The 72,089-nt window shown below is 39.4% G+C and overlaps 1 protein-coding gene across 1 annotated transcript; it reads right to left on the minus strand.

Moving 5' to 3' along the window:
- Positions 1 to 11,636: 11,636 nt before the first annotated feature.
- LOC133011230 (desmoglein-2.1-like) lies at positions 11,637 to 36,880 on the minus strand. The gene is made up of 19 exons (XM_061078932.1): positions 36,836 to 36,880; positions 34,412 to 34,534; positions 33,812 to 33,964; positions 33,504 to 33,639; positions 28,256 to 28,413; positions 28,027 to 28,161; positions 27,719 to 27,904; positions 25,952 to 26,081; positions 25,549 to 25,861; positions 25,310 to 25,452; positions 24,179 to 24,400; positions 23,235 to 23,465; positions 20,569 to 20,699; positions 20,113 to 20,433; positions 18,785 to 19,821; positions 13,634 to 14,730; positions 12,854 to 13,042; positions 12,455 to 12,540; positions 11,637 to 11,657 (listed from the first exon to the last, which is right to left on the minus strand). The coding sequence occupies exons 1-19, from the start codon at positions 36,878 to 36,880 to the stop codon at positions 11,637 to 11,639; spliced, it is 4,857 nt and encodes a 1,618-aa protein (XP_060934915.1).
- Positions 36,881 to 72,089: the final 35,209 nt, after the last annotated feature.

The raw sequence follows: 72,089 nt of genomic DNA on the forward strand, positions 1-72,089 counted from the left end.
CGAGCCTGAAGGACACAGCTTTGCTGACCGTGTTCTGTCTCTTATGGCAAAGAAGAAAAATAAAACACTGGGTTCTTATCTAAAGTGTATCAAATCGGAAAGCAAAGGATAAACATTGTTCTAATAAGTGTTCATTTGAATATATAATGAATATAGAAATTAACTCTATTACCCATGACACTTAGCAATGACTGCCAACTCTAAACAGTTGCAGGCCGTCTTTAGTTAAGGGAGGAAAACACAAAGTGTTGTGCAGATGAAGCTGGTGCATGTCGTCCTCATGTTGATAATAATAATTTAATAAATTAATAAATTATGCAAGTTATTTGAGCTATGTGTCTGTCTAATCTTTTTACTTTGTTGCAATCATTTTACTTTAATGCTGTATTATAGGCAACATCTTTGTGTCGCGCTGAGCGCTAAAGCATGTGACATTTATTTGAAATAGGATTTCTGCTCCCTGCTGACACTCAAAATGCAGCCCATAGTATACCTTACTGGTCTATATAGGCCTACTGCATATAATAATCAGCTACCTCTATTTTTGTGACGGTGACATGACGTCATACAAAATTGCCCCACCAGAAATTTCAGGCTAAAATCGCCACTGCTCAAATGTATTGAGACTATATAGAACTAAGCAGACTTGACTAAGACAATGCACCTCTGAGTGCCCCATGATCAAAGAGAAACACACAGATAAACTGATAAAAATTGCTGAGTTTGAGGCATTCTCCAATGTTTAATCCCATTTTTTAAAAATAAGGCTGATTACAGACTTCCAAGTATATAAGTGTTGCTGATGAGATACCTGACCCAAAGACTGACGCTGATGGGATGTTTCACTGGTAAAGGCAGAGGTAAATTAAATGAAACTTTCTGAAAAGATGGAGATTGCAGGATTTCACCCCTGTGGGAGGGGCCATGTATGTTTCTGCCTGAAACAAATCCCTAATGGTTTCCATGAATTCTGTTACAAGCGTAATTTCTAGTAATCAGAGAGTGAATTTTTTCAGTGTTTCTGTTGCATTCTAAATTATTTACAGGACTTCTTTGTGACAAATTCTATATGTTACTTAGTAATGAATTCAAATATTTAATTCCAAGTTTAACTTTATGTTTGAGCATATCTTTTGTTTTATCAATTTCAGTTTTCCTATTTGATGTAATTATTAAAGTGTTCTTGTCCCAAGGTCTGAAGGTCCTAAAGGTCCTTAGGTCAGTTAGTTATTGTCCCAATAATTTTACAATTTGAACACATATAAAATATTTGACACAATGGCTAACCCTAACAATCTGTTGTTTTAGTTGTGAGTGCTTTATTTTATTCATGTTTTTTTCATCAAGGATATTTTAATATTTCTAAATTACATTCAAGTGTCGGTCGGATTGAATGTTCTTTACAATTAAGTAAAGCTCATTGTGCTTTGAAAAAGTGAACTTGCATGAATATGTTATAATATTATTATATCAGTGTTTTATTGACATACTCACACTTTAACGTGTGGTCCACAGTCAACACTTTGTAAACGCACACACACACACACACAGTACGTCATCTCAATTTCTGATGTTTCATGCTCCTTATCAAAAAGGGAGTCTGCCACAGCGGAAAGATTAGACTTAGAGGAGGCTTTCATACCTTCTTTTCTCACAATATTCCATGAATCACTTCATTGTGTTATTTCTAAGACGTCCTCTCTCCTGTGCATGGTACGTCCCACACATCAGTACACACACAATGAGATCATCAGTCTTAGAATGCTTTGAGGCCGGAACGCTATGACCTCTGGTAACCGCGACATGGCGTGCACGCCCAGATCATCATCATCAACACGCGACGCCAGGAGGAGGACCCAACGAGCCAGGAGGGCAGGACTGCCTTGTGAACCAGCCAACGAGGCACTGCCCCGCGTACAAGAACCTCTGTCATGCCCAGTATATCGATATATAAACTATGTGCGCACTCTGTTTAAGCGCCTTTTTTTTTCCTGTGCAGCTTACTGCGTAGGACTGGAGGCCCATGCCTGGGCCCATGCATGATCATTTGCAAGACACCGCAGTTTCCTGACCTGTGACCTCTGAATAAACTTGCTTAATTTGAACTTGAGAACGACGACTCCTGCCTTTGATTTCCACCCGCAACAGTTTTAAAATAGTTTGATAGTTATGACAATATATCAAACAATGTAATTTGCTATCTAGGCAGGCCTACCATAATATTTTTCATTGTGCACCAAGTAAGAGGTTTCCTCTTACACAGTTGCAAAGTTACAAATATCCAAGCAAAATTAGTACTGGGTAACGATATATCCTTCACTGTAATAGCTTCTGAATCAAATTGAAATGAGACCTTGGGAATTGATTAATTTATTAATAATAAACAAATACAAATTTGGAGTGACTAAGTAACAATTTCCACACAGAAACTCTTTGTAATTTTATTTGGGAAACCCCAGAGTAAAGTTTACTTACTAGTAAGAATTCGATGATAAAAGACTACTTAGGAATTTTACTGGACATATTGCAAATACATTTTGTATCTAATTTTGAAAAAGTTGAAATGAAATACCTTTCTCTTACATTATATCCAGACGTTTCTGAGTAATATTTACCTATTATTTAATCTACTTTACAGCACTATTCTACTATGGATTTGTTAATAGTAGATGTTTTTATGAAACAGCATCTTTTATTCCCCCTCCAACACTAATGTTAGAGTTTGCATCTTACACAAACAATCTAGTGGCGTGACAAATTATCTAAGTCAGTGCTAGGACATACTTTATTTTAAACCCTTAGTTTAAATCATTTTCAAATAGGAAATTTGACCTTTATGATGCATTATATCTCTTAAATTGGTAGATACAACTATTAAATGTGTAATTCAGCTGACCTGTAATGCTTATTTTGGGAGGAACATATCATTTTACACTTCTGTGTTTGTTTTGGTCTTTGTCTTATTTTGATGATGTCATGTTTCATTGTATAAACAGAGAAAAACGCAAGAAAAAGTACAGTGAGTGATTGTATTCATCTGTTTAAAGTCTAGGAGGATCATATTCTCAAAGGAATGTTATATCATGAAAGAAAAAATTGTTGTAGTAAAAATTAGAATGACAATCCTGCGAGGATGGAATCCCTATTGCCATGCATCATATGTTCTCCATGGTGGTGATCCTCTACGTGCATAATGCACATGGGTTGAAGACTCTACAATATGTTAATTATGATGATTGTTAATGTGATTAAGTTTTTGATTTGATTGAAGTTGTTAAATCTAATATGTTTATTCAATTGTTTTCTAAGACACCGTCTCCTCTCCTTGAGATGCAGTGCAGCTGTCTGAAGTGTTTGGTGGAGTGTGAGAGCTTGGCCAAGGTCAAAGGCTTCACTCCCTAGACATCATAGATATTAAAAGAGCTACCCCACACTGAACGGATATTTGGTGCTATAAAAATAGAACCGAATTGAATAATATTGGTTTGAATGTAATTAAGACGATGATTTTGTGTAAAATAATTTCTTCCTACACCCTCCATACTAGCTTTTCTTCCACAAAAACTGCAATTCCTTTCGTATCACCATGTTATAATGTCCTTGATTGAATCTTTGTGAATTTCTGAGTCTGATGTCCAGTATAGTGTTTTGTATCTACTGTTATGATCATTATATGATCCAAAGGGTGGAGTGTAATGGAAAATTATACCATTATACCACACTATATATCAGGGGCGTCGTTAGGCCTGTTTTAGGGGGGCTGAAGCTATTGTTTTACACATGGACAAGTTATTTATAACTCTAACATTCTACATATGTGAGTGCGTTTCTGGTTTGTATGTTTTCTCCCCCTTCAAATTACAATCCAATAGCCTCTCATCATACTTAACAATAAAAGACCGGGCACTAGGACCTTGGGGAGTCTGTATCGCTGCTGCGCTGGCTTTCTCACTCTGTCAAGTAACGTCTCTCATCAAGACAGCAGGATTACAGCCAAGGAGTATAGCTCATAGTAAATGATGCACGGAGTGAAATTGTAAGTACAGGTGGTTACAGAATGTGGCTCTCTGTAGTTTCTAACGTTTATTACCTGCTTGAATTTAGGTTTACTTGAGGCAAATGAAAGGGAATATTGTAATGAGCTATGTTAACACTAAGCTACCTAGCTAGCTATTTTGTTAGAAAATTTCTCCAGTGAGCAAGAGTGTGAACGAGCAAATTTGAAATGTAAGAAATAACTATCGACAGCTCTCTATTCTTTGCATTAATATCTATCTCTAGTATTTTAAAACAATAATATCAGTGCCTATAGAATGTTGATGTTTATAATCAGTTAATGCTAGTCAAAACTAGTATATCCGTCTTTCCTTAACAAGCAGGAAAATTATTTCTCTCTATTTGAGAAAAGTTCATATTTGTGTTGTCAAATTTCACAATGACCCTGAAATTCTGTCTCTTCTGTTATCTTATACTGAATGAATGCAAGCAAAGATACAGAGAAAAATCCTAGAAACGCCCCTGCTATATATTATCTCTGGGTATGCATAATATATCTGCTTGTGTAACTGCCAAGATGACATCAGAGCCACAAATCTGAGACTGTGCTCGTCTCCCCCCACCAAGACCTCGAAGAGGACTTTAGCCTGTGTCTAGGACCCCAAAGAGGCCTTTAGCCTTTGTCTTATCTCCTGAGATTTTACTGAGATAAGACATAGCTCAGCTCAGCTTTGGTAAGAGAAATAGGTACGGATATCTCATAATATTCCGCAAGTTTATTAAAATCCCACTTTTTACACCGGTCAAATTAACCTAATGTCGGGTTGGAAATAAACACATCTAAATCAAACGCCGCCATCTCAAAGACGCACCGCAAAACTTCCCCGGAACCTGCCTAGTAAAAATTGTCCCTGACTTATCTTCGGAAGCCGTGCCGGGCTTGAGGTGATTTAAAGGCACAAATCAGCGGCCGAAACCCTGAAACGCCTGCCCCCTTTGGAGAGCGCGGTCTCCGCCCAGGATTGACTCCAAAAATAATAAAGGAAAGACAATAAATGAGTGCCGGCAGGACAAGCTGGATCTGTTACGATCTTATTTTAAGCGGACCCAAAAAGTGCAGACCAAGAACACGGCAGGTAGATGGCAGGAAAAGGTTTATTGGAAATTCCAATAAAGCAGGCAGGCAGGCAGGTAAGCAGGCAGGCAGGCAGAACTCTGTGGATGGAGTTGAACCAGGAAGGTGCGCAGCTAAATCACACAGGTGAACGGGTGATCTGGCGATAACAGGGGAGATGAGCTGAGGTTTTATGGAGTCGAGGTGGAGTTGATGAGATGAATCTCAGTTGCGCAGGTATTCCACTGGAGGCCCCTCCCAGCTCCAGGTTGAGCCACCTGTGGAAGGAGAACAGTGGGGGAAGGGAAAACAAGAGGGTGGAAAACCTGGTCCTGACAGTCCAGAAGATAGGCTGACCTTGGCTCCAAGGGCCTGGCAAAAAGCCTTCCAAACATGAGAGGTGACCCCACCAGAAATATCTCTTCAGGAGAGAGAGTGCGGCTAATTCCAGGGTGGCAGGCAAACCAAGGAATGCCTTGTAGACGGAAAACGTGGTCGGTTAATAGTTTGGCAGTCTCCTGAGCAGATGGTAACTTGGGCAGGGCATGAAAATGGACAGCCTTGGAAAATCGGTCTACAACGGTGAGAACCACTGTGTTACCTTGTGAGGGAGGCAAACCACAGACGAAGTCCAATGCGATGTGTGACCATGGACGGTAAGAAACTGGAAGTGGACGCAGAAGGCCGGCTGGAGGACGGTGGGAAGCCTTGCTCCTCGCACACACCAAACAGGCAGCAACATATGAGCATGTATCTGCATCCATCGTGGGCCACCAGAAATATCTCTTTAGGAGAGAGAGAGTGCGGCTAATTCCAGGGTGGCAGGCAAACCTAGAGGTGTGAGCCCACTGTAGGACCTGAGAACAGGCTTGATGTTATGTTTACCTGGGCGGTAAGTTAATGTAAAGTTGAAACGACTTAAAAACAAAGCCCACAGAGCCTGTCTGGAATTTAGCCTTTTAGCTGACTGAATGTATTCTAAATTCTTGTGATCAGTCCAAACTACCAATGGTTGCTCCGCCCCCACAAGCCAATGTCTCCACTCTTCTAAAGCTAACTTGACCGCTGATAACTCCCTGTTCCCAACATCGTAATTCCTCTCAGCAGGTGACCAGCGTCTCGAATAATAGGCACATGGGTGAAGCTTATGAACTGAACTGGTTTTGTCCCAGGGACCACCATTCTGACAAGAAAGTAATCCGCGGCCCACTGATACGCGCGCATGCCTACGTGTGTGTGCGTGCGTAGATGTGGATAGAAGGAAGTTTTAACAATTGGTTTTCCAATTGCGTGTGGCAACTTATCCAGAACTTAACAAGGGGCTGTGTGTCATACATGTTCCTCCTGACAGAGTCTGTGGACATCTCAATCAGCTGATCCTCTTCCACAGCCATCAGACTTGACCCTACTGCTGCATCGTCACTGAATGGGAGCAGGATCCACTTGCTGTCATGGCGCCACTCATCCGAATCAGTGAAGTACTTTTGGAATTGATGCACAACTTTCCTCAAATGCTCACATATAGTGTCGTTGATGTCAGTGCTGTCAGAGTATTCTTCAACTAAACACAACATCGCCAAGTTACCACTCTCCACTTGTTCTTTCTACCTTGACATTTTTTTGACGAATCAAGCTTTTTGTTGAGCTGCATGACGTTTGCATCTCTCCCTTGCATGGAGCTGTTCAACTTGTTAAGCCCCGCAAAAACATCTGTGAGGTACGCCAGCTTAGTTAACCAGTGGCTATCATTGAACTTAGAGGCCAGATCAGTACAATTCATCTGGCACAAGAAATCATAGATAGCGCCATGTAGTTCAAACACACTGGCGATATTTATTTTTTACATTAATTATTGTATTTTATTTGTATGACTTGAACTTTAATGTATGTTTAATGTATTACTTGATTTTTAATGTATTCCTTTGTAACTGTCCTTTGGCCGTGCCACTCATCCTGTACACTTTGGACAACCAAGCACTTTGGTCAACCAAGTTCTTTTAAATGTGCTATACAAATGACATTGACATTGACAAAAAAATATTTTACACTCTATCACTAACTTGCCTATTGAAAAAAACAGGGTGGGAACCTACCTTCTGTGATGTCAGTGAGCAGACTGAAGCTACCCAAGGACCCACATTACTCAGACAGCAGCAACACAATGAAAATCCCATGACCACACTGGCTCGGGTAAAAATCGACCGATGTTAGTGATCAAGTGCCATCATGTCGAAGAGAAAGGATGCCGGGGGTATTCAGACTTTTTTTGGCCACTAAAAACAAGAGAAGTGAGTTGAGAACAGTGTGGAAGTGAGTTCCAGTAAGCGGATTACTAGTGAACAAGATGTGTTTATATGTCTTTATGTAACTTTAATTATCATTTCTATTCACCTCAGAAATTTTAAATAATTAATTCCAGAACATAATGGCCAAAAACACCACCTCTTTACAGTTAATATGAGATTATTAAAGAGAAAGATGATTAAAACCAAACTAGAAAATTCCTCCGGCCGAGAATTTCAAATGAGTGCCTTCTGCTGTTGGATCCAGAGAGACGCTTTTTTGGGGGGGTATGAGAGATAGAGACCCAGAGCAGAGAGAGAGAGAGAGAGAGAGAGAGAGAGAGAGAGAGAGAGAGAGAGAGAGATGTACCAGGTTCAGAGAGAGAGAGAGAGAGAGAGAGAGAGAGAGAGAGAGAGAGAGAAAATGTACCAGTTTCAGAGAGAGAGAGAGTAATAAATGTACCAGTTTCAGAGAGAGAGAGAGAGAGAGAGAGAGAGAGAGAGAGACTGGCTGGCTGGTTTAAGCTGGTAAATGGTTTTGTATTCATATAGCGCTTTTCTAGTCTTGATGAACACTCAAAGTGCTTTGCAGTACAGTTTTACATTCACCCATTCAAAACACACATTCATACAGTGCATCTATTCACAGCACTTTGTTCTTTTTCAACGTTGTTTTGGTATCTCACTATGGGACACGCCCTCCGCGCTGTCCCCCAGAAGCAATTTTACACTCCACCAGTCCTGACTGGCAGGTAGAAGTGACGTCTGTCACTGGAGGAGGGACCTCCTACTCTATATAAGACCGGATGTCACATCATATCCTTTAGTCTAAAACCTCTTAGTGGCGGTCGGGGCCAGAACAAAACGCAGGAGCTCAAGGGCACCTGGGCGAAGAAACCCTTCGCTGCCAGCGTGACAGCGGGAGATCCTGCTGCCCATCCTGGCACTCTGGGGGCCAAAAAGAAGAGACGCCTGCTTCCCTCGCGACGGAAGGGGTTCAGCTCCGAGGAGCTTGTTCCAGAACCCACAAAAGGCGTGCAGAGGCCATGTTGGCACTCATAGCTCACATAAAATCAGAGAAAGGAAAGATCGGCGCTGCAGAGAGCTCTGTGGAGCCGCAGCCGAGTGTTTCCAAAAGCAAACGGTGCACAAGCACAATACTGTGCCCAAGAAAACACAAAATTCCTTTTCCCTCTGTGAAATGTTCAATAAATGGCCAAATGGCCAAATGCCGAAGGCCCAGCCTCACTTTTTCGTAAAAAATGACAAAACTATCAAAATGATAGAGGAACGGAACAGAGGGGTGTGGGCTCGCATAATGCCACGAGGGGGCAGTATGACGTCTATGGCACATCAACCCAGCCGGCCTGTTGCAAAGGGCAATATGAGACCTGGAATCACACAGCTCGTGGTACCCACCGCTGCTCAGGCACTAGGGCCGCTGGCGGCTCGAACCCCGACAGTGGCGAACCTGTGGGGTCTCGCAGTGGGTAATGAAGACTGTGACCAGGGGCTACAGGCTTCAATTTGTGTCCATTCCACCCCGTTTCAACGGGATATTGCAGTCACAGGCGCAGGGAGAAAATGTGCATATCTTGCAGAAATAAATCGTGGCTCTGAAGAACAGAGGGGCTGTTCAGGTGGTTCCACGAGAACAGAGCCAGAGTGGCTTCTATTCAAGGTACTTTCTGATCCGGACGGGGGTGTACGCCCGTTAGTGGACCTGCGGTTACTAAACACGAGTGGTCACAGGTACTACTCTACGCTTTCCCCCCGTTAGAGCTGATCACACCTACTCTGGCCAGAGTTTGGGAGAGGAGTAATGCCTTAATTCTTATAGCTCCCCTCTGGCTGGGAAAATACTGGCTATCGGAGATCTACCACCTGTTGTGCGCTCAGCCATGGCCTCTGCCTCTACGGAGGGATCTCCTGTCACAGGCGCACGGAGAGATTTTTCATCCTCACCCAGAGCGCATGGCGCTATGGGCTTGGCCAGTGAGAGGCTGAATCTGACCACAGCTGGACTTCCACAGTGTCATCAAAACCATTCAGAGCGCCAGGGCCCCTTCTACACGCATTGTATATGATGGCAAATGGCGTGCGTTTGAGGATTGGTGCGCAAAAGCAGGTGTGGAGTCTTTTCAGAGCCCTATATCTGGCATTTTGACATTCCTACAGGAACTATTGGACACGGGGCTGGCGTTCCTCACGGTCAAAGTGTACTTGGCTGCTATTTCAGCATGTCACATAGGCTTTGGGGGCAAAACGGCATGACAGCATCCTCTCATTTGCCAGTTCATGAAGGGCGCACGGCGGATGCGGTTGGTGTCATGGAGCTAAACCCCACCCAGGGATTTAACACTGGTGCTCGAAGCGCTATCTGGCGCACCTTTCGAGCCACTTCAGCAGGTAGAGCTTCAAATGCTCGTGTTTAAAACAGCTCTCTTACTGGCGCTGACATCTGCAAAGCGCGTAAGCAACATTCATGCACTGTCAGTGAATCCGTCATGCATGTGGTTTTTTAGGGGGGATTTAAAGGTTTTTCTCAAACCGAATCCCGCGTCTGTGCCTAAGGTTTTTTAACTCGGCATTAGCATATCGCCCTATTGAATTGTCGGCGTTCCATCCTCCACCGTTCTCCACGCTGGAGCTGAGATGGCTGAATGCGCACTGCCCAGTGCGCGCATTGCGCACTTATGTGGACCGGACATCTGGCTTCAGGAAATCAGAGCAGCTGTTTGTGACTTGGGCTTTTTCACACTTGGGGAAAACCTCTTACGAAGCACGATTGTCATGCTGGATCGTGGAGGCAATTGCCACAGCCTATCAGTGCTGGGGATTACAACCCCCCATGGGCCTGCGCTTCATTCCACTCGGGGGATGCTGCGTCATGGGCACTGTTCCAGGGCGTACCTGTTGAAGAGATATGTGATGATTTTAAAATCTGGATGTTACTGTACCTACATGGTCTCATACAGTTCTGAGCGTGGGGTCAGTCACAAATGTCCCTGTCTGACTGACGGATTGATTCGTTAGATATCGGTCTTTGATAAGCTTATCTGGCAATGCGGGAGTCGCTATATCCCATTGTGAGATACCGAAACTAATGTTAAAAGAGAACTTGAGGTTAAGGATTTAACATCCGCTCTCTTGGAGCGAGGAAGAGGTGTGCTTATTTTTTAGACTAAAGGCGATGACGTGACATCCGGTCTTATACAGTATACGTCACGTCTGCCTGCCAGTCAGGACTGGCGGAGTGTAAAATTGCTTCTGGGGGACAGCGCGAAGGGCGTGTCCCATAGTGAGATACCTCACTCATGTTTTGGAGAACGGGGGTTAACTCCTTAACCTCAAGTTATTCTATGGGGCCCCTCCCTCTGCGTGTGTTTGTTCACCAACGACACACCTGTGAAGGAGAGAGAGGGAGAACTCTGAGGTCTGGAGAACGTCCCGAACTAAATGCTCTAATTCAAAATATACAACTCTTATCTGTGAAATGAAGTGTGAGAATCACAAGACTATGATGAACAAGTAAATATCTTTAGTGTTGGTTAGAGTAAAAAAATGAGGCCCTGCGAGCAGTTTAGAAACTCATTTCTCATTCAAAAAATGTCCTCTGAAAATTAACATTGGATTCAATAGGGCAGATATATTTCCACACTCTAGCGCGCTCATCAAACAAATGCTTGTTACTCAGTCCTATCTGTAAAATGATTTTTAGAAACCCAAGACTTTAAACAACAACAAGATATCTTTTTTATTGGTGAGAGCTAAGAATGAAACCCAATGAGAGATGTCGCCAGAAATATTTCCTTGAATTCTCTTGGCGGATATAAGCACAGGTCCGAGAGATTTGAGAGTGACATGTCTGCAAAGGAAAAGTCTTCACCATCTAAAATATCTAAAAATAATGTCTGAGAACCTCTATTTGGGGATTTGAGAGCAGTTTTAGCAACAAAAAAGGGTCATAAAAAAACAAATTTTAGCCTCTCGCTCTTTTGGTAGAGCGAGCTTGCCTCATTGTACGTTTTCAGCCATGTTATCGTGATTTTTGTGCGAACCGGTGGACGAAATTCTTATAAAAAGAATAGCACACCATTCAACGTAAATCCGCAGGTTTATTTGTGGGTCTCGTGTATGTGCGACAAAATTTGTGGGAGAAGCGTCCCATACTTTTATGGGCACTGTCGCTCTTTTGATAGAGCGAGCTTGACTCCCATTGTATGCATTCGCCCTGCAATGCATTACCTAGGGGTTCCGTACCACTAGGCACCCATAATAAGGACATCATACCAGTCTAATCCGAATATTCAGACTTGACCGGCATGCATTTATGTTAGGGCTGCCAATCGATTAAAATATGTAATCGTACAATTGTCCATAGTTTTCTCGGATTAATCACAGATTAATCGCATTTTTATCCAGTCTAAATGTACTTTTTAATACTCTTATCAACATGGGAGTGGATAATATGCATAATTTATACAAAATTAATGTCTATTATTTTTGCAATAATTGAAAACAAAGACAAATGCTGTCCAGAATATTCTCCAGAATACCCTCAAAGGTACTGTAATTCTCAAAAATATGCTGAAAGCATAACATGGCAAACTCAAGCCCAACAAGAAAGCCCATATGGGAATATTGGCAATATTAATCTGCCCTCAAGCTTTAGCGACCCTTTTAGTGGGGCAGATAATAGAAAATTTGTGCAAAATGTGATACAAGCACCAAATTTGGCATGGTGGTTCCCAAGGGTCTACTTAACAAATCTACCTGACGTGCCATTAAAAAATCCAAGATGGCGGCCATTTTTCAAGATGGACGCCGAATGCGTCTGCCGAAAATGGTTTTGCTCAAAGATATGCATCTACTTGTTGGATTTGAATGATCTTGGTGTCAATTTCTATGTTTTCTTGCATGCTGAATCTAATTGTTTTACTTTCACTAGCATTCTAATACTGTAAATGGTAGAAAATGAACACTTTATATAAAATAACAACATAACACATCAAATAATACTCCTAATACTTTATTTACACAATATAAACATTAAATATACACATTTTGCATTAAGATACTTAGCATTTGGAATCATGTTATTCTGGACGGAAACAAGATCGAAAATAATAATAAAAACCCTTAATACTGTAAAAATCGTCCTTCCAAAGCAAACTATTACAGTGGTCCACACACTGGCACCAACTTTCACTGCTGTATATGTATCACTACAGCTGACATACACAGCAGAGTGCAGTGCAGGTGAGCCCTGAACTAAAGCATTTGCATCTCCGGTTGCAGCCTTTCTTCCAGGAACACTGGGTCAGTTCCTGACAGCTGGCTGCAATAGGTGGAAGCGTTGTCCAACAGATCTGCCATATGTCTCCCTTCCGATTCCATCCCCAGTCGGCAGGACTGACGACTTCTGGATTGGTAACTGTTGCTTGACCCCATATGATACCAGCCTGGTAAGCAGCTCGTTTTGCGTGTTCCATGAGGGCTGCACTGGTTGGTGGGATCGCATCATAGGACCTCTGCTTACGGGCAAAGAGATTCAGCCTTGCCTCGTCAACACCGGTGGCTGAACTTGATCTGTCATACATGACGACAACAAAGTTCTCCAGCTTCTGCAGGTCATCTTCAGAAACCTCTGTTGGACAGTTGCTGAGTTTTGTAAAGGTTTCAGAAACCTCATCACAGACTTCCCATGTCAGCCATGCAGATTTCTTTCCCTTCCCATGGAAAGACGAGACCGTGTCACAGCCCGTGAATGCATGAAAATACAGGATCCCACTGGCTTTCTCAGGTCCTATTGCAGAAACTACCTCATGGACTGGTATCCATCAAGCATTGGCTACCTGCCCAAAGGCAATCCACATTTTTTGAAGACCAAGCCTCTGCAGGGATGGCAGCTTAGACACTGCTATGATGAGCACGTCAGTGTCATTGGCTTTGATGACAAGTGACTTGCTACCCTCTGCAGTTGCATCTCTTCCATGTACAAATATATGGGTATCAGCTTCTTCATGACAGCATGGGGCCAAAGCATCGAGGGATCTGTTTTTGTTGCTGATGACATCTTCTCCTTTTGTCACGATGACCATACTTGTGGTTCCAGCCTGACATATTTTCTCTGCGAGAAAGTGGAAGAGCTCAGTTTTGTTGTTGTCATCCCGCAGAAAGCTTCTCCAGTTTGTTGGGGTCCTGCTGGTACCAGTCACTCTTCTTCTGATCCCCTGACCTCTTTTTGACCTGGTTTCAGATTTCAGACTAGACTTCTTGTAAACATCAAAGATGACATCGACTCGCTTGAATTTGGTGCCAAAGGATTCCACTCTTGGAAGGATGTCTTCTTTTGCATAGTCATCGAAAGTCTTTGGGCTGCGTGGAGGCAGGGAATTGATGAGCGCTGATCCATCAATGATGATGGTGTCTCCCTCTGGTTCGCTGTCAGGCAACGTCACCAGTGCCTGAAGAATTTCAGTTAGCTGTGACTTCTGGCACATACGAAGCCTGCCATTGTCACTGAGAGATGCAGGTGCTGACTGGTTCTCATACTTGAAGAATTCTTGCAAGTCACACTGTCTGTTTTGGCAGGAGATGAAGAGCCGGGAGAACAAGTGACAGTCATCTTTAAACCCTTTCTCCTTGGAGCTGCTGGCTGCCTGCTCGTGCTTGAAGAAAGAAGCCTTGTTCTTCTTGATTGGCTGATAGAATGTGCATTCTTCTTCATTCTCCAAGGCCTCCATAAATGACTGGAACTTCTCCTTGCCTCTCTCGTGATGACTACCAACTAGTTCAGCTAGTGCTGGATCTGCAATGTTCTTTGTGTCCAGCACCAGCAAATCAGCAGACTCTTCTTGGAAAGGGTTGCCCATCTCTTTTATCAATCTGAACAGTGCCTCCACCTTCTCAATGAAAGATGTCTGGGCACTTAAGGTCTGTTCATGGTGTTTGGTGCCGATGGTTGCGTCTTTCACACCAGAAATAGCCTCATATGCACATACTAGATGACTCACTTCAGGTCCAGCCACCATCCATCTCCGAAGTGCCCCTGGGTCCTCTGTTAGTCCAATGGCTCCTCCATCACCCTTGATGGCGGCGTTGTTCTGTTCATGGGCTTGGTCAATGGCCATGGCAGAGAAGTCTCTTCTGGACTTGTGGACAACAAATTTTCCTTTGTGAAACTCTCTGGCTACGTCTTGATGCTGCTTCTCAAGAGACATCATGTCTCTGAAATGAACTGGAAGCCACCGAGCATAATTTACATTGTTATTCGCGAAGAAGTAGGGGATCAGTTCTGAGAGTGCTTCACGGTACAGGTCGAAGTTTCCTTCCCTGAAGGAGCGTATCAACAGGAGCACGACCAGTTCCATGTCCAAAACCAGATCCCAGAACTGGAATTGTGGACACTCCTCAGGCAAGTGAAAATGTAGAAAAAGACTGATCTAAATAGCCAAAAAGTGTGAAGTTATTCACTTGTGTTTTTTGAAAGTAGAAAAATTTGAATCAGCATGCAAGAAAACATAGAAATCGACACCAAGATCATTGAAATCCATCAAGTACATGCATTTCTATGAGCAAAACCATTTTCGGCAGACGCATTTGGCGTTCATCTTGAAAAATGGCCGCCATCTTGGATTTTTGAATGGCACGTCAGGCAGATTTGTTAAGTAGACCCTTGGGAACCACCATGCCAAATTTGGTTGGCTGTTATCTGCCCTACTATTTTAGCTATCGCTGATGAAAGTTTGTTGCTTGTAAAGTTGTCCATGCGTCTCCATTACAAACTATCTAGCATGGTCTGCCTTTGGCGATGGGGAGGAGGGCTCTCTGCAACAGCTGTTTGCAATCTGGTATCTAAGACTCTACCTACTCCACTGGTAACTAATTTCACATCAACAGTAAATGCATATAACTTTGGTCTTGTTGAGAGAACCATCTGACTTGGCTTTGAAGCTGAACTTCCCATTCAAAAGATCCTTTTCTTTATCCATTTGAGGCTTGTTTCTGCTTGCCATCCACCAGTACCTGATCCATCGCTTCCTGATTTCACAAACTATGGTGCAGGCCTAGGGTCATAATCACAGAACGTGCATGTGTTAATGGCCGTCATAGAAATGTGTGGCATTGAAAGCGTTAACATGTTATGGAAGTGTTAACTTTGACAGCTATAATTTGAATCTCAATATTTTACATATTTATGTATGTTATTTATCATTTAATATACTTGGGTAATTGTATTTTAAAAAATATAAAAATTTAATATATAGTTATATTTAATACAACATGTTTATATTACAAATCACACAACAGACTTACAATACATTCATCTTGTGTATTAATAATGAGTTGTGAGATTTTGGTCACCCCCAGAGTTCCATTCATGACTACGGCCTTGGTAAATACAACTGATATTTGTTTTCATTCATCAAATTGACTTGTGAAAGGAAGAATTCTAAAGCACTTAAAATGTGTCACATTGTTGAGATTTAGAGCAATTATTAACAGTTTCTGACTTCAGACTGCCCTAAATTCTTCTCTACCTGTCTTTTCTTGTATTCCCTTGGATGCAACATGCATAGCAAGTATTTCCTGTTCAAAGTTTTGTAGGCTCAGTCTGCCTGAGGTGTATCCTTACCGTTTCACTGTCTGAACTGTTGTAACATGTTTGACTGAGGCACATACAGCATTTGTTTTATACAGAGAGGTTTGTTTCATGATGCAAAGATTTGATCATTTAATATAAGTAAAATACATTGTATGTGTCAATAGAGGTGTGCACCTTTACTAGCCTAATGATTTGATTGCAACTTGGTGCATTTCAATGTATCACATCTACAATTTCCTATAATACTTCACATGCTTTTCATCAATCACATGCTTTTCATCAATTTATACAATCAGTTGGTCAAATATATATAATTTCCATTTTTATTTAGAAAGTGCTTTAAAAGGAATTATAGACCGCTAATGTTATAAATATAGAAATATACAAAATAAGGTTTTCAATGAAGAAATCAGACAGTAAGTCTATGACAGTAGTCAGTGCTCTCCACACTTATTTGACATTAATTCAGCTTAGACTTGTTTGCTGCACCTAAGGCTTAAAGTAAAATCTGTGATAATAGCCTTCATTGTATCAAGGTGGCTCTGCCTTCCCCCCTGGCTGTGCTTGTCAGGTTACGCCTTGTGTTGTGTAGCAGGTTTAAACATGTGTCTCATAAACTCTAGAGCGAATCAAACAAAGTAAATGTCAGTACTGTTTGTATCCTAATAACTTGTGATCATTGATGGTGTTTATTGCGGAGGAAGATGCAGACTCCAACAGAGATTCTACCACATACAGGACAATCAGACCTTTAATGTGCATCTGTCCTGATCGTGAAGCAGCGGTGGTTATAATAATGCAGCAGAGTCCACGTCAGCATCAAAAATGCATCTCAAATTGTATTTTCTTGATTCTTGTTGTTCTGGGTTTGTACCCTCATGGTTGAATGCACTTATTGTAAGTCATTTTGGATAAAAGCATCAGCTTAATGAAATGTTAAGTAATCTAAGAATCGAGAAATGTCCATAGCACTAGTGCTCATCACTGTGAGACATGGAGGGAGGAAGGGTAGAGACTAAATCTAATCTCCCGACCTGAAATTTAGATTTTTTATTCAATCACCATATTTGTTTGACAGGGAAGCTGTGCGAAAACAGGAATATAATATTAATTTAGTAAAAGTAAAAAAAGTTCCCCAAAAAAAGGGGACTTTCCGTCAAGAAAGAAAAAGGGCATGGGCTCAAGCCCCCTTTGATGTCAATGTGTGCACGTCCCAGGGCAGCGAAATGAAAAGCAAGCCGTTCCGCATCTGTGGCCTGTGCGTTACAAAACGCCGGTAAGGTTCTGGTGGGGTTTGGACAGAAAAATGCAGCTTGAGTCAGAGTGTGCAGAGCAGACTCTTTCATTTTATAATTGCAGCTTCAGACTAGGTATCCTCATGGTGAAATGGGTGCTACCACTGATGCACAAAATTAACCAAACCAATTTAATGTCTTTAAAACAATTAACAGACTGTCAAGTTATATAATTGGTATGTGCCTGAACCCTGAACACCAGCAACCCATTGGTCTACCGCAGTGTCCCTCTATGCTCGCTCCACGTGTCTGCAAATGCATGCTTGTCTGTATGTAACTAAGCCCTTGGAGGGGAGGATCAGCGCGAACCTCAGCAAATTAGAAAAAAATCTTTATATTCAAATATGATCAATTATACTTATCAAATACCCAGGATATTATAAACAAATACCATTACAAGCCTGCTCTAAATGACTACCATCTACAGTGCTGAGAGCATCATAAACAACATCGGCCATTCTGCTGGACAACTTATGACAGTGTTTGTTGTGGTCCAAATCTGGCCAAAACTATTTTAGCTGTGTCGGTATGGTTTCACTCTCAGAAAGCAGAACAAGTTAATTAATGCTGTTGTCTTTCTCAGATAAGTGATTTAGGGCTTACTTAAAACAAAAAAACATTGTTTTGGAGTTATCTTAAGATAAATCAAATATGCACTGAAATGTTATGCATATGCATTTGATGTTAAGTGTTTATGCATATTTTTCCTGCTGAATAATAATCATCAATCATAAAAGTCAATAACTTTTATCATGTATGGGGACCACACATTTTGACTTCAAGAAAATTACAGCTGATTGGAAACAACCTTCTACTTTGACTAACAACTCTTTGCAGCTTTTTCCAGGTCAGGAATAATATACAACTGAAACCCTTACAAAACTTTTTTATTGGTTAAAAAGTCATATTTTGTTCAACAATGTTAAAAAGAAATATAGAACAGTCAGTTGTTTAATGGAGCTGTCTAAGTACTGTTTATTTATAGACACTGATATTGTGATGTTTTCCCCATTTTTGCGTAAGTTGAGATATGCATAGTTTCTCTGAATTTAATTAGGGACATCTGTTGCTTTAGCTAAGGCTAAACATAGCATCTAGTTGTTTACCATAGAAGATACATTTGTGTTCATTCTGTTTAGTATATAAACTCTGATTATGCCCTTTAGTCTAATGAGTAATAAGGACTGATTGTGGGTCATTTTGAGTAAAACTGTGGGATCAACAATGTGTCATTTTTTTTCTTTTCATCTGTCCTATCAAAAAGCTGGGTATTTGCCTGTCTTCGAACAGAGGTTGTTTAACCTCAACCATCAAGCTGAAGCTATACTATGAACATGCAGGCACATGTTGCTTAATTCCTAGGATAAGCTGCTGTAGCACACCCTCCACCAATAAACTGACATACACATGCAGAGCGCTGCTCATAAAAAGATCTTGACACACTGCCATGACTGTATGAGCTGCATTTAACCATGTCATTTCTCACATAACACTTCGTTGAATTTCTCTGGTCTGCTGGATCACCATTTTGCGGGAAGTGGGGGTTGCACTCGACATGATAGAAGAACCCACAACACGGTTCTGAGAGCCAGAGGATGTGCTGCTCTCGCTGCAAAGGACTCTCTGAGAACCAGATACATCACACTTTTCAGACACTCCTTGTGCCTCCTGGACCAGCTGCCCTCCATTGCTTGTTGGCCCTACAACCACCAGGCCTCTCTGAGATCTCAAATGCCCTCCTGGCTGTCGAGTGCCTCCCGGAATGTGGCAGGTCTGGATCCCTTTCACCACTTTCATCGACTTTGCAGGGACCTTGTCCTCTTCAACCATCATGATCTGGGAGCCACAGATGTTTCCAGCATAGATCTGGTCAGCGCCGTCTTCCTGGATTCCATTACTTTCCATGAGCATCACATGGGGGCCCTGGTACTGTCCACTGGACATTACTACCTGACCCTGAAGGACCATACACGGGGAAGGTCCAGTCTGGGTGCTGTTAACCAATACCATGCCCTGTAAGTTGTTGGCTGGTGCCTCAGCTAGTAGCATAGTGTTCTGAATCTGTGGCTGGACAACATAGTACACAGGCTGCTGCTGCTGTACCAACAGCATCTTATCTTGATTTGCCATCTCTCGTCTTTTTGTGGTCATGGTCTCATTGATCATCTGATTTGAACGCTCAGATATATCCCTGACTACAGTCTGTTCTATGTTGGAGACAGTTGGCAGCAGCTGGCTTGGAGGGGGCAGCTGTGTTTCATGCACAAACCTTGATACTGAGGTCTGTGTGTTCATTGCAGCAGGAGGGAACACTTGTTTAACATCAGTTAGAATTGGCTTGCCTCCGCACACCTCAGCCAGGGTCTTAAACTTTGGCCCAAGATCATCGAGGAAATGCAGGTCATCATCAGACTCCAGGAGGCTGCAGCATCCCACAGAGCCAGCAGCGGAACCCTGGCCTTCATAATCATAAACCAACAGACTGTTCTTCACTGCAAGGTTCTTGTTTCCATTGTCCAGCTTCTGTTAAAGAGTAAAATAGCTCATTACCATTGTGTGTTTTTTTGAGTTAGTAGTCATTTTTTTTGCCATTCATGACACTAGTAGTGTTTGCTTAGGCGTGTTATGAATGCTGTGATAGCTATTAAATTAAAATAATAATTGTCAATTTCATTATTAGTCAGTAGAAATCCCAGACATGTATGATATATACATATAAGCCCACAAGGGTGTTGGGAGCTTTAAGTGCTCCGCCCCAAGCATACCTGGGTGACAGAAAATTATAATTCAAAAAATATTTACACCAGTCCTCACCTGAGTGTAGTACTGTTCCAGAAAGTGGTCTGGCAGAGCCATGCCATCATAAATTCCTCCACCTCCTCCTGATTCTCTGCCTTCAAACTCAGAGTGGAAGCCAATGGCGCTCGGCTGGTTCGTCATCCCCCAGGTTTCTTCTCTGTGGTCACCGGCAAATCCATCTAGATGGACCCTGTTAATCCCATCCATTGAAGTGACTGACTTCTGAAAATCAAAAGGTGCCATGGGCGCCATTGCTGAAGTTTTGCCGACCATGCCTATACCCATGTTGAACATATCTCCCTCCATTTGTGGTGGCATATTCAGCAGTGGTACCTCCTATAGCAAGGATCCAAATGTAAGAACATATTAATTCAGCTTTCACATAGACATCTCAATAGCAATTGACCAGTTTTTATGCCATTATTCATTTCCTTAGCAGTTGTATTTCAATGGTTAATTTGTCGGTCTTACCGTGTTTTCTCCCTGGCCCTCAGTGTGATAGTTAATGAGGTGTGATTTGGTGTCGAAAGGCATCTCAGTAAAGCCTCCTAAAACACCTGCAGCCCCCCCACATTGGCAGAAGAGCAGCAACAGAGGAATGACTGTAAAAATAACACAAACTTTAGTTTAGTTAAGTGTAGTGTGGTTTGGGGACTGCACTACATGTCCTTCTACTGCACAACTGGTAATGGCCATCAATTCAGTTATATTTAGGGTGGCTGTGTCTGAGGGGGTAGAAGGGTCGTCCTCCAACCAGAAGGTTGGCGGCTTACTATCCCAGTCTTCCCCATCTGCATGCCGATTGGCCCCTCATAGAAAAAAATGCTGGCCATAGATGTACTGGGTGAATGGCAAAATTGGACTGTAAATCACTTTGAGTGGTCATCAAGACTAGAAAGGCACATATTATTTTAGTGCTATGTTAATACACACCATTTACCTTATAAAACAAAAGATGTTTATGAAACCATTTGTATGTATGTTGCATCTCACCAAATGTATAACTTAGGCACACTCTAATTGTGTATGACTTATATTATGCCCAAACCTGAATTATGTTTCACAGATGTGTTGGGATCAAACCTAGACAAAGAACAATGGAGAGGCCTACATGGGACTTTAAAAGCCTGAGCCAGAGTTTTCACTCTTGGGCCAAACACTCCCAGAATTCCTTTGTGGACCCCCATGGTTTTTCTAACCGCTACTGGAGTTTAAACTCTGGCATTCCATTGGCTGAGAGCCAACAGACCCCCACAGCCCCCCCTGGAGGGAGGCCGGACACCTCTCAGGTAATAAATAGGAGCACCCTTGAAATCTTGGCTTTTTCCCGTGTGCTGAAGATAGGACCAGAACCTCTCCCGGTTCCTCCAGATGATCCAGCCGCTCAAAGTGGGCAATCTTCCAGACGTTTGTATTTTTATTTTTAACTTAAGTTTACCTTTCCCCTTTCATTTTTGTAAACATATTTTTATTTTGAAAAGACCGTGGCAGAAGTATTTCACTAGCAGGCCGAGATCACAGACTTTTCCCAGATCCATAGTCAGCTGCTCCACAGCTGCTCATCCCTGCAGAAGGACGAAGGTATTCCGTCAAGGAGAACAAGATGCATTCTCCCCTTTTTCATGCCCCAGTGCGATTCCCGCTGTCACCGCACGAACCAGCTGATCGTTTGCTCTCGAGGCCATGCACACCAAACCACTTGTCTCTCCAGAATACGCCGCTTGCGCATGAATGAACCGTGGAACAGCAACAAGTAAGAGGCTTATGTCTGTGCAGAGACTAGTTTAATAATTAGCGAGTCATTACTTGTGTATGTTTATTATTTGTGTATGACCACCGTGTCTACCTTTTGCAGTGCCATTGCGCGTCCGGCCACACCAAGTTTGCAGAGATTTTTACCTATCAAAAGACCGGTACACAGCTGGATGGATTTTGGTTTGTCCGCTTGGGTACCCAGTGGTAAAGTCACTGCAAAATTGTCTCTTGGGTGTTTTGAGATCTCCTCTGATCATTTCTTTGCATGTTTCCTTCGCTCTCTCTCTCTCTCTCTCTTTTCTCCTAAACCCGCCTACACACACGTTCCGAGATCAGAGTATCCTTTGTTCTCGACTTCCCATTTGTTCCAAACAACACGGTTCTACCGCCATCTTGAATTCTGCCATACGACGTCACCAACGTCACTTTGTACGCCATATTTAATCCCCTCTCTCACACACACACACACATACATACACAGACACACACAAATATATACCATTGGTATTACATGTGTGTTATAAATCGTGATAAGTGCTATATCTGTGATATGGTAGAGTTTTGTTAGGATAATAGTCATTGATTGACATTCATGTCATTATCTTTAATAAATTAAAGTGTAATTCAAGTACCGGTATTTTGTGATTATTTTTGCATATGTATGTGAATACAGCTGAATTATGATAGTCAGTGCTCGAACTTACTGCCAACATTACTGTAACAACACATTCCTGTAGATTCATGCAGTACAACATCAGGAGAACACGCCCCCTTCTCACTCAGAAGGCGGTGCAGGTTCTGGTCAAGGTCCTGGTCATCTCACGCCTAGACTATTGTAACACCCTCCTGGCAGGTCTACCTGCTAGTGCCATCTGACCCTATGGTCAAATTATTTTCAATCTTTTCTAGGGGTACCATCATTTTTATCCAGCACATTTTCATTAGTTTGTTTTTTAAAATGATTCTGTTGACCCACAATTCAAAAGCAATGTCTGATTTCGTTAGTTAAATTTTTATTTATTATTACTTTTGTCAGTTTCAAGTCATTTCAGTGACCATTGTGTTTTTTTCTTTCTTTAACTGAAGGGTACCAACAATTTTGTCCACGTGTGTACATCTGTGAAATGCTGCCATTCGGAGGATACATTTAATTGTGAGACCTTTAACAAGATGACTTAGCTGACATCAATTCTGTCCCTTGAAACTCAGATCTTACCTGGTCACAGCTACAAGGGTTAGGGTTAGGGTTAGGGTTAGGGTTAGTACACCATTGCCAATGTGACTATTTGTCGTAGTTATTAAGTTGACATCCTTTGTATTAATGATGCTTAAAAGTAGCCTACCAGCCTTCACTTTATCCCAAGACCCTTCAAACAACTTACGTGCTAACAGCAGCAGGCCCAGGAACAGCAATCCGATGCCTGCAGCCCCAAAGTCTGCTCCTCTATTGACACTGCGTTCTCCACACACCCTTCCATCCTCACAGGTACAAACTTGGACCTTTACCATCTGTGGTTCTGGACAGGCCTTGCCCTGTTCATCCTTCACTACAAGCTTCACTTCATAGAAACCAGGCCACAAAGACTCCTGAACCCTAAGGATAGCTGCAGTATCTGCATGAAAAAAGACGAACATATGAAACATGTTGAAAATCAACACGAGTCCCTCAAAAGCTTACAGCTAACAGGTCAAATTGTTCTGGACACTCTGGAATCCAACTCGTCTAAGATGCATTCAACAAATTCCAGTAGCTGTTCAAGTTCAGGACTTTGATAACACGTCATTCTCTTTTCGCTCCATGTGCCCCATTTTTCTTTACTTTATTGTCAAACTGTAAAATCAATGCCTGCTTTTTCACAGTATAAACATGAGAAGTTAATGCTAAGAGCAAACTTGAAAGCGTAATTAAATGCAACCTGATACTGTTGTGTTTGCTGATTCGAATGGTTATGACTTTTCTGCACAGATAGATCTACTCCAAGACTCTGTGAAATCACTGCTAAGTGTAATGACAGGTGCAACACTGCACAATACTTACTTTACCAAACTAAACTCAAGATGTTGACAAGTGAGTAGATGAGTTAATTTCTGTGCTATTGAGTTTGCGATGCGAGTAATGACCTTACAATTGAGCTCAGAGAGGTTATGTGTGAAACACCTATTATCCTGACGGCAGTATGGGTTATAGATGTAAGTTTTGTTCTGTTGGTTGAAGGGAAATACCCCAAGAAGTCCCCAAATGGACATAATAAAAGGCCATTTTTTGTTGTTCAAATGAGTCCCCATGCCTGCCCCAGTCGCTTGTATTCTGCAGTATTCTCCTCACCATTAAGATGCTCCACCTGCCACTTGCCCTTAGTGCCTTCTGGGACAATAATGAAGTCAAAAGGAGGTCCATTTGGGGATGCATCCTCATCTTTAGCACTCACAATGACAGCATCAACCATGGTACAGATTGTTTGGATATTATTGGTCAAGGTGGGACAGTGGTCATTAACATCTTCCACCTGGATGGCTACAGTGCCAGTGGCTGTTTTACTTGGCATGTCTGTTAGAAAAATACAATTATGAACAGTTCATTCATCATTTTTTTTTCATTTTGTCAGACAAAAAACGAGACACAACTGGTTACCATACTAACGATGTGAGGTTGATGGTGATAAATTTCTCCACTTCACTTCATAAATTGACTTCTTTAGTCCTTACACAGTCCATGCAGATGATAGATATAGCTGGATACTGGCTTATGCTAAAACTTATATCCTTGTGCTTTTCATGAACCCCATGTTATGATATGAGCTCCCTGAAACTTTTTTACAGAAGAAACTGCAAACAGGTATCTTAATTTTAATTTAATTTGCTGGAAATGTGAACATTAAACCAAAACTGATTATGAAATGTAATGTAATGTAAAGGGATACCTGTAAAACATGTAATCTCTTTCCTCCTGGAATATTATTATTCAGGAATTAATAATTCAGACTGTGGGCCTCTCCTTAGACAATGCAAACAAGAACTCCCAGTACCCTACCTTACTTTACTTGCCTAGTTTTGTTCAATAGAGCCTTTTCACAGAAGTCATTTTGACATCAAATAGAAGGCAAACACAGGTGTTACTAATCACTTCAATTAAGGTTGTGCTCTGTTTAGATAGAGGATTAATACATGTGTTCAGTAACACCTGTGTTTACCTCCTATTTAATGTAAAGACATTCTGCCATGAAAAGGCCATCCTTAAAGCACAACTTTACTTTTCAGCTCCTCTATTGGCAAGACTGAATGATTACAAAAATAATTCCTTGTGCTGTTTCATATGATATCCTTATTAGGATGTATGGGGTAAACATGGGATTTTATGTTAAAGATCTATTCACATCTACTTTTCATGAAGACTACTAGTTTAACACATAAACATCTGACACTGGAGCAATTATATATAATAGAAGCGCAGGTGTACCATCTGTAATGCAGAGTACTTTAGCAATGTATGTCCCATTGACCAAGTATGGAGATTCTCTGTCAGGTATCTTGTTTAGTGTGATCTTGGCTGTTTCTGGGTCGATGTTTAGCCAGTTGTCAGGGTCGGAGCCTTTGGCATACCTATCCAAGGAATACATTGTGTCAGTTATTATTAAGCTGATTTTGTCGATTAAACTGGAGAACCTTTAATGTGCATGTGTTTGCGTATGCACTGACCTGACATTCTCAGCAGGTTTCCCAGTGTCTCCATCTAATGCAAAGTAGTGGGCAATAGGATCTTTCATGTTGATGGAGTGGCCTGCCTCTGAGATTGGGATGGCTTTGACTTTAGGGTGAAAATGTGGGCCCTCCTGCTTATCCTTCACATTGATTTTGATTGGATACGTTTTAAATGTAGACCCACTTTGCCATGATGATCCTCCAGACACACCTCCTGCACCAGAGCCACTTGTTCCTCCTGTTCCCCCTGCAGCCCCTGCCCCACCTCCCGCACCTCCCCCACCTCCCCCACCTCCCGCACCTCCCCCACCTCCCCCACCTCCCCCACCTCCCGCACCTCCCCCACCTCCCGCACCTCCCCCACCTCCCCCACCTCCCGCACCTCCCCCACCTCCCCCACCTCCCGCACCTCCCCCACCTGCGAAACTTATACCAGCTCCTGTATTGACCCCTGATCCACTAAAAAATGGAGCCTTATTTCTTACAACTAGTCCTAGGTCAAGGTCCTTCACATCTTCATAGTCCACTGCCTGTAAAATGGCACAAACAAACACATTACAAACAACAACAGCAAAATAGTACAGTTGGCATGCATCTTGCACAAGGTGCACACAGAGATGGGTGGCTGAACTTTGCACATGTTAACTGTCACAATGTAAGATGTTTTCAGATCATTTACCTACAATGCACTATTTTTACTACGATTCGCTATTCACTAAACCAGGGGTTTTCAACTGGTTTTGTTCCAAGGACCATCATTCTGACTAGAAAGTAATCCGCGGCCCATTGATGTGCCTACGCGCGAGCGTGCCTACGTGTGTGTATGCATGCGTGCATGTGGATAGAAGGAAGTTTTAACATTTGGTTTTTCAATGTTGGTTTTATTTAAAAACCTCAAACAAATCTAGATATATCTTCTTAAAAAAACTCAAACAAATCTAGAAAAATCGGTGTAAAAAACAACAAAAACGTTTGATTTTCAGTGCTTGAGAATTGAAAACAAAATTAAAATGCAGTTTGTAGTTGTGCTGCATCTCAGTACCATATGTACATCAATATATAACGTACATGACTTAAATGTACAGACATGTAGCTGACATGTTGAGAGAACGTTAAAGTAACGGTGATCAATAACAATCAACATAAACTGGGGCTACAACTAAAGAGGGAAGATGACAAAGTAATGCAGAATTTGTCACAAATGATAATCATACACACAAACACTTGAGGCCTACTTAAGTTTTACCTCATGATCACCTGTTGTATGTTATTGCAATTAATGGTTTTGGTTAATATGCCGATTTATTTTTCTTGATCTACAAAGATTTGTTTTTTGCTCTTCTGTTTTATTTAATATTTTCATTAATAATTCTGCCCTTTTGGGCCTTCTTTTTGGGAAAATAAAAATTCCCATCATACAAACTACATCTCCAAGCCCTCCTGAGAGTTTTTCTACCTAGCTCAATGGCTCTTCTAAATCTACCTTTAACACGCATGCACAGGGGAAAACTACTGGCAGTTTCTAGCCCAGTTTCAAGGTTCCCCTCATCACCTTTATATTATTTGAGACATTTTTCTTATTTTAGATATTTTTCACGATATTCAAGAGTAATCTGGAAATGTGTTGAAATATCAAAGCGAATTTCACGGACCCCCTGCAATGCCCTCGCGGACCACTAGGGGGGGGGGGTGCGGACCCCTGGTTGAAAACCCCTTCACTAAACCATCTCCTTCTGAGAGAAACTCTCTATCCCTGGCTCATGACATCTCTAGCGAACTCACAGACAAGACAAAAGCACTTTTACAAGGAGTATTGTATGCACAATCGTACAATGTAAACGCGTGTAATGGTCAATTTAATGTGCCTTGATTCTGCTGGAGCTTACTCTACACGCTAGATTATTTTTTGCCTGCTGCATATTGTATGATGTGACAATGGAAGGTGTACTGATCCAGCACCAGCAGAAAACATGCCAGTGTAACATAACCCAAAAAACACTGTACAAACAAATGAAGGAGAAATGTTGCATAAGAATATCAATCTTGCAGCGATCTGACAGTGAACAACAGTGAATGATGTGCAGTTCAGGCTTGCCAAAACACAAATTTGAGCCAAGGATCTGCTCACTAGCTCCCTGTATGCCGTAAAATACAAACAAAAACCTACCTTGTCAAGCATTAGGATCCCTTCATTGGTCTTGGGGTCTGTTGTAATGGTAAAGTGTCCAGCCTCATTGCCTTTAATAATATCAAACACAGCTTCCCAGTTGTCTGTGCCTTCCTGGTCTAGGTCCTTTGCTTTGATTCTCATCACCTCCACGCCTTCTGTGTTCTCCTCAATGCTGCCCTCATACTGCAAGTAAAACAGATGAAATGAAAATAGCTCATCTATATGTCAATGTATTCCCTTTTTTTCATTCTTGCCCATATCACCCATGATATGCTTGTATTGAAGACTGAGAGAAAGAAAACTACCTCCTCCTTTTCCAGAGTCGGAAGATTGTCATTCACGTCTCGCACTTTAATGGTAACAGTACAAGTTGCAATTTTTCCCTCTGATTGGCCATTTAGGTCTTGACCTTTCACCGTCAAAGTGAACTGATCCACTTTCTGAAATTAATAATCATAACAAAATCATAAAATCAAGTTGAAGTCAGTCAGGCAATGTTCAAAATAGACACTTTTGCCGTTGTTGATACAGCACCTCTCGATCCAGGGGGTTGTTAACGAGGATTATCCCATCTTTGGTAATGTGAAAAATGTCATTGGGTGGATTCTGATCTATGATGCTATAGGCAATCTGAGAGTTTGGATTCCCTGGTTCATCAGCATCAGTTGCAGTGATTTTCATTACTGATGTTCCTGTAAAAACAGGATTAAGTGAAACCGTCATCAAACTGAATAGTGAATGCAGGTAGAGCCTACTGCATTCAAAATAACTTACGACAAAGGCTGTACTCAAAGAATGTGGTGTAATTACTATACTATTATAAGCATTCACTATTGCCAAGCTCCACATGATCGAAAAGCAAGCAATTTCAAGGCTATGCACACAGTTTCATTTCAGAGCCTCTGAGTAACTCAAAATAACAGCTACGTATTCCTGTCATTCTTACATGGAGAAATGCTAGTTTAAGAAAATGCACAACAAAAATTTGGGTTTTTAAGACAAGGGACAAAAACCAGCAGAAAACATGGAAATATTATTGGCTTTAAACTTTATCTCATTTGCTCCTATAGGTCTATTACGATGAAAACTATTTAAAATGTATTCCCTTGCAGATACAAAACTATGACTGTTCTGCTCTATACATGATTAATCCGGGTAGGATTATTTAGCCATCACATATCAGGATGAGGATTGGTGAAAACTATATATATTCCAATATGTATTCAGGGAAATTGACTGATTATTAAGCTCTCTTTCAGCAATGCCCTGAGATTACATTCAAACAAGCAGGGAGATAAATGAAAATAAAACAGAAAACAATTAAAAGCAGACATGACTAGAAAGAATGATATATAATAGTAAAGCAATAAAACAATTAAAAGTCACAAAATAATAACTAGACAGTATGTCAAGAAATATATAAAACAATGATATAACAGTAAAATATGTAAAATGTCAATGAAACATCAATAACAGATGGTTAAAATAATAAGATTTATAGAAATAGTAAATAGTACAATAGACAATGTTAACTAAAAACAATAAATAACAACCCAGTCTACAGATAAACCACAGCCGGAACAATGTAAAATAACCAGATTATCGAGTGGACCCTTACAACTATTCCCTGATTTACCTGTCTAATTTCATTACTTTCTGCACTTTTTTCAATTAGTTTGGTGCAAAAAAACTAAATGCTAGTTTTCGAGCTTAGTATTATTCAGAGGAGTTTGAAGGGATATTAATTACTATGATGATAAACGGATTACCGCCTTGTTATTAAATAAGAAGCAGTGTCTTTCCCTTCGATCACTGAGGGAAGACCATCCAAGATTGTGTTATAATTAACAGTTGTGAGTTCTAAACCATCCCCAGAAATAAAATGTAAGACACTGTGATTTCAATATGGATGAGGCTGGTCCCCAACCCCCGGGCTGCGGACCGGTACCGGGCCTTGGGTCATTTACTTATTCTGAACGGTGATTTATTTTGAAAAATGACCGGATCCTCTCCGTTATGACTCATGCTTTTACGCATGTCAAGACGCTTGTCTCGGTCACGTGACTTTTTCGCTAAACACAAACCCACACGGTATTTTTCGGACCCATTTGTCAACAAACCAGGTGAATCCGGCATGTCTGTGCTAGAAGAAGATCAGCTGCTGGAAATCGCAAATGACGGCGGCCTTAAAAGTTTGTTCGAGAAAACAACTCTGCCAGTGTTCCGGATTAAAGTCACGGCAGAATACTCTGAGATCGCCACAACAGCACTAAAAACTCTGTTGCCATTTCCGACATCATATCTGTGCGAAGCAGGGTTTTCTGCTGTGACGGCAACCAAAACAAAATTACGGAGTAGACTGGACATCAGCAACACACTTCGGTAGTCATGTCACCCAATAGCCCTAGATGGGACCGCCTTCTTGCAAAGAAACAGGCTCATGGCTCCCACTGATTCAGCGTTGTGGTTAGTTATATGTTTCATGCACTTTATATTTGTTTTTTATTTGCGATTTATTCATTGTTACTCACTGTTGTGTTGTTGGTGCCATGTTACGAGGACGCTGCTAATAAAGTTGCATAAGAATACACTTCAGTTTCACATTTATTATTATTATATTTAGAAAATACCCCAGTTTTTATGCTAGTCGTATATCATTTTATTCTGTCGTATTTATCCGACACATACGGTCCGTCTCCGTCTCGCTGGTAATTTACCAGCAAGACGTACACGGGCGTCATCTCATTAACTCTTTTAATAATTATACTGTGATTGGTTCGAAATATTAATTATTATTATTAGTAGTAGTAATTCGTGACCACTCATTGTTAATATGTGGCCACGCAATAATTAATTTGAGGCCAGGTATTAACAATTTGTTGATTTCGTTAAATTAAAAAAAAATCTACCGATGTCACCAGAGGCTGAACCAGAGAGCCTCCATAGTGAGGCTCCGTAGCCACACCTTAAAGGCCGGTCCCTGAAAATATTGTCTGACATCCAACTAGTCAATGGTGCTAAAAAGGTTGGGGACCACTGCACTATATCCTCATAATCTAAGACTGACATGATGGTTGATTTGAGAATCGTTACCCTGTTCTCAAATGAGAAGTAAGTCTGGATCCTGCAAGTGCTCCAAGTTTAATTCTCACCTTCTTTGTGAGCTCAAGCACGTGTTTTGAATGAAAGTTCATGATCCAGCCAAATACCTAGATATTTGTAATTGGAGACATACTGTCATGGTTACACACACACCCACCATTTCCTGCTGCATGTTCTATGTCACTCCCTGTTTTATTTTGATACTCATGCTTGTTTCTTATAGGTAGCTTCACTCTTGTAAATAGCATAAATTCAATTTTTGACTCATTAAAGACAGAATATTGATCTTTCAGATCAGAATTTTTGCACACAGTCAAATGCATACCTACAAAATGACACAGTTTGTATCATCAGCATAAAAATGTACATTTCAGTTGTGTATTGAGGAAATTATATTATTAATATACACTGTAAACAACAACTGCCCTAGAATAAAGCATTGTGGTACAAATTTTCTTTTTATCTTAAAACCTCTGAATTTAGCCCTAAGGCATATACGCAAAGTCCTCAAACCACTTAAATGATGCATCATCAATAATGGTTAAAGTGAAATAAAAGTTCCTTTTATCAGTAGGTGGCACTATGACTATCTCAACATACAGACTAATAGATCTATTGAGGTCGCGGTTCTGATGACGCTTGAGCAATTTGGGGCCAATTGTACAATGAACAGTAGAGCTACAACAACTTAATTTTCACACTTATTAGTAGGTTGTGCTATCACAATCACTTCATACAGACTAATAGATCTTTTCAGGTCGGGACTCTGATCATAGATCAGAATTTTGGGGTTGTCTGGAGAACGCACAATGGTAAAAATGGTTAAAAACAATTACATTTTCACGCTAATCAGTAGGTGGTGTTATGACCATGAGTTGATATTGTCATATTGAGCTGGTCAGGCCTTTGTCTCTGATCATTCAACACCATGTTGGTGCTGTTTGGACAATGCAAAGTGGAGGTATGACAACTTTGCCTGCTTTGGGCGAAGGTTCATCCTTCGCCGCAACGAAATGTTTACATGGTTTGAAGAAATGTCATAATTCTGACCATGAAAGTCTCATGACTTCTTTGAACTCATTTGAGTTGTATTTTGTATAGCAGAATGATGGCGAATCATCAAAATTTGCGCCAAGCCATGGCCACATCGTGTGACAAAAACACACTCAATTTGAGTTGGTTTTAATCTCCAAGGAGTCAAAATGACATTCACCGAGGTTGAAGTTGATCTGATAAAAGCTCTAGGAGGAGTTCGTTAAAATACACAACTTGTAAAATGTTCAATATGACCACTAAATCCAAAATGGCCGACTTCCTGTTGCATTAATCAAATTGGTGGCTTTGACTATTTATGTGTACTGAATTTTGTACAGATCGGTTAAACCATAAGGAGTTGCTGCGTTTTAGGGCGCGCTGTTATTTTTCCACATATACTCCACAATAGGTACATTTTCATTTTCAAGTATGTTCAGAGCCTCCCATGCAGGCGGTTAGTCTTTCATCCACTCCCGCCCTCCTCAGCTTTATTACATGGACTTCCCCTTGCTTTCTGTACGACCTTTGGAATAAAAAGACAGTTATTGTATATACCGCAATACACAGCAAGGGGAAGTCCATATAATAAAGGAGTGGAGGGCGGGAGTGGATGAACCCAGTTAAAGAGTAATGAATGTAAAGCGAACGCGCCTGCAACAAGACGAAACTAAGTTTCTAGGTGTCATGATTGATGAGAATTTGAACTGGAAATCAAATAGAAATTACACAAAGGTGAAAATATCTAAAACAATAGCTCTGTTACACAAAAAAAATGATTCATAAGATAATCAAGCATCCCTATCTGACCTAATGTGTTGAAGGTTGGGGAAGTACTTGCAAAACTTAAATGCATTTATTTTTAATTTGACACAAAAGAGCCATAAGAATCATCTGTAGAAGTCGATATATAGATCCATCAAAACCATTATTCATTAAGTTAAAGTTGTTGAAATTTCAGGAACTATTAGATTACAGAATTCTGCAAATTATGTTTACAACTCATAAGAAAACTTTGCTTACCAACATCCAGAAAATATTTGAAAAAAGAAAAAGCCATTTTAACTTAAAAAAAGAACAGAGCTCTTTTAAAAAATTTGATTCAGAAGCAAGTTGATTGGACGTTGCATTACAGTGAAAGGAATCAGTTTATGCGACAATATCAACAAAGACACCAAATAATCTAAAACAAACATATTTTTAAAAAAAAGATTAAATCCAGTATGTTGACAAAATACAATGTCATTTGTCATTTGGTTTTGTTCAGTTTTCTTGTGTCAGGTAAATCATTTTGTGAGCTTCTTTGTATGGTATAAAATGAACTGTAACTTAGGAACTAATGGAGGGATATAAGGTGCTGTGTTGGTGTGCAGCTATTTAAATTAAAAAAGACCCCCAACCAACCATGAGAATGAGACCAGCAATAAAAAAAACTTCCCAAAGTCCTTTGACCATTACCTCTTTAGCGGCTGCTGCTTCAGAGCAAGCTAAAGCACCATTAAATAGGAGATTAAAATAGTTTTTTGCTCAGACTCCAAATGGGACGTGTCATTCATCCCTTCATGAACCACTATTCTTATGATTGAGGTAGGAGTGAAGGCAGCAATTCTAACAGTTTTAAACTAATCATGAAAGATGGAAGACTAACCTGCAAGACTGAGCTCATCCACCTCCCCGTTTTCAATCACTCCAAACTCTGGAGCGTTGTCATTTTCATCTACAACCTTGATTTGTATTTCGATTGTTTCTTGTGGCTCTTTACTAGGTGTGGCAATACCTGTCAGCTGAAACAAGAGTTACGTTCACAAACATGATCATCTTTGTCATTGCTGTGTAGCAAATATTGCAAAAGATCTTGGTACCACATATAAAAAACTGAAATTGAATCGAACACAGGAAACGTGACATGAAATTCACAAAGAACATGAAAAGAGAATAAAGTCAAAGATCGCTCACATTGTATATATGAATATTCTCCCTGTCAAGCACTTCGGTCACACGAATGAATCCAGTTTTAGGGTCAACGACAAATACACCGAAGGGCAATTGGTCTGCACCTATGCCCCTAAGGGAGTACAAAATGTCTGGATCAGGTACATCTGATCGGATCTGAAACAAGAAACAGAACAAACCAACAAAGCAGAACACCTCATCACTTCATTGCTCAAGAAATACTTCATAAGAAAAACTGATAATATAATGACCACTCTTATGTTATGCAGTGCATTTTCTGACTGATTGATTTAATTAGCTGCCCCTCCATGTAATAATGATAATAATAATAAAACATCATTCTTAACAAATTTTTACACATTTTATCATCTGCCTTTCATAATCAAATACACTGTTGGTGCTTATCAATACTAAATAAATCAAAAGTAGAAATAAAAGTATTAGACAATGTCTCTAAATGACTAACCCTCGTGCAACATCCAGTGAATTTGTGTTTCACTCACTGAAGACATTGTGTTTCTCAATGTCAGCCTGTTTTGTTTGTCATCTTTTGCTTCAGTGTTAATGGGTAGAGTTAAAATTAACTGGAGATCAGCAATTCACCTTGGCTATAGATTCCAGATGAGTGAAGTCTACATTTTCTTCCAGAGCCTTTGGAGGGACAATCCATTCTCTTCTTTTTCTTGCCAGATTGTCTCCAGAGTTGGCCCTCACCAAAGGAACAACCTGGAACAATACATATAAAAATTGGATATGTTTCTATTTGACTGAGTAAATTATTTGACTTTGTTTCCAGAAAGTACGTGATCAGTATTATTTGAAAACAGTTTCCATGCTCAAATAAAAAATGTAAGAACTACTGAGGGATGTAAAAGTGGTTAAGTATAAGGTTACATGACATTTAAAAGAGCCAAATATTATCGTATGGTTCGGATAATACAACAATTTAATATAATACCTTTTTAGCAAGTGTAGAGGGAATCCGTAAGGTTTTGCTCTAATTTTTCAGGGATTTGGGATTTTTAAGTAACATAACAGTTGAGGTTTTGAGAACCATTAGAGATCTTCAAAGTTTGATTAATGTATATTGGTTGATTTGATTATTTGAATTATCAAATAATTTTGTTTAGGCCAATACTTGTCTCCAGAACCTTTATGTAATGCAAAGCAAATGTCTGACTTAACTGTCTACTCCACCACCATGTAGTGGCTGCAGAACTTTGTTTGATTGAAGTTGATAAATTGACCATGTCTTTATTGGCAATATTCAAAAATGTCTATGTACTTAAGAGAAGGAAAGCTGCAGGGGAGAGTCCCAGTGGGACTGACTTGTTAGTCACTAAATACTGACAGTAAATTATTCATGTGTTGATTGCTGCATGGTTCAAGAATACAAGTGTAACCTAGAATTGATGGTCAGCAAGAGCAGAGTCAAATGAGCTGCTAAACTGAGATTGGCATGTCAAAATTAGCATACATGCACTTTTATCAAACACTGTTTTTGTCTATCAAACATTATTCACATTCTGACGGGCAATGGTGGGCTCAGTATCTTGCCAAAAGATACTTCAGGATGCAGACTGGAGGGTTTTGGTGTCATGCAACAGCCTTCCTACTCCGTTTCTATTTTCCAAAGTAATTCAATTGTACAAACAAATCTAAGAATTTCAACCTGAGCAGCAGATTATGTTTTTCAACCTGTGTCATATTAGACATATTAGATTTATCCATAGTGTTCAACTGCATTTTATCTAGATTGAACTGCTTACAGGGACTCCCGTGGGAAAAGGGTATCAGTAACAAATTTAAACCTGTAATTTCAGATGGGAGGCTGAAATTAAGGAAGTGTTTCTTTCTTTGCCAGCAGAATAGATACTGCTAGGGCGTATGTGAAAGCAGCCACCTGTCTGGTTCTGTGTAACTGCTAATGGTCACACCCTACCACATAATATGACTCACAACAACATTTATTAAAAACTGCTCAGCACAAAGAATGTAATGTCAACACTAGTGATAGATACTTTTGTCTTCACTCTTCATCTGAGAACATATGGTTGTTGCTACCCTTCTCTCACTTAAATAGTTATTCAGTGTTGAATCCTTGAAAGGAAGTCAAATTAAGTTGAAGAAGAACATGGCTGAGAGCCAGTTTAGCTCAGAACTAAGGCCTTGGGCAACAAAGTTGCTGTCTTTACTTGTTCTAGTTAGAATCTTCCATTGAGTTCCTGAAGAACTGGTTGGTCATATAAGAAAGGAGGAACAACATGATAAGACTTGATAATGAATTGTAATCTGCATACGAAATCCAACTAGAGTCATTTACACAATTTACAACACAAGTTCACCTAATATCCTCAGAATTCAGAACTCAGAAGTCATAACCTATATATAATATAAAATTATATAATATGATCTTTTATATATTAACATTTTATGATTTTTTAAAATATTTTTTGTTAAACTGATGATTAACTATATAACTTGCTTTTAAAATGGGGCATGGGACATTATAGGATGATATATTTTGCCATGTGTCCAACAGTACAGGCGGCTCTGTTGCCATACCAGCCATATATTTGTTAGGATCGACATGAAGAAGATAATTGACCTATGGTGTGAAGGGTAAACAACCCCAAACTCTGTGTTTTATCATAAGATTATGTTTGAACCGGTTTATGATCTGCCTGACACTGAAATATTAGAAATCATGATTAAAAATCCTTGAACAATGAGAACAAGCAGGAACAACAAAAAATTGCAAATCATTTCTAGTCCTATGGCTAAATCTAATATGTCTAAACTGCCTATGATCCTACAGGAAACATGGCCTAAATTAAGTAGAGTGGTTCATATCTGAGTGTATGCATTTAGAAACATTAACACGATTTAACACGGAAGGTTTCTATCCCACAATCCACAGAGACCTGATATACCACCAGACAAAATAAACCTACAGTTTCTAAACTCACAGTTCAAATTATATTACTGGGAAAATACAAAGACACAGGAGACTCTTTCAGCACTCACCACAAACAGTAGCAGCACAAACACGGTTGAAGAAACTGTAATCATGACTGGAGAAAAGTCCAACCATCCACAGTTAACCAAAGGAATGGTGAGCGCAACTGTCTGTCTGTGAACTGATGGTGGCAAGGGGAGGAGGCTTATGAAAGAGGTGGGCTACACCACACACGCAGATACAGTGTTTCTCACACACACACACACACACACACACACACACACACACACACACACACACACACACACACACACACACACACACACACACACACACATCACCACTGTTGATTAGTGTTGCTGACAAGCATTTAATCTTCGATTTGAACATTGCATTAACATTAAATTTAATAATCCAGACTTCCAGGTGTAAATATTCCTTCGAAATACATCTGATTCTGATTCTAAAATATAGTTGCTTGGCAAATAAAGGATTAAATAGTCAATAAAAATAATGGATGATTACCATGCTTTTAGACATAGACGGTAGAGGCGATGGACTAGTGGCAGAAACTTGGACTATGGGCAGAAAAGGTCTCTGGTTCGTCTCTGGTTCGACTCCACGGAGAAACAACAAAAAGACGAACCTGGATTGATCTGTCCAAAAATCCAAGAGGATTCTCTCTACCCTGTCTAGTGCCCCTGACATCTGCTCCCCGGGCGCCGTACATGGCTGCCCACTTCTCTGTGTGTCCTGCACCAGATGGGTTAAAAGCAGAGGTTAAATTTCCCTCCTTGCATGAGTGTGCTTGTGCATGTCTGTGCATGTGTTTGGGACAAATAAATGTAACTTAATTAGGGTTGCTTTTTCTCCTGCACACATCTCTCCAGTCCATGCCAATGAGGCCTCCCAAATTCCCACACAGTCCATCTACACAACGCATTCAAGATTCTGATCGCTAAAAGTTGAGAATTATGATTTTGTGTATATATTCATTTATGTATTTTCAGACATTTTATATGTATTGGTCCAAGTTTAATTTTCTACTGCTTTTACATTAATTGTATTTGTTGCTGCTCTTTCATTTGATGATGATGATTGAATGCATGTTGTAATAAAGATCATTTTAAAATGGAATACTGGTTTGCCAATTGATATTCAACAGGTATGACAAACACCAGATCTGCTTTCCAAAATAGGAGAAAAGATTGTAAATTATTATGAACTACCCTGTGCAGAACTTCTGTATACAGCAGGGAGGAGCAAACACAACACATATTTATCCAAGTAGGGTAGAACAAAAATTCAGGGATGACATTTAGCCAGAAATGCTAAATCTCAGTCAGAGGACTGCCATTGATTTACACGCTCATTGAAATAGGCTTGAAAAAAATTACCAAGGTGGCACCAGCCTTTTGCAGCCTGTATAATGACAAATCGCACATATGTATTTTGATTACCAGTAAATGTACAGGCGGGCAGGTCTGCAACATGGATAGAACCAGAAAGAACAACAGTCCAGTTGCTCAGGTTGCATAAAAATGTCCAGTTTTATTGAAGTATAAGGATGGACATACATTCTTTTAGTTAATAACAATAACTTTATTCACGTTTTGCATCATCTAGGCATAACAATAGCGACAAAGGCACATCTACAAATTAACTGTTTGTAACTGTTATTAAATAATATGTATGTTTATTATGTATACTTGGCCTCTAAACACACCATGTGTATACATACATTAACATTAAACAAGTGCAGAAGTCGTTCTCCATATGTTCTTCTTGAACTGTCATGAGGTATGGCAGTAATGCGATTTTTTATGTCATTAAAGGGGACATATTATGAAAATTCGACTTTTGTGGGGGAGCTGGCTCATTAGCTTTTAAAAGAACAGGCACTCAAAACAGGTCAAATCTGAGGAGGCCGGTTTTATACAGGGCAAAAAGGGTGCTGTTTTAAATGATCCTTGTGGTATTTTGACCAATTTTCTTTATAATTATATTATTAATGTTCTTGCTAGTTCTAAGCTGCTTGTTTAGCTGTGTTTAGCCTCTGATATTTTAGTTGAATTTATTTAACAAGTAAGACATTTGAAGAAGCCACTATAAGAGGCCTGTCGCTCTCTTGATCCCTGCACCTCACCCTGAATATCAGAGCACCTGCCTGCTTCAACCTGAACATCAGATAAGTAGGATCAGTCACTGTGACCAGTAAAACATGATAATGTAATGTAATGTTGGTAAAAGACCGCCTGCTACTTAAAACACTATGAAACACCTCCAGTTCTTAGTTTGTTAAGAATATTGCTCAATATCCACCAGTAGCAGGCTAGCCGAGGTTAGTATTAGCATTAGCAAGCCATAGTGTGCTCAACATTGTATACAATCATGAAAAACATGGGGACCAGATGAGTCAGGAAAGCTGTGTGGGTGTGGTCAGCACTGAGTTTGGGAGGGAAGAGGTAACCATGGTGACCAGGAGAGTCAGGAAAGGTGTGTGTGGGTTCAGTTAGCACTGAATTTGGGAGGGAAAAGGTAACCATAAGGACAAGGAGAGTCAGAAAGGTGTGTCTGGGTGTGGTCGAAACTGAGAGTGGGAGGGAAGAGGTTACCATGGGGACCAAAAGAGTCACGAAGGTGTGTCTGGGTGTGGTCAAAACTGACTGTGGTAGGGAAGAGGTAACCATGGGGACCAGGAGAGTCAGGAAAGATGTGTTCGGGTGTGCTCGGCACTGACTGTGGAAGGTACCTTTTGTTTATCGAACATATGAGTACATTAAAAAGAAAGATATTTTGAAGAAAACTATGGAAAGGTACTGTGTTTGTCACAAAGTGCTGTTCATCAGTTAAAACAGGTCCTATAAACCAGATAAAGACACATTGTGCTGTTGGTTCAGTGTAGTAGTTTGAGTATTTTAGGGGGTGAACACACACAGGATAAAGACACACTGTGATTTGTGACCAGCACATGGAACACAACTAAGTCATACAGCTTTAGATGGCAGTGTCTTGAGTGTAAAACAGCTCATAAGATCTCATTAGCTTTTAAAGTAACAGACACTAAAAAAACAGGTCAATCTGAGGAGGGCTGTTTAGACAGGGTGCTGTTTTAAATGATCCTTGTGGTATTTTGACCTTGTGGTATTTGACCAAAATATGTTACAGACATTTCATTAAAAACGCCAGAAAAGTTGTTGTTTTCTCCGCCGCTTTTTAACGCCAGAAAAGTACTTTTTTTCTCTCCTCCTTTTTAACGGCGGAAAAGTTGTCTTTTTTTATGCCGCTTTTTAATGCCAGAAAAGTTGTTTAAAAAGTGTCATAAAAAAACAATTACTTTCCTGCCGTTAAAAAGCAGGAGAAAAAAACAACAACTTTTCTGGCGTTAAAAAGCAGCATAAAAAACAACAACTTTTCTGGCGTTAAAAAGCGGCAGAAAAAACAACAACTTTTCTGGCGTTAAAAAATCGGCATAAAAAAAGGACAACTTTTCTGCCGTTAAAAAGCGGCATAAAAAAAGACAACTTTTCTGCTGTTAAAAAGCGGCATAGAAAAAGACAACTTTTCTGCCGTTAAAAAGCAGGAGAAAAAAAAAAAACTTTTCTGGCGTTAAAAAAACTGGCAGAGAAAACAACAACTTTTTTGTCATTAAAAAGCGGCATCAAAAAACAACAACTTTTCTGGGGTAAAAAGCTGCAGAAAAAACAAAAACTTTTCTGGCGTTAAAAAGTGACATAAAAAAAGAGAACTTTTTTTCCGTTCAAAAGCTGCAGAAAAAACAACAACTTTCTGCTGTTAAATAGCGGCAGAGAAAACAAGAACTTTTCTGTCGTTAAAAAGCGGCATAAAAAAAAACAACTTTTCTGGCGTTAAACAGCGAGATAAAAAACAACAACTTTTCTGGCGTTAAAAAGCGGCAGAAAAAACAACAACTTTTCTGGCGTTAAAAAATCGGCATAAAAAAGGACAACTTTTCTGCCGTTAAAAAGCGGCATAAAAAAGACAACTTTTCTGCTGTTAAAAAGCTGCATAGAAAAAGACAACTTTTCTGCCGTTAAAAAGCAGCATTAAAGAAAAAAAGAATTCTGTCATAAAAAAGTGGGAGAAAAAAAGAACTTTTCTGTTGTTAAAGCGGCAGAAAATAAGACAACTATTCTGTTGTAAAAAAGCAACAGAAAAAAAGACAACTTTTCTGCCGTTAAAAATTCCTTTCTTTGGAAGAAATGGTTAGAATCTGGACTTTTTCATCACACATCATCCCAAATGTCACTAAACAGCTGGAAACGGGGAGATAAGCCTTTTTTGGAAGCAATGGTTAACATTTTGACTTTTTCATCACATATCAGCCCCTGTGTCAGAAAAGCGCTGGAAACAGGGAGATATGCCTTTTTTTTGGAAGAAATGGTTAAATTCTTGAATTTTTCATCACACATCATCCCAAATGTCACTAAACAGCTGGAAACGGGGAGATAAGCCTTTTTTGGAAGCATTGATTAAGATTTCTGACTTTTTCATCACATGTCAGCCCAAGTGTCAGAAAAGCGCTGGAAACAGGGAGATAAGCCTTTTTTGGAAGAAATGGTTAAATTCTTGAATTTTTCATCACACATCATCCCAAATGTCACTAAACAGCTGGAAACGGGGAGATAAGCCTTTTTTGGAAGCATTGATTAAGATTTCTGACTTTTTCATCACATGTCAGCCCAAGTGTCAGAAAAGCGCTGGAAACAGGGAGATAAGCCTTTTTTGGAAGAAATGGTTAAATTCTTGAATTTTTCATCACACATTATCCCAAATGTCACTAAACAGCTGGAAACGGGGAGATAAGCCTTTTTTGGAAGCATTGATTAAGATTTCTGAATTTTTCATCATATGTCAGCGCAAGTGTCAGAAAAGCGCTGGAAACAGGGAGATAAGCCTTTTTTGGAAGAAATGGTTAAATTCTTGAATTTTTCATCACACATCATCCCAAATGTCACTAAACAGCTGGAAACGGGGAGATAAGCCTTTTTTGGAAGTTATGGTTAACATTTTGACTTTTTCATCACATGTCAGCCCAAGTGTCAGAGAAGCGCTGGAAACAGGGAGTTAAGCCTTTTTTGGAAGAAATGGTTAAATTCTTGAATTTTTCATCGCACATCATCCCAAATGTCACTAAACAGCTGGAAACGGGGAGATAAGCCTTTTTTGGAAGCAATGGTTAACATTTTGACTTTTTCATCACATATCAGCTCCTGTGTCAGAAAAGCGCTGGAAACAGGGAGATATGCCTTTTTTTGGAAGAAATGGTTAAATTCTTGAATTTTTCATCACACATCATCCCAAATGTCACTAAACAGCTGGAAACGGGGAGATAAGCCTTTTTTGGAAGCATTGATTAAGATTTCTGACTTTTTCATCACATGTCAGCCCAAGTGTCAGAAAAGCGCTGGAAACAGGGAGATAAGCCTTTTTTGGAAGAAATGGTTAAATTCTTGAATTTTTCATCACACATCATCCCAAATGTCACTAAACAGCTGGAAACGGGGAGATAAGCCTTTTTTGGAAGCATTGATTAAGATTTCTGACTTTTTCATCACATGTCAGCCCAAGTGTCAGAAAAGCGCTGGAAACAGGGAGATAAGCCTTTTTTTGGAAGAAATGGTTAAATTCTTGAATTTTTCATCACACATCATCCCAAATGTCACTAAACAGCTGGAAACAGGGAGATAAGCCTTTTTTGGAAGCAATGGTTAACATTTTGACTTTTTCATCACATATCAGCTCCAGTGTCAGAAAAGCTCTGGAAACAGGGAGATATGCCTTTTTTTGGAAGAAATGGTTAAATTCTTGAATTTTTCATCACACATTATCCCAAATGTCACTAAACAGCTGGAAACGGGGAGATAAGCCTTTTTTGGAAGCATTGATTAAGATTTCTGACTTTTTCCATCACATGTCAGCCCAAGTGTCAGAAAAGCGCTGGAAACAGGGAGATAAGCCTTTTTTGGAAGCAATGGTTAACATTTTGACTTTTTCATCACATGTCAGCCCAAGTGTCAGAAAAGCGCTGGAAACAGGGAGTTAAGCCTTTTTTGGAAGAAATGGTTAAATTCTTGAATTTTTCATCGCACATCATCCCAAATGTCACTAAACAGCTGGAAACGGGGAGATAAGCCTTTTTTGGAAGCAATGGTTAACATTTTGACTTTTTCATCACATATCAGCTCCTGTGTCAGAAAAGCGCTGGAAACAGGGAGATATGCCTTTTTTTGGAAGAAATGGTTAAATTCTTGAATTTTTCATCACACATCATCCCAAATGTCACTAAACAGCTGGAAACGGGGAGATAAGCCTTTTTTGGAAGCATTGATTAAGATTTCTGACTTTTTCATCACATGTCAGCCCAAGTGTCAGAAAAGCGCTGGAAACAGGGAGATAAGCCTTTTTTGGAAGAAATGGTTAAATTCTTGAATTTTTCATCACACATCATCCCAAATGTCACTAAACAGCTGGAAACGGGGAGATAAGCCTTTTTTGGAAGCAATGGTTAACATTTTGACTTTTTCATCACATATCAGCTCCAGTGTCAGAAAAGCGCTGGAAACAGGGAGATATGCCTTTTCTTGGAAGAAATGGTTAAATTCTTGAATTTTTCATCACACATCATCCCAAATGTCACTAAACAGCTGGAAACGGGGAGATAAGCCTTTTTTGGAAGCATTGATTAAGATTTTTGACTTTTTCATCACATGTCAGCCCAAGTGTCAGAAAAGCGCTGGAAACAGGGAGATAAGCCTTTTTTTGGAAGAAATGGTTAAATTCTTGAATTTTTCATCACACATCATCCCAAATGTCACTAAACAGCTGGAAACAGGGAGATAGGCCTTTTTTGGAAGCAATGGTTAACATTTTGACTTTTTCATCACATATCAGCTCCAGTGTCAGAAAAGCTCTGGAAACAGGGAGATATGCCTTTTTTTGGAAGAAATGGTTAAATTCTTGAATTTTTCATCACACATTATCCCAAATGTCACTAAACAGCTGGAAACGGGGAGATAAGCCTTTTTTGGAAGCATTGATTAAGATTTCTGACTTTTTCCATCACATGTCAGCCCAAGTGTCAGAAAAGCGCTGGAAACAGGGAGATAAGCCTTTTTTGGAAGAAATGGTTAAATTCTTGAATTTTTCATCACACATCATCCCAAATGTCACTAAACAGCTGGGAACGGGGAGATAAGCCTTTTTTGGAAGCAATGGTTAACATTTTGACTTTTTCATCACATATCAGCTTCAGTGTCAGAAAAGCGCTGGAAACAGGGAGATAAGCCTTTTTTTGGAAGAAATGGTTAAATTCTTGAATTTTTCATCACACATCATCCCAAATGTCACTAAACAGCTGGAAACGGGGAGATAAGCCTTTTTTGGAAGCAATGGTTAACATTTTGACTTTTTCATCACATATCAGCCCCTGTGTCAGAAAAGCGCTGGAAACAGGGAGATATGCCTTTTTTTTGGAAGAAATGGTTAAATTCTTGAATTTTTCATCACACATCATCCCAAATGTCACTAAACAGCTGGAAACGGGGAGATAAGCCTTTTTTGGAAGCATTGATTAAGATTTCTGACTTTTTCATCACATGTCAGCCCAAGTGTCAGAAAAGCGCTGGAAACAGGGAGATAAGCCTTTTTTGGAAGAAATGGTTAAATTCTTGAATTTTTCATCACACATCATCCCAAATGTCACTAAACAGCTGGAAACGGGGAGATAAGCCTTTTTTGGAAGCAATGGTTAACATTTTGACTTTTTCATCACATATCAGCTCCAGTGTCATAAAAGCGCTGGAAACAGGGAGATATGCCTTTTTTTGGAAGAAATGGTTAAATTCTTGAATTTTTCATCACACATCATCCCAAATGTCACTAAACAGCTGGAAACGGGGAGATAAGCCTTTTTTGGAAGCATTGATTAAGATTTCTGACTTTTTCATCACATGTCAGCCCAAGTGTCAGAAAAGCGCTGGAAACAGGGAGATAAGCCTTTTTTGGAAGAAATGGTTAAATTCTTGAATTTTTCATCACACATCATCCCAAATGTCACTAAACAGCTGGAAACGGGGAGATAAGCCTTTTTTGGAAGCAATGGTTAACATTTTGACTTTTTCATCACATGTCAGCCCAAGTGTCAGAAAAGCGCTGGAAACAGGGAGATAAGCCTTTTTTGGAAGAAATGGTTAAATTCTTGAATTTTTCATCGCACATCATCCCAAATGTCACTAAACAGCTGGAAACGGGGAGATAAGCCTTTTTTGGAAGCAATGGTTAACATTTTGACTTTTTCATCACATATCAGCTCCTGTGTCAGAAAAGCGCTGGAAACAGGGAGATATGCCTTTTTTTGGAAGAAATGGTTAAATTCTTGAATTTTTCATCACACATCATCCCAAATGTCACTAAACAGCTGGAAACGGAGAGATAAGCCTTTTTTGGAAGCATTGATTAAGATTTCTGACTTTTTCATCACATATCAGCTCCTGTGTCAGAAAAGCGCTGGAAACAGGGAGATATGCCTTTTTTTGGAAGAAATGGTTAAATTCTTGAATTTTTCATCACACATCATCCCAAATGTCACTAAACAGCTGGAAACGGGGAGATAAGCCTTTTTTGGAAGCATTGATTAAGATTTCTGACTTTTTCATCACATATCAGCTCCAGTGTCATAAAAGCGCTGGAAACAGGGAGATATGCCTTTTTTTGGAAGAAATGGTTAAATTCTTGAATTTTTCATCACACATCATCCCAAATGTCACTAAACAGCTGGAAACGGGGAGATAAGCCTTTTTTGGAAGCAATGGTTAACATTTTGACTTTTTCATCACATATCAGCTCCAGTGTCATAAAAGCGCTGGAAACAGGGAGATATGCCTTTTTTTGGAAGAAATGGTTAAATTCTTGAATTTTTCATCACACATCATCCCAAATGTCACTAAACAGCTGGAAACGGGGAGATAAGCCTTTTTTGGAAGCATTGATTAAGATTTCTGACTTTTTCATCACATGTCAGCCCAAGTGTCAGAAAAGCGCTGGAAACAGGGAGATAAGCCTTTTTTGGAAGAAATGGTTAAATTCTTGAATTTTTCATCACACATCATCCCAAATGTCACTAAACAGCTGGAAACGGGGAGATAAGCCTTTTTTGGAAGCAATGGTTAACATTTTGACTTTTTCATCACATGTCAGCCCAAGTGTCAGAAAAGCGCTGGAAACAGGGAGATAAGCCTTTTTTGGAAGAAATGGTTAAATTCTTGAATTTTTCATCACACATCATCCCAAATGTCACTAAACAGCTGGAAACGGGGAGATAAGCCTTTATTGGAAGCATTGATTAAGATTTCTGACTTTTTCATCACATGTCAGCCCAAGTGTCAGAAAAGCGCTGGAAACAGGGAGATAAGCCTTTTTTGGAAGAAATGGTTAAATTCTTGAATTTTTCATCACACATCATCCCAAATGTCACTAAACAGCTGGAAACGGGGAGATAAGCCTTTTTTGGAAGCATTGATTAAGATTTCTGACTTTTTCATCATATGTCAGCCCAAGTGTCAGAAAAGCGCTGGAAACAGGGAGATAAGCCTTTTTTGGAAGAAATGGTTAAATTCTTGAATTTTTCATCACACATCATCCCAAATGTCACTAAACAGCTGGAAACGGGGAGATAAGCCTTTTTTGGAAGCATTGATTAAGATTTCTGACTTTTTCATCACATGTCAGCCCAAGTGTCAGAAAAGCGCTGGAAACAGGGAGATAAGCCTTTTTTGGAAGAAATGGTTAAATTCTTGAATTTTTCATCACACATCATCCCAAATGTCACTAAACAGCTGGAAACGGGGAGATAAGCCTTTTTTGGAAGCAATGATTAAGATTTCTGACTTTTTCATCACATGTCAGCCCAAGTGTCAGAAAAGCGCTGGAAACAGGGAGATAAGCCTTATTTTGGAAGAAATGGTTAAATTCTTGAATTTTTCATCACACATCATCCCAAATGTCACTAAACAGCTGGAAACGGGGAGATAAGCCTTTTTTGGAAGCAATGGTTAACATTTTGACTTTTTCATCACATATCAGCCCCTGTGTCAGAAAAGCGCTGGAAACAGGGAGATATGCCTTTTTTTTTGGAAGAAATGGTTAATTTTTTGAATTTTTCATCACACATCATCCCAAATGTCACTAAACAGCTGGAAACGGGGAGATACGCCTTTTTTGGAAGCATTGATTAAGATTTCTGACTTTTTCATCACATGTCAGCCCAAGTGTCAGAAAAGCGCTGGAAACAGGGAGATATGCCTTTTTTTGGAAGAAATGGTTAAATTCTTGAATTTTTCATCACACATCATCCCAAATGTCACTAAACAGCTGGAAACGGGGAGATAAGACTTTTTTGGAAGCATTGATTAAGATTTCTGACTTTTTCATCACATGTCAGCCCAAGTGTCAGAAAAGCGCTGGAAACAGGGAGATAAGCCTTTTTTGGAAGAAATGGTTAAATTCTTGAATTTTTCATCACACATCATCCCAAATGTCACTAAACAGCTGGAAACGGGGAGATAAGCCTTTTTTGGAAGCAATGGTTAACATTTTGACTTTTTCATCACATGTCAGCCCAAGTGTCAGAAAAGCGCTGGAAACAGGGAGATAAGCCTTTTTTGGAAGAAATGGTTAAATTCTTGAATTTTTCATCGCACATCATCCCAAATGTCACTAAACAGCTGGAAACGGGGAGATAAGCCTTTTTTGGAAGCAATGGTTAACATTTTGACTTTTTCATCACATATCAGCTCCTGTGTCAGAAAAGCGCTGGAAACAGGGAGATATGCCTTTTTTTGGAAGAAATGGTTAAATTCTTGAATTTTTCATCACACATCATCCCAAATGTCACTAAACAGCTGGAAACGGAGAGATAAGCCTTTTTTGGAAGCATTGATTAAGATTTCTGACTTTTTCATCACATATCAGCTCCTGTGTCAGAAAAGCGCTGGAAACAGGGAGATATGCCTTTTTTTGGAAGAAATGGTTAAATTCTTGAATTTTTCATCACACATCATCCCAAATGTCACTAAACAGCTGGAAACGGGGAGATAAGCCTTTTTTGGAAGCATTGATTAAGATTTCTGACTTTTTCATCACATATCAGCTCCAGTGTCATAAAAGCGCTGGAAACAGGGAGATATGCCTTTTTTTGGAAGAAATGGTTAAATTCTTGAATTTTTCATCACACATCATCCCAAATGTCACTAAACAGCTGGAAACGGGGAGATAAGCCTTTTTTGGAAGCAATGGTTAACATTTTGACTTTTTCATCAGATATCAGCTCCAGTGTCATAAAAGCGCTGGAAACAGGGAGATATGCCTTTTTTTGGAAGAAATGGTTAAATTCTTGAATTTTTCATCACACATCATCCCAAATGTCACTAAACAGCTGGAAACGGGGAGATAAGCCTTTTTTGGAAGCATTGATTAAGATTTCTGACTTTTTCATCACATGTCAGCCCAAGTGTCAGAAAAGCGCTGGAAACAGGGAGATAAGCCTTTTTTGGAAGAAATGGTTAAATTCTTGAATTTTTCATCACACATCATCCCAAATGTCACTAAACAGCTGGAAACGGGGAGATAAGCCTTTTTTGGAAGCAATGGTTAAGATTTCTGACTTTTTCATCACATGTCAGCCCAAGTGTCAGAAAAGCGCTGGAAACAGGGAGATAAGCCTTTTTTGGAAGAAATGGTTAAATTCTTGAATTTTTCATCGCACATCATCCCAAATGTCACTAAACAGCTGGAAACGGGGAGATAAGCCTTTTTTGGAAGCAATGGTTAACATTTTGACTTTTTCATCACATATCAGCTCCTGTGTCAGAAAAGCGCTGGAAACAGGGAGATATGCCTTTTTTTGGAAGAAATGGTTAAATTCTTGAATTTTTCATCACACATCATCCCAAATGTCACTAAACAGCTGGAAACGGAGAGATAAGCCTTTTTTGGAAGCATTGATTAAGATTTCTGACTTTTTCATCACATGTCAGCCCAAGTGTCAGAAAAGCGCTGGAAACAGGGAGATAAGCCTTTTTTGGAAGAAATGGTTAAATTCTTGAATTTTTCATCACACATCATCCCAAATGTCACTAAACAGCTGGAAACGGGGAGATAAGCCTTTATTGGAAGCATTGATTAAGATTTCTGACTTTTTCATCACATGTCAGCCCAAGTGTCAGAAAAGCGCTGGAAACAGGGAGATAAGCCTTTTTTGGAAGAAATGGTTAAATTCTTGAATTTTTCATCACACATCATCCCAAATGTCACTAAACAGCTGGAAACGGGGAGATAAGCCTTTTTTGGAAGCAATGGTTAACATTTTGACTTTTTCATCACATATCAGCTCCTGTGTCAGAAAAGCGCTGGAAACAGGGAGATATGCCTTTTTTTTGGAAGAAATGGTTAAATTCTTGAATTTTTCATCACACATCATCCTAAATGTCACTAAACAGCTGGAAACGGGGAGATAAGCCTTTTTTGGAAGCATTGATTAAGATTTCTGACTTTTTCATCACATGTCAGCCCAAGTGTCAGAAAAGCGCTGGAAACAGGGAGATAAGCCTTTTTTGGAAGAAATGGTTAAATTCTTGAATTTTTCATCACACATCATCCCAAATGTCACTAAACAGCTGGAAACGGGGAGATAAGCCTTTTTTGGAAGCAATGGTTAACATTTTGACTTTTTCATCACATATCAGCTCCAGTGTCAGAAAAGCGCTGGAAACAGGGAGATATGCCTTTTCTTGGAAGAAATGGTTAAATTCTTGAATTTTTCATCACACATCATCCCAAATGTCACTAAACAGCTGGAAACGGGGAGATAAGCCTTTTTTGGAAGCATTGATTAAGATTTCTGACTTTTACATCACATGTCAGCCCAAGTGTCAGAAAAGCGCTGGAAACAGGGAGATAAGCCTTTTTTTGGAAGAAATGGTTAAATTCTTGAATTTTTCATCACACATCATCCCAAATGTCACTAAACAGCTGGAAACAGGGAGATAAGCCTTTTTTGGAAGCAATGGTTAACATTTTGACTTTTTCATCACATATCAGCTCCAGTGTCAGAAAAGCTCTGGAAACAGGGAGATATGCCTTTTTTTGGAAGAAATGGTTAAATTCTTGAATTTTTCATCACACATTATCCCAAATGTCACTAAACAGCTGGAAACGGGGAGATAAGCCTTTTTTGGAAGCATTGATTAAGATTTCTGACTTTTTCATCACATGTCAGCCCAAGTGTCAGAAAAGCGCTGGAAACAGGGAGATAAGCCTTTTTTGGAAGAAATGGTTAAATTCTTGAATTTTTCATCACACATCATCCCAAATGTCACTAAACAGCTGGAAACGGGGAGATAAGCCTTTTTTGGAAGCAATGGTTAACATTTTGACTTTTTCATCACATATCAGCTCCAGTGTAAGAAAACCGCTGGAAACAGGGAGATATGCCTTTTTTTGGAAGAAATGGTTAAATTCCTGAATTTTTCATCACACATCATCCCAAATGTCACTAAACAGCTGGAAACGGGGAGATAAGCCTTTTTTGAAAGCATTGATTAAGATTTCTGACTTTTTCATCACATGTCAGCCCAAGTGTCAGAAAAGCGCTGGAAACAGGGAGATAAGCCTTTTTTGGAAGAAATGGTTAAATTCTTGAATTTTTCATCACACATCATTCCAAATGTCACTAAACAGCTGGAAACGGGGAGATAAGCCTTTTTTGGAAGCATTGATTAAGATTTCTGACTTTTTCATCACATGTCAGCCCATGTGTCAGAAAAGCGCTGATAACAGGGAGATAAGCCTTTTTTGGAAGAAATGGTTAAATTCTTGAATTTTTCATCACACATCATCCCAAATGTCACTAAACAGCTGGAAACGGGGAGATAAGCCTTTTTTGGAAGCATTGATTAAGATTTCTGACTTTTTCATCACATGTCAGCCCATGTGTCAGAAAAGCGCTGATAACAGGGAGATAAGCCTTTTTTGGAAGAAATGGTTAAATTCTTGAATTTTTCATCACACATCATCCCAAATGTCACTAAACAGCTGGAAACAGGGAGATAAGCCTTTTTTGAAAGCATTGATTAAGATTTCTGACTTTTTCATCACATGTCAGCCCAAGTGTCAGAAAAGCGCTGGAAACAGGGAGATAAGCCTTTTTTGGAAGAAATGGTTAAATTCTTGAATTTTTCATCACACATCATCCCAAATGTCACTAAACAGCTGGAAACGGGGAGATAAGCCTTTTTTGGAAGCATTGATTAAGATTTCTGACTTTTTCATCACATGTCAGCCCATGTGTCAGAAAAGCGCTGATAACAGGGAGATAAGCCTTTTTTGGAAGAAATGGTTAAATTCTTGAATTTTTCATCACACATCATCCCAAATGTCACTAAACAGCTGGAAACGGGGAGATCAGCCTTTTTTGGAAGCATTGATTAAGATTTCTGACTTTTTCATCACATGTCAGCCCATGTGTCAGAAAAGCGCTGATAACAAGGAGATAAGCCTTTTTTGGAAGAAATGGTTAAATTCTTGAATTTTTCATCACACATCATCCCAAATGTCACTAAACAGCTGGAAACGGGGAGATAAGCCTTTTTTGGAAGCAATGGTTAACATTTTGACTTTTTCATCACATATCAGCTCCAGTGTCAGAAAAGCGCTGGAAACAGGGAGATAAGCCTTTTTTGGAAGAAATGGTTAAATTCTTGAATTTTTCATCACACATCATCCCAAATGTTTTTAACAGCTGGAAACGGGGAGATAAGCCTTTTTTGGAAGCAATGGTTAACATTTTGACTTTTTCATCACATATCAGCTCCAGTGTCAGAAAAGCGCTGGAAACAGGGAGATATGCCTTTTTTTGGAAGAAATGGTTAAATTCTTGAATTTTTCATCACACATCATCCCAAATGTCACTAAACAGCTGGAAACGGGGAGATAAGCCTTTTTTGGAAGCAATGGTTAACATTTTGACTTTTTCATCACATATCAGCTCCTTTGTCAGAAAAGCGCTGGAAACAGGGAGATATGCCTTTTTTTGGAAGAAATGGTTAAATTCCTGAATTTTTCATAACACATCATCCCAAATGTCACTAAACAGCTGGAAACGGGGAGATAAGCCTTTTTTGGAAGCATTGATTAAGATGTCTGACTTTTTCATCACATGTCAGCCCAAGTGTCAGAAAAGCGCTGGAAACAGGGAGATAAGCCTTTTTTGGAAGAAATGGTTAAATTCTTGAATTTTTCATCACACATCATCCCAAATGTCACTAAACAGGAGGAAACGGGGAGATAAGCCTTTTTTGGAAGCAATGGTTAACATTTTGACTTTTTCATCACATATCAGCCCAAGTGTCAGAAAAGCGCTGGAAACAGGGACATAAGCCTTTTTTGGAAGAAATGGTTAACATTTTGACTTTTTCATCACATATCAGCTCCAGTGTCAGAAAAGCGCTGGAAACAGGGAGATATGCCTTTTTTTGGAAGAAATGGTTAAATTCTTGAATTTTTCATCACACATCATCCCAAATGTCACTAAACAGCTGGAAACGGGGAGATAAGCCTTTTTTGGAAGCAATGGTTAACGTTTTGACTTTTTCATCACATATCAGCTCCTGTGTCAGAAAAGCGCTGGAAACAGGGAGATAAGCCTTTTTTGGAAGAAATGGTTAAATTCTTAAAATTTTCAATGCACATCATCCCAAATGTCACTAAACAGCTGGAAACGGGGAGATAAGCCTTTTTTTGTAAGCAATGGTTAACGTTTTGACTTTTTCATCACATATCAGCTCCTTTGTCAGAAAAGCGCTGGAAACAGGGAGATATGCCTTTTTTTGGAAGAAATGGTTAAATTCTTGAATTTTTCATCACACATCATCCCAAATGTCACTAAACAGCTGTAAACGGGGAGATAAGCCTTTTTTGGAAACAATGGTTAACGTTTTGACTTTTTCATCACATATCAGCTCCTTTGTCAGAAAAGCGCTGGAAACAGGGAGATATGCCTTTTTTTGGAAGAAATGGTTAAATTCCTGAATTTTTCATAACACATCATCCCAAATGTCACTAAACAGCTGGAAACGGGGAGATAAGCCTTTTTTGGAAGCATTGATTAAGATGTCTGACTTTTTCATCACATGTCAGCCCAAGTGTCAGAAAAGCGCTGGAAACAGGGAGATAAGCCTTTTTTGGAAGAAATGGTTAAATTCTTGAATTTTTCATCACACATCATCCCAAATGTCACTAAACAGCAGGAAACGGGGAGATAAGCCTTTTTTGGAAGCAATGGTTAACATTTTGACTTTTTCATCACATATCAGCCCAAGTGTCAGAAAAGCGCTGGAAACAGGGACATAAGCCTTTTTTGGAAGAAATGGTTAACATTTTGACTTTTTCATCACATATCAGCTCCAGTGTCAGAAAAGCGCTGGAAACAGGGAGATATGCCTTTTTTTGGAAGAAATGGTTAAATTCTTGAATTTTTCATCACACATCATCCCAAATGTCACTAAACAGCTGGAAACGGGGAGATAAGCCTTTTTTGGAAGCAATGGTTAACATTTTGACTTTTTCATCACATATCAGCTCCAGTGTCAGAAAAGCGCTGGAAACAGGGAGATATGCCTTTTTTTGGAAGAAATTGTTAAATTCTTGAATTTTTCATCACACGTCATCCCAAATGTCACTAAACAGCTGGAAATGGGGAGATAAGCCTTTTTTGGAAGCAATGGTTAACATTTTGACTTTTTCATCACATATCAGCTCCAGTGTCAGAAAAGCGCCGGAAACAGGGAGATACGCCTTTTTTTGGAAGAAATGGTTAAATTCTTGAATTTTTCATCACACATCATCCCAAATGTCACTAAACAGCTGGAAACGGGGAGATAAGCCTTTTTTTGTAAGCAATGGTTAACGTTTTGACTTTTTCATCACATATCAGCTCCTTTGTCAGAAAAGCGCTGGAAACAGGGAGATATGCCTTTTTTTGGAAGAAATGGTTAAATTCTTGAATTTTTCATCACACATCATCCCAAATGTCACTAAACAGCTGTAAACGGGGAGATAAGCCTTTTTTGGAAACAATGGTTAACGTTTTGACTTTTTCATCACATATCAGCTCCTTTGTCAGAAAAGCGCTGGAAACAGGGAGATATGCCTTTTTTTGGAAGAAATGGTTAAATTCCTGAATTTTTCATAACACATCATCCCAAATGTCACTAAACAGCTGGAAACGGGGAGATAAGCCTTTTTTGGAAGCATTGATTAAGATGTCTGACTTTTTCATCACATGTCAGCCCAAGTGTCAGAAAAGCGCTGGAAACAGGGAGATAAGCCTTTTTTGGAAGAAATGGTTAAATTCTTGAATTTTTCATCACACATCATCCCAAATGTCACTAAACAGCAGGAAACGGGAAGATAAGCCTTTTTTGGAAGCAATGGTTAACATTTTGACTTTTTCATCACATATCAGCCCAAGTGTCAGAAAAGCGCTGGAAACAGGGACATAAGCCTTTTTTGGAAGAAATGGTTAACATTTTGACTTTTTCATCACATATCAGCTCCAGTGTCAGAAAAGCGCTGGAAACAGGGAGATATGCCTTTTTTTGGAAGAAATGGTTAAATTCTTGAATTTTTCATCACACATCATCCCAAATGTCACTAAACAGCTGGAAACGGGGAGATAAGCCTTTTTTGGAAGCAATGGTTAACATTTTGACTTTTTCATCACATATCAGCTCCAGTGTCAGAAAAGCGCTGGAAACAGGGAGATATGCCTTTTTTTGGAAGAAATTGTTAAATTCTTGAATTTTTCATCACACGTCATCCCAAATGTCACTAAACAGCTGGAAATGGGGAGATAAGCCTTTTTTGGAAGCAATGGTTAACATTTTGACTTTTTCATCACATATCAGCTCCAGTGTCAGAAAAGCGCCGGAAACAGGGAGATACGCCTTTTTTTGGAAGAAATGGTTAAATTCTTGAATTTTTCATCACACATCATCCCAAATGTCACTAAACAGCTGGAAACGGGGAGATAAGCCTTTTTTGGAAGCATTGATTAAGATTTCTGACTTTTTCATCACATGTCAGCCCAAGTGTCAGAAAAGCGCTGGAAACAGGGAGATAAGCCTTTTTGGAAGAAATGGTTAAATTCTTGAATTTTTCATCACACATCATCCCAAATGTCACTAAACAGCTGGAAACGGGGAGATAAGCCTTTTTTGGAAGCAATGGTTAACATTTTGACTTTTTCATCACATATCAGCTCCAGTGTCAGAAAAGCGCTGGAAACAGGGAGATAAGCCTTTTTTTGGAAGAAATTGTTAAATTCTTGAAGTTTTCATCACACGTCATCCCAAATGTCACTAAACAGCTGGAAACGGGGAGATAAGCCTTTTTTGGAAGCAATGGTTAACGTTTTGACTTTTTCATCACATATCAGCTCCTGTGTCAGAAAAGCGCTGGAAACAGGGAGATAAGCCTTTTTTGGAAGAAATGGTTAAATTCTTAAAATTTTCAACGCACATCATCCCAAATGTCACTAAACAGCTGGAAACGGGGAGATAAGCCTTTTTTTGTAAGCAATGGTTAACGTTTTGACTTTTTCATCACATATCAGCTCCTTTGTCAGAAAAGCGCTGGAAACAGGGAGATATGCCTTTTTTTGGAAGAAATGGTTAAATTCCTGAATTTTTCATAACACATCATCCCAAATGTCACTAAACAGCTGGAAACGGGGAGATAAGCCTTTTTTGGAAGCATTGATTAAGATGTCTGACTTTTTCATCACATGTCAGCCCAAGTGTCAGAAAAGCGCTGGAAACAGGGAGATAAGCCTTTTTTGGAAGAAATGGTTAAATTCTTGAATTTTTCATCACACATCATCCCAAATGTCACTAAACAGGAGGAAACGGGGAGATAAGCCTTTTTTGGAAGCAATGGTTAACATTTTGACTTTTTCATCACATATCAGCCCAAGTGTCAGAAAAGCGCTGGAAACAGGGACATAAGCCTTTTTTGGAAGAAATGGTTAACATTTTGACTTTTTCATCACATATCAGCTCCAGTGTCAGAAAAGCGCTGGAAACAGGGAGATATGCCTTTTTTTGGAAGAAATGGTTAAATTCTTGAATTTTTCATCACACATCATCCCAAATGTCACTAAACAGCTGGAAACGGGGAGATAAGCCTTTTTTGGAAGCAATGGTTAACATTTTGACTTTTTCATCACATATCAGCTCCAGTGTCAGAAAAGCGCTGGAAACAGGGAGATATGCCTTTTTTTGGAAGAAATTGTTAAATTCTTGAATTTTTCATCACACGTCATCCCAAATGTCACTAAACAGCTGGAAATGGGGAGATAAGCCTTTTTTGGAAGCAATGGTTAACATTTTGACTTTTTCATCACATATCAGCTCCAGTGTCAGAAAAGCGCCGGAAACAGGGAGATACGCCTTTTTTTGGAAGAAATGGTTAAATTCTTGAATTTTTCATCACACATCATCCCAAATGTCACTAAACAGCTGGAAACGGGGAGATAAGCCTTTTTTGGAAGCATTGATTAAGATTTCTGACTTTTTCATCACATGTCAGCCCAAGTGTCAGAAAAGCGCTGGAAACAGGGAGATAAGCCTTTTTGGAAGAAATGGTTAAATTCTTGAATTTTTCATCACACATCATCCCAAATGTCACTAAACAGCTGGAAACGGGGAGATAAGCCTTTTTTGGAAGCAATGGTTAACATTTTGACTTTTTCATCACATATCAGCTCCAGTGTCAGAAAAGCGCTGGAAACAGGGAGATAAGCCTTTTTTTGGAAGAAATTGTTAAATTCTTGAAGTTTTCATCACACGTCATCCCAAATGTCACTAAACAGCTGGAAACGGGGAGATAAGCCTTTTTTGGAAGCAATGGTTAACGTTTTGACTTTTTCATCACATATCAGCTCCTGTGTCAGAAAAGCGCTGGAAACAGGGAGATAAGCCTTTTTTGGAAGAAATGGTTAAATTCTTAAAATTTTCAACGCACATCATCCCAAATGTCACTAAACAGCTGGAAACGGGGAGATAAGCCTTTTTTTGTAAGCAATGGTTAACGTTTTGACTTTTTCATCACATATCAGCTCCTTTGTCAGAAAAGCGCTGGAAACAGGGAGATATGCCTTTTTTTGGAAGAAATGGTTAAATTCCTGAATTTTTCATAACACATCATCCCAAATGTCACTAAACAGCTGGAAACGGGGAGATAAGCCTTTTTTGGAAGCATTGATTAAGATGTCTGACTTTTTCATCACATGTCAGCCCAAGTGTCAGAAAAGCGCTGGAAACAGGGAGATAAGCCTTTTTTGGAAGAAATGGTTAAATTCTTGAATTTTTCATCACATATCATCCCAAATGTCACTAAACAGCAGGAAACGGGGAGATAAGCCTTTTTTGGAAGCAATGGTTAACATTTTGACTTTTTCATCACATATCAGCCCAAGTGTCAGAAAAGCGCTGGAAACAGGGACATAAGCCTTTTTTGGAAGAAATGGTTAACATTTTGACTTTTTCATCACATATCAGCTCCAGTGTCAGAAAAGCGCTGGAAACAGGGAGATATGCCTTTTTTTGGAAGAAATGGTTAAATTCTTGAATTTTTCATCACACATCATCCCAAATGTCACTAAACAGCTGGAAACGGGGAGATAAGCCTTTTTTGGAAGCAATGGTTAACATTTTGACTTTTTCATCACATATCAGCTCCAGTGTCAGAAAAGTGCTGGAAACAGGGAGATATGCCTTTTTTTGGAAGAAATTGTTAAATTCTTGAATTTTTCATCACACGTCATCCCAAATGTCACTAAACAGCTGGAAATGGGGAGATAAGCCTTTTTTGGAAGCAATGGTTAACATTTTGACTTTTTCATCACATATCAGCTCCAGTGTCAGAAAAGCGCCGGAAACAGGGAGATACGCCTTCTTTTGGAAGAAATGGTTAAATTCTTGAATTTTTCATCACACATCATCCCAAATGTCACTAAACAGCTGGAAACGGGGAGATAAGCCTTTTTTGGAAGCATTGATTAAGATTTCTGACTTTTTCATCACATGTCAGCCCAAGTGTCAGAAAAGCGCTGGAAACAGGGAGATAAGCCTTTTTGGAAGAAATGGTTAAATTCTTGAATTTTTCATCACACATCATCCCAAATGTCACTAAACAGCTGGAAACGGGGAGATAAGCCTTTTTTGGAAGCAATGGTTAACATTTTGACTTTTTCATCACATATCAGCTCCAGTGTCAGAAAAGCGCTGGAAACAGGGAGATAAGCCTTTTTTTGGAAGAAATTGTTAAATTCTTGAAGTTTTCATCACACGTCATCCCAAATGTCACTAAACAGCTGGAAACGGGGAGATAAGCCTTTTTTGGAAGCAATGGTTAACGTTTTGACTTTTTCATCACATATCAGCTCCTGTGTCAGAAAAGCGCTGGAAACAGGGAGATAAGCCTTTTTTGGAAGAAATGGTTAAATTCTTAAAATTTTCAACGCACATCATCCCAAATGTCACTAAACAGCTGGAAACGGGGAGATAAGCCTTTTTTTGTAAGCAATGGTTAACGTTTTGACTTTTTCATCACATATCAGCTCCTTTGTCAGAAAAGCGCTGGAAACAGGGAGATATGCCTTTTTTTGGAAGAAATGGTTAAATTCCTGAATTTTTCATAACACATCATCCCAAATGTCACTAAACAGCTGGAAACGGGGAGATAAGCCTTTTTTGGAAGCATTGATTAAGATGTCTGACTTTTTCATCACATGTCAGCCCAAGTGTCAGAAAAGCGCTGGAAACAGGGAGATAAGCCTTTTTTGGAAGAAATGGTTAAATTCTTGAATTTTTCATCACACATCATCCCAAATGTCACTAAACAGCAGGAAACGGGGAGATAAGCCTTTTTTGGAAGCAATGGTTAACATTTTGACTTTTTCATCACATATCAGCCCAAGTGTCAGAAAAGCGCTGGAAACAGGGACATAAGCCTTTTTTGGAAGAAATGGTTAACATTTTGACTTTTTCATCACATATCAGCTCCAGTGTCAGAAAAGCGCTGGAAACAGGGAGATCTGCCTTTTTTTGGAAGAAAAGGTTAAATTCTTGAATTTTTCATCACACATCATCCCAAATGTCACTAAACAGCTGGAAACGGGGAGATAAGCCTTTTTTGGAAGCAATGGTTAACATTTTGACTTTTTCATCACATATCAGCTCCAGTGTCAGAAAAGTGCTGGAAACAGGGAGATATGCCTTTTTTTGGAAGAAATTGTTAAATTCTTGAATTTTTCATCACACGTCATCCCAAATGTCACTAAACAGCTGGAAATGGGGAGATAAGCCTTTTTTGGAAGCAATGGTTAACATTTTGACTTTTTCATCACATATCAGCTCCAGTGTCAGAAAAGCGCCGGAAACAGGGAGATACGCCTTCTTTTGGAAGAAATGGTTAAATTCTTGAATTTTTCATCACACATCATCCCAAATGTCACTAAACAGCTGGAAACGGGGAGATTAGCCTTTTTTGGAAGCATTGATTAAGATTTCTGACTTTTTCATCACATGTCAGCCCAAGTGTCAGAAAAGCGCTGGAAACAGGGAGATAAGCCTTTTTGGAAGAAATGGTTAAATTCTTGAATTTTTCATCACACATCATCCCAAATGTCACTAAACAGCTGGAAACGGGGAGACAAGCCTTTTTTGGAAGCATTGATTAAGATTTCTGACTTTTTCATCACATGTCAGCCCAAGTGTCAGAAAAGCGCTGGAAACAGGGAGATAAGCCTTTTTGGAAGAAATGGTTAAATTCTTGAATTTTTCATCACACATCATCCCAAATGTCACTAAACAGCTGGAAACGGGGAGATAAGCCTTTTTTGGAAGCAATGGTTAACATTTTGACTTTTTCATCACATATCAGCTCCAGTGTCAGAAAAGCGCTGGAAACAGGGAGATAAGCCTTTTTTTGGAAGAAATTGTTAAATTCTTGAAGTTTTCATCACACGTCATCCCAAATGTCACTAAACAGCTGGAAACGGGGAGATAAGCCTTTTTTGGAAGCAATGGTTAACGTTTTGACTTTTTCATCACATATCAGCTCCAGTGTCAGAAAAGTGCTGGAAACAGGGAGATATGCCTTTTTTTGGAAGAAATTGTTAGATTCTTGAATTTTTCATCACACGTCATCCCAAATGTCACTAAACAGCTGGAAATGGGGAGATAAGCCTTTTTTGGAAGCAATGGTTAACATTTTGACTTTTTCATCACATATCAGCTCCAGTGTCAGAAAAGCGCTGGAAACAGGGAGATAAGCCTTTTTTTGGAAGAAATTGTTAAATTCTTGAAGTTTTCATCACACGTCATCCCAAATGTCACTAAACAGCTGGAAACGGGGAGATAAGCCTTTTTTGGAAGCAATGGTTAACGTTTTGACTTTTTCATCACATATCAGCTCCAGTGTCAGAAAAGTGCTGGAAACAGGGAGATATGCCTTTTTTTGGAAGAAATTGTTAAATTCTTGAATTTTTCATCACACGTCATCCCAAATGTCACTAAACAGCTGGAAATGGGGAGATAAGCCTTTTTTGGAAGCAATGGTTAACATTTTGACTTTTTCATCACATATCAGCTCCAGTGTCAGAAAAGCGCCGGAAACAGGGAGATACGCCTTCTTTTGGAAGAAATGGTTAAATTCTTGAATTTTTCATCACACATCATCCCAAATGTCACTAAACAGCTGGAAACGGGGAGATAAGCCTTTTTTGGAAGCATTGATTAAGATTTCTGACTTTTTCATCACATGTCAGCCCAAGTGTCAGAAAAGCGCTGGAAACAGGGAGATAAGCCTTTTTGGAAGAAATGGTTAAATTCTTGAATTTTTCATCACACATCATCCCAAATGTCACTAAACAGCTGGAAACGGGGAGATAAGCCTTTTTTGGAAGCAATGGTTAACATTTTGACTTTTTCATCACATATCAGCTCCAGTGTCAGAAAAGCGCTGGAAACAGGGAGATAAGCCTTTTTTTGGAAGAAATTGTTAAATTCTTGAAGTTTTCATCACACGTCATCCCAAATGTCACTAAACAGCTGGAAACGGGGAGATAAGCCTTTTTTGGAAGCAATGGTTAACGTTTTGACTTTTTCATCACATATCAGCTCCTGTGTCAGAAAAGCGCTGGAAACAGGGAGATAAGCCTTTTTTGGAAGAAATGGTTAAATTCTTAAAATTTTCAACGCACATCATCCCAAATGTCACTAAACAGCTGGAAACGGGGAGATAAGCCTTTTTTTGTAAGCAATGGTTAACGTTTTGACTTTTTCATCACATATCAGCTCCTTTGTCAGAAAAGCGCTGGAAACAGGGAGATATGCCTTTTTTTGGAAGAAATGGTTAAATTCCTGAATTTTTCATAACACATCATCCCAAATGTCACTAAACAGCTGGAAACGGGGAGATAAGCCTTTTTTGGAAGCATTGATTAAGATGTCTGACTTTTTCATCACATGTCAGCCCAAGTGTCAGAAAAGCGCTGGAAACAGGGAGATAAGCCTTTTTTGGAAGAAATGGTTAAATTCTTGAATTTTTCATCACACATCATCCCAAATGTCACTAAACAGCAGGAAACGGGGAGATAAGCCTTTTTTGGAAGCAATGGTTAACATTTTGACTTTTTCATCACATATCAGCCCAAGTGTCAGAAAAGCGCTGGAAACAGGGACATAAGCCTTTTTTGGAAGAAATGGTTAACATTTTGACTTTTTCATCACATATCAGCTCCAGTGTCAGAAAAGCGCTGGAAACAGGGAGATATGCCTTTTTTTGGAAGAAATGGTTAAATTCTTGAATTTTTCATCACACATCATCCCAAATGTCACTAAACAGCTGGAAACGGGGAGATAAGCCTTTTTTGGAAGCAATGGTTAACATTTTGACTTTTTCATCACATATCAGCTCCAGTGTCAGAAAAGTGCTGGAAACAGGGAGATATGCCTTTTTTTGGAAGAAATTGTTAAATTCTTGAATTTTTCATCACACGTCATCCCAAATGTCACTAAACAGCTGGAAATGGGGAGATAAGCCTTTTTTGGAAGCAATGGTTAACATTTTGACTTTTTCATCACATATCAGCTCCAGTGTCAGAAAAGCGCCGGAAACAGGGAGATACGCCTTCTTTTGGAAGAAATGGTTAAATTCTTGAATTTTTCATCACACATCATCCCAAATGTCACTAAACAGCTGGAAACGGGGAGATTAGCCTTTTTTGGAAGCATTGATTAAGATTTCTGACTTTTTCATCACATGTCAGCCCAAGTGTCAGAAAAGCGCTGGAAACAGGGAGATAAGCCTTTTTGGAAGAAATGGTTAAATTCTTGAATTTTTCATCACACATCATCCCAAATGTCACTAAACAGCTGGAAACGGGGAGACAAGCCTTTTTTGGAAGCATTGATTAAGATTTCTGACTTTTTCATCACATGTCAGCCCAAGTGTCAGAAAAGCGCTGGAAACAGGGAGATAAGCCTTTTTGGAAGAAATGGTTAAATTCTTGAATTTTTCATCACACATCATCCCAAATGTCACTAAACAGCTGGAAACGGGGAGATAAGCCTTTTTTGGAAGCAATGGTTAACATTTTGACTTTTTCATCACATATCAGCTCCAGTGTCAGAAAAGCGCTGGAAACAGGGAGATAAGCCTTTTTTTGGAAGAAATTGTTAAATTCTTGAAGTTTTCATCACACGTCATCCCAAATGTCACTAAACAGCTGGAAACGGGGAGATAAGCCTTTTTTGGAAGCAATGGTTAACGTTTTGACTTTTTCATCACATATCAGCTCCTGTGTCAGAAAAGCGCTGGAAACAGGGAGATAAGCCTTTTTTGGAAGAAATGGTTAAATTCTTAAAATTTTCAACGCACATCATCCCAAATGTCACTAAACAGCTGGAAACGGGGAGATAAGCCTTTTTTTGTAAGCAATGGTTAACGTTTTGACTTTTTCATCACATATCAGCTCCTTTGTCAGAAAAGCGCTGGAAACAGGGAGATATGCCTTTTTTTGGAAGAAATGGTTAAATTCCTGAATTTTTCATAACACATCATCCCAAATGTCACTAAACAGCTGGAAACGGGGAGATAAGCCTTTTTTGGAAGCATTGATTAAGATGTCTGACTTTTTCATCACATGTCAGCCCAAGTGTCAGAAAAGCGCTGGAAACAGGGAGATAAGCCTTTTTTGGAAGAAATGGTTAAATTCTTGAATTTTTCATCACACATCATCCCAAATGTCACTAAACAGGAGGAAACGGGGAGATAAGCCTTTTTTGGAAGCAATGGTTAACATTTTGACTTTTTCATCACATATCAGCCCAAGTGTCAGAAAAGCGCTGGAAACAGGGACATAAGCCTTTTTTGGAAGAAATGGTTAACATTTTGACTTTTTCATCACATATCAGCTCCAGTGTCAGAAAAGCGCTGGAAACAAGGAGATATGCCTTTTTTTGGAAGAAATGGTTAAATTCTTGAATTTTTCATCACACATCATCCCAAATGTCACTAAACAGCTGGAAACGGGGAGATAAGCCTTTTTTGGAAGCAATGGTTAACGTTTTGACTTTTTCATCACATATCAGCTCCTGTGTCAGAAAAGCGCTGGAAACAGGGAGATAAGCCTTTTTTGGAAGAAATGGTTAAATTCTTAAAATTTTCAACGCACATCATCCCAAATGTCACTAAACAGCTGGAAACGGGGAGATAAGCCTTTTTTTGTAAGCAATGGTTAACGTTTTGACTTTTTCATCACATATCAGCTCCTTTGTCAGAAAAGCGCTGGAAACAGGGAGATATGCCTTTTTTTGGAAGAAATGGTTAAATTCCTGAATTTTTCATAACACATCATCCCAAATGTCACTAAACAGCTGGAAACGGGGAGATAAGCCTTTTTTGGAAGCATTGATTAAGATGTCTGACTTTTTCATCACATGTCAGCCCAAGTGTCAGAAAAGCGCTGGAAACAGGGAGATAAGCCTTTTTTGGAAGAAATGGTTAAATTCTTGAATTTTTCATCACACATCATCCCAAATGTCACTAAACAGCAGGAAACGGGGAGATAAGCCTTTTTTGATTGCAATGGTTAACATTTTGACTTTTTCATCACATATCAGCCCAAGTGTCAGAAAAGCGCTGGAAACAGGGACATAAGCCTTTTTTGGAAGAAATGGTTAACATTTTGACTTTTTCATCACATATCAGCTCCAGTGTCAGAAAAGCGCTGGAAACAGGGAGATATGCCTTTTTTTGGAAGAAATGGTTAAATTCTTGAATTTTTCATCACACATCATCCCAAATGTCACTAAACAGCTGGAAACGGGGAGGTAAGCCTTTTTTGGAAGCAATGGTTAACATTTTGACTTTTTCATCACATATCAGCCCAAGTGTCAGAAAAGCGCTGGAAACAGGGACATAAGCCTTTTTTGGAAGAAATGGTTAACATTTTGACTTTTTCATCACATATCAGCTCCAGTGTCAGAAAAGCGCTGGAAACAGGGAGATATGCCTTTTTTTGGAAGAAATGGTTAAATTCTTGAATTTTTCATCACACATCATCCCAAATGTCACTAAACAGCTGGAAACGGGGAGATAAGCCTTTTTTGGAAGCATTGATTAAGATGTCTGACTTTTTCATCACATGTCAGCCCAAGTGTCAGAAAAGCGCTGGAAACAGGGAGATAAGCCTTTTTTGGAAGAAATGGTTAAATTCTTGAATTTTTCATCACACATCATCCCAAATGTCACTAAACAGCTGGAAACGGGGAGATAAGCCTTTTTTGGAAGCATTGATTAAGATTTCTGACTTTTTCATCACATGTCAGCCCAAGTGTCAGAAAAGCGCTGGAAACAGGGAGATAAGCCTTTTTTGGAAGAAATGGTTAAATTCTTGAATTTTTCATCACACATCATCCCAAATGTCACTAAACAGCTGGAAACGGGGAGATAAGCCTTTTTTGGAAGCAATGGTTAACATTTTGACTTTTTCATCACATATCAGCCCAAGTGTCAGAAAAGCGCTGGAAACAGGGACATAAGCCTTTTTTGGAAGAAATGGTTAACATTTTGACTTTTTCATCACATATCAGCTCCAGTGTCAGAAAAGCGCTGGAAACAGGGAGATATGCCTTTTTTTGGAAGAAATGGTTAAATTCTTGAATTTTTCATCACACATCATCCCAAATGTCACTAAACAGCTGGAAACGGGGAGATAAGCCTTTTTTGGAAGCAATGGTTAACATTTTGACTTTTTCATCACATATCAGCTCCAGTGTCAGAAAAGCGCTGGAAACAGGGAGATATGCCTTTTTTTGGAAGAAATTGTTAAATTCTTGAATTTTTCATCACACGTCATCCCAAATGTCACTAAACAGCTGGAAATGGGGAGATAAGCCTTTTTTGGAAGCAATGGTTAACATTTTGACTTTTTCATCACATATCAGCTCCAGTGTCAGAAAAGCGCCGGAAACAGGGAGATACGCCTTTTTTTGGAAGAAATGGTTAAATTCTTGAATTTTTCATCACACATCATCCCAAATGTCACTAAACAGCTGGAAACGGGGAGATAAGCCTTTTTTGGAAGCATTGATTAAGATTTCTGACTTTTTCATCACATGTCAGCCCAAGTGTCAGAAAAGCGCTGGAAACAGGGAGATAAGCCTTTTTGGAAGAAATGGTTAAATTCTTGAATTTTTCATCACACATCATCCCAAATGTCACTAAACAGCTGGAAACGGGGAGATAAGCCTTTTTTGGAAGCAATGGTTAACATTTTGACTTTTTCATCACATATCAGCTCCAGTGTCAGAAAAGCGCTGGAAACAGGGAGATAAGCCTTTTTTTGGAAGAAATTGTTAAATTCTTGAAGTTTTCATCACACGTCATCCCAAATGTCACTAAACAGCTGGAAACGGGGAGATAAGCCTTTTTTGGAAGCAATGGTTAACGTTTTGACTTTTTCATCACATATCAGCTCCTGTGTCAGAAAAGCGCTGGAAACAGGGAGATAAGCCTTTTTTGGAAGAAATGGTTAAATTCTTAAAATTTTCAACGCACATCATCCCAAATGTCACTAAACAGCTGGAAACGGGGAGATAAGCCTTTTTTTGTAAGCAATGGTTAACGTTTTGACTTTTTCATCACATATCAGCTCCTTTGTCAGAAAAGCGCTGGAAACAGGGAGATATGCCTTTTTTTGGAAGAAATGGTTAAATTCCTGAATTTTTCATAACACATCATCCCAAATGTCACTAAACAGCTGGAAACGGGGAGATAAGCCTTTTTTGGAAGCATTGATTAAGATGTCTGACTTTTTCATCACATGTCAGCCCAAGTGTCAGAAAAGCGCTGGAAACAGGGAGATAAGCCTTTTTTGGAAGAAATGGTTAAATTCTTGAATTTTTCATCACACATCATCCCAAATGTCACTAAACAGGAGGAAACGGGGAGATAAGCCTTTTTTGGAAGCAATGGTTAACATTTTGACTTTTTCATCACATATCAGCCCAAGTGTCAGAAAAGCGCTGGAAACAGGGACATAAGCCTTTTTTGGAAGAAATGGTTAACATTTTGACTTTTTCATCACATATCAGCTCCAGTGTCAGAAAAGCGCTGGAAACAGGGAGATATGCCTTTTTTTGGAAGAAATGGTTAAATTCTTGAATTTTTCATCACACATCATCCCAAATGTCACTAAACAGCTGGAAACGGGGAGATAAGCCTTTTTTGGAAGCAATGGTTAACATTTTGACTTTTTCATCACATATCAGCTCCAGTGTCAGAAAAGCGCTTGAAACAGGGAGATATGCCTTTTTTTGGAAGAAATTGTTAAATTCTTGAATTTTTCATCACACGTCATCCCAAATGTCACTAAACAGCTGGAAATGGGGAGATAAGCCTTTTTTGGAAGCAATGGTTAACATTTTGACTTTTTCATCACATATCAGCTCCAGTGTCAGAAAAGCGCCGGAAACAGGGAGATACGCCTTTTTTTGGAAGAAATGGTTAAATTCTTGAATTTTTCATCACACATCATCCCAAATGTCACTAAACAGCTGGAAACGGGGAGATAAGCCTTTTTTGGAAGCATTGATTAAGATTTCTGACTTTTTCATCACATGTCAGCCCAAGTGTCAGAAAAGCGCTGGAAACAGGGAGATAAGCCTTTTTGGAAGAAATGGTTAAATTCTTGAATTTTTCATCACACATCATCCCAAATGTCACTAAACAGCTGGAAACGGGGAGATAAGCCTTTTTTGGAAGCAATGGTTAACATTTTGACTTTTTCATCACATATCAGCTCCAGTGTCAGAAAAGCGCTGGAAACAGGGAGATAAGCCTTTTTTTGGAAGAAATTGTTAAATTCTTGAAGTTTTCATCACACGTCATCCCAAATGTCACTAAACAGCTGGAAACGGGGAGATAAGCCTTTTTTGGAAGCAATGGTTAACGTTTTGACTTTTTCATCACATATCAGCTCCTGTGTCAGAAAAGCGCTGGAAACAGGGAGATAAGCCTTTTTTGGAAGAAATGGTTAAATTCTTAAAATTTTCAACGCACATCATCCCAAATGTCACTAAACAGCTGGAAACGGGGAGATAAGCCTTTTTTTGTAAGCAATGGTTAACGTTTTGACTTTTTCATCACATATCAGCTCCTTTGTCAGAAAAGCGCTGGAAACAGGGAGATATGCCTTTTTTTGGAAGAAATGGTTAAATTCCTGAATTTTTCATAACACATCATCCCAAATGTCACTAAACAGCTGGAAACGGGGAGATAAGCCTTTTTTGGAAGCATTGATTAAGATGTCTGACTTTTTCATCACATGTCAGCCCAAGTGTCAGAAAAGCGCTGGAAACAGGGAGATAAGCCTTTTTTGGAAGAAATGGTTAAATTCTTGAATTTTTCATCACACATCATCCCAAATGTCACTAAACAGCAGGAAACGGGGAGATAAGCCTTTTTTGGAAGCAATGGTTAACATTTTGACTTTTTCATCACATATCAGCCCAAGTGTCAGAAAAGCGCTGGAAACAGGGACATAAGCCTTTTTTGGAAGAAATGGTTAACATTTTGACTTTTTCATCACATATCAGCTCCAGTGTCAGAAAAGCGCTGGAAACAGGGAGATATGCCTTTTTTTGGAAGAAATGGTTAAATTCTTGAATTTTTCATCACACATCATCCCAAATGTCACTAAACAGCTGGAAACGGGGAGATAAGCCTTTTTTGGAAGCAATGGTTAACATTTTGACTTTTTCATCACATATCAGCTCCAGTGTCAGAAAAGTGCTGGAAACAGGGAGATATGCCTTTTTTTGGAAGAAATTGTTAAATTCTTGAATTTTTCATCACACGTCATCCCAAATGTCACTAAACAGCTGGAAATGGGGAGATAAGCCTTTTTTGGAAGCAATGGTTAACATTTTGACTTTTTCATCACATATCAGCTCCAGTGTCAGAAAAGCGCCGGAAACAGGGAGATACGCCTTCTTTTGGAAGAAATGGTTAAATTCTTGAATTTTTTATCACACATCATCCCAAATGTCACTAAACAGCTGGAAACGGGGAGATAAGCCTTTTTTGGAAGCAATGGTTAACGTTTTGACTTTTTCATCACATATCAGCTCCTGTGTCAGAAAAGCGCTGGAAACAGGGAGATAAGCCTTTTTTGGAAGAAATGGTTAAATTCTTAAAATTTTCAACGCACATCATCCCAAATGTCACTAAACAGCTGGAAACGGGGAGATAAGCCTTTTTTTGTAAGCAATGGTTAACGTTTTGACTTTTTCATCACATATCAGCTCCTTTGTCAGAAAAGCGCTGGAAACAGGGAGATATGCCTTTTTTTGGAAGAAATGGTTAAATTCCTGAATTTTTCATAACACATCATCCCAAATGTCACTAAACAGCTGGAAACGGGGAGATAAGCCTTTTTTGGAAGCATTGATTAAGATGTCTGACTTTTTCATCACATGTCAGCCCAAGTGTCAGAAAAGCGCTGGAAACAGGGAGATAAGCCTTTTTTGGAAGAAATGGTTAAATTCTTGAATTTTTCATCACACATCATCCCAAATGTCACTAAACAGCAGGAAACGGGGAGATAAGCCTTTTTTGGAAGCAATGGTTAACATTTTGACTTTTTCATCACATATCAGCCCAAGTGTCAGAAAAGCGCTGGAAACAGGGACATAAGCCTTTTTTGGAAGAAATGGTTAACATTTTGACTTTTTCATCACATATCAGCTCCAGTGTCAGAAAAGCGCTGGAAACAGGGAGATATGCCTTTTTTTGGAAGAAATGGTTAAATTCTTGAATTTTTCATCACACATCATCCCAAATGTCACTAAACAGCTGGAAACGGGGAGATAAGCCTTTTTTGGAAGCAATGGTTAACATTTTGACTTTTTCATCACATATCAGCTCCAGTGTCAGAAAAGTGCTGGAAACAGGGAGATATGCCTTTTTTTGGAAGAAATTGTTAAATTCTTGAATTTTTCATCACACGTCATCCCAAATGTCACTAAACAGCTGGAAATGGGGAGATAAGCCTTTTTTGGAAGCAATGGTTAACATTTTGACTTTTTCATCACATATCAGCTCCAGTGTCAGAAAAGCGCCGGAAACAGGGAGATACGCCTTCTTTTGGAAGAAATGGTTAAATTCTTGAATTTTTCATCACACATCATCCCAAATGTCACTAAACAGCTGGAAACGGGGAGATTAGCCTTTTTTGGAAGCATTGATTAAGATTTCTGACTTTTTCATCACATGTCAGCCCAAGTGTCAGAAAAGCGCTGGAAACAGGGAGATAAGCCTTTTTGGAAGATATGGTTAAATTCTTGAATTTTTCATCACACATCATCCCAAATGTCACTAAACAGCTGGAAACGGGGAGACAAGCCTTTTTTGGAAGCATTGATTAAGATTTCTGACTTTTTCATCACATGTCAGCCCAAGTGTCAGAAAAGCGCTGGAAACAGGGAGATAAGCCTTTTTGGAAGAAATGGTTAAATTCTTGAATTTTTCATCACACATCATCCCAAATGTCACTAAACAGCTGGAAACGGGGAGATAAGCCTTTTTTGGAAGCAATGGTTAACATTTTGACTTTTTCATCACATATCAGCTCCAGTGTCAGAAAAGCGCTGGAAACAGGGAGATAAGCCTTTTTTTGGAAGAAATTGTTAAATTCTTGAAGTTTTCATCACACGTCATCCCAAATGTCACAAAACAGCTGGAAACGGGGAGATAAGCCTTTTTTGGAAGCAATGGTTAACGTTTTGACTTTTTCATCACATATCAGCTCCTGTGTCAGAAAAGCGCTGGAAACAGGGAGATAAGCCTTTTTTGGAAGAAATGGTTAAATTCTTAAAATTTTCAACGCACATCATCCCAAATGTCACTAAACAGCTGGAAACGGGGAGATAAGCCTTTTTTTGTAAGCAATGGTTAACGTTTTGACTTTTTCATCACATATCAGCTCCTTTGTCAGAAAAGCGCTGGAAACAGGGAGATATGCCTTTTTTTGGAAGAAATGGTTAAATTCCTGAATTTTTCATAACACATCATCCCAAATGTCACTAAACAGCTGGAAACGGGGAGATAAGCCTTTTTTGGAAGCATTGATTAAGATGTCTGACTTTTTCATCACATGTCAGCCCAAGTGTCAGAAAAGCGCTGGAAACAGGGAGATAAGCCTTTTTTGGAAGAAATGGTTAAATTCTTGAATTTTTCATCACACATCATCCCAAATGTCACTAAACAGCAGGAAACGGGGAGATAAGCCTTTTTTGGAAGCAATGGTTAACATTTTGACTTTTTCATCACATATCAGCCCAAGTGTCAGAAAAGCGCTGGAAACAGGGACATAAGCCTTTTTTGGAAGAAATGGTTAACATTTTGACTTTTTCATCACATATCAGCTCCAGTGTCAGAAAAGCGCTGGAAACAGGGAGATATGCCTTTTTTTGGAAGAAATGGTTAAATTCTTGAATTTTTCATCACACATCATCCCAAATGTCACTAAACAGCTGGAAACGGGGAGATAAGCCTTTTTTGGAAGCAATGGTTAACATTTTGACTTTTTCATCACATATCAGCTCCAGTGTCAGAAAAGTGCTGGAAACAGGGAGATATGCCTTTTTTTGGAAGAAATTGTTAAATTCTTGAATTTTTCATCACACGTCATCCCAAATGTCACTAAACAGCTGGAAATGGGGAGATAAGCCTTTTTTGGAAGCAATGGTTAACATTTTGACTTTTTCATCACATATCAGCTCCAGTGTCAGAAAAGCGCCGGAAACAGGGAGATACGCCTTCTTTTGGAAGAAATGGTTAAATTCTTGAATTTTTCATCACACATCATCCCAAATGTCACTAAACAGCTGGAAACGGGGAGATTAGCCTTTTTTGGAAGCATTGATTAAGATTTCTGACTTTTTCATCACATGTCAGCCCAAGTGTCAGAAAAGCGCTGGAAACAGGGAGATAAGCCTTTTTGGAAGATATGGTTAAATTCTTGAATTTTTCATCACACATCATCCCAAATGTCACTAAACAGCTGGAAACGGGGAGACAAGCCTTTTTTGGAAGCATTGATTAAGATTTCTGACTTTTTCATCACATGTCAGCCCAAGTGTCAGAAAAGCGCTGGAAACAGGGAGATAAGCCTTTTTGGAAGAAATGGTTAAATTCTTGAATTTTTCATCACACATCATCCCAAATGTCACTAAACAGCTGGAAACGGGGAGATAAGCCTTTTTTGGAAGCAATGGTTAACATTTTGACTTTTTCATCACATATCAGCTCCAGTGTCAGAAAAGCGCTGGAAACAGGGAGATAAGCCTTTTTTTGGAAGAAATTGTTAAATTCTTGAAGTTTTCATCACACGTCATCCCAAATGTCACAAAACAGCTGGAAACGGGGAGATAAGCCTTTTTTGGAAGCAATGGTTAACGTTTTGACTTTTTCATCACATATCAGCTCCTGTGTCAGAAAAGCGCTGGAAACAGGGAGATAAGCCTTTTTTGGAAGAAATGGTTAAATTCTTAAAATTTTCAACGCACATCATCCCAAATGTCACTAAACAGCTGGAAACGGGGAGATAAGCCTTTTTTTGTAAGCAATGGTTAACGTTTTGACTTTTTCATCACATATCAGTTCCTTTGTCAG

The sequence above is a fragment of the Limanda limanda genome, chromosome 9, assembly GCF_963576545.1.
Source record: "Limanda limanda chromosome 9, fLimLim1.1, whole genome shotgun sequence".
In the NCBI taxonomy this organism is placed as follows: Eukaryota; Metazoa; Chordata; class Actinopteri; order Pleuronectiformes; family Pleuronectidae; genus Limanda; species Limanda limanda.

Coding starts and splice junctions, on each gene's coding strand:
- LOC133011230 (XM_061078932.1), bottom strand. CDS start 36,880: ATGATTACAGTTTCTTCAACCGTGTTTGTGCTGCTACTGTTTGTG. Junction 28,414..33,503: donor GGATGAGCTCAGTCTTGCAG/GTTAGTCTTCCA, acceptor CTGTTTTTACAG/GAACATCAGTAATGAAAATC. Junction 19,822..20,112: donor TGGAACAGTACTACACTCAG/GTGAGGACTGGT, acceptor ACTCTTTAACAG/AAGCTGGACAATGGAAACAA.